Raw genomic sequence first — 69,821 nt, 5'->3', positions numbered from 1 at the left:
AGTTCATATCTCAAATTATGGAGAGATAACAGCACTAGCAGGGTTTGAATTCTTCCCGGACACCAAAGCTCGTGTCCTTGGCACAAGATCGGAGTATCTTCCTCCTATCCTCACAACTTGATAGGTTAATGTGCAGCAATTGTTGATACTGCTAGAATAGAGACAAACGGAGAGAAGCAAAATTCTTTATGTTGAATGTATTGTGTATAGCATGGGGTGCCATTGTGTGTAATTAATACATTTAAGTTGGCTTAACACATAACAAGGGACAAAAAAGCGTTAGCGAAAACTGCAAGCAACAATTGAGTTTCGATCATCATTCACAAAAGCTCAAAGAAACAACAGACGAAATTAATAACCCAGAGCAATGAGTGCAGATACAATATTTGAACATGCATACCATCTGTTTATCTGAACAACAAAAAACAATACAAGCCAAAAATAGTCGCCAACCTAAAATACAAAACAGCCAATAGTTTGATCTTGAAACATTTCACAGCAGAATTCCCTCAAAACTTCCACTTCTCTACTCAGGTGCTAATATGATAAGGAAAACAAGTTCACCGCACTCTGCAAACTTGAAAAGCGTATTAAATAACCAAACTTCCTTGCTGGCAATGTATGAAACGAGCCACCAACCACCCAGAATATTGTCCACAGGTTTACTGTTAAAAGATTAAACATTATTCAGATATATCAAGCATGTTAGGTGAAAATGGAATTAAACTAGAAGGTGGTTTTCTAGAGGATACCTGTTTTGTGGCTGCTGAATTCAGTGGTCATACCATGATGGATTCCGGAATGAAAGTGGTTTGTTCTTCATCACCCAGGAACTGTTCATCATCAACATTTGGCTGGCTCTCGGTTGGCTCAGCAGTTGTCCCACTCCCTGCCTCCTGTTTTTGGGCATCCGATGCAACTTCACTCTTTTCCTCAGACACGTTGTTCAGCTGGACTAGTGGTTCGCTTGTTACTTTGGAAATGGAGTTTTTACGAGATCTAGGTTTTTTCTTTTCGTCTGATAAGCTGTTATCCTCAGAGGGTAACTTAGGAAGAGACTTCCTTAGTGGCTTCTTAACACCGGCAACAGTTGGTGCTTTAGCGAGTTTATATGGAGTTTCCTTCTCTTCCAAACTCAACCTACCAGGGCGAGCACTGGGGACACCAATTTCTTCCGAATCAGCAGTAACTGAAGTCTTTTTCCGACCAAGTTTGGGAGATTTGGCTCTGGTAGTAGGTATCTGCATTGATGCATGTTATTGATCAAGTATTAGGTGATGAAGAAGCTCATACTTTATAGACAAGTCCACACATATAGAGTAAATTTAGGCACATACAAACATCAAATAATTAGAAAACTAATCAATATAAGGGTGTATCTCAACCACGAGGGACAGCTGAACTCTCGTAAATAGCCACAGTAAAACAGTAGTAATGCTCGACGATAGGGATATTTCACCATGATATACCCTGCTTATTCTGTTATTCAACATAATTTGAAGTCTCCCACTCGTGTTACATACAGCTCACACTGATTAGTGATTAGCATCATGATATGCAATCTGTATCACGTTACCTTCTTTAATTCCACTTTTGGAGGTGGAGGTTCCTGATAGAAGCTAGGCATAGGTGTTGCTTTGAATGTCAAACTCTTCCTCCACATTTTGATTTCAGCTTCTTGTGTCTCCTGTTTAAAAATGAAAAGCAATAAAGCAGAATTCACACATTCACTGCTCTAAATTGTAAAAGTGACATTAAATCAGAATTATACCTTCGTTTTGGCTTGCAAATTATTCTTCTCGACTTCCTTTGCATGGATCTTTTCCTCAAGTTTTGAATAAAACTTCTCAAACAAAATACATGCCTCAGGTCCATATTATTAAAGAAACACTCAACAATCCGTGCTAGAAGTAGTAAAACTAACCTCCTTTCTTTTCTCAGCCCTTTCATCACATTTAAAACTGAAACCATAGGTTGGAAGAGAACCCAATTTCAGGGGCTTTGCCTCTCCATCGGGACTTTTACAAAGTATTAAGGACAAACCAAGTACAGCCTTTAGTGACAAATAATTTAATTGGAAAAAGATATATATACAACCACATTCAATGTCAAAGGAAGTGTATGTCATGGCATAAAATTTAAAAGGATACAACAATGAATCTGAGACCTCTTCAGCTTCAGCAGGGCCATTTTTACAGACGTTCGGTTTTGTTGTCTCGCTGTCGCAAGGAAATCACAGTTTACGAACCACTTTAATGAGATATCAGGGAACAGAAAACTTCATAGATTAACTATTATAGAGACGGAAGGTATGAAAATTTCATCCAAAGTGGCATGCTGGGGATGCTTGTCCAGTCATAAGTATCCTGGAGGTTAATGCCTGCAAAGGAATTTATTTATTGAAATGGAGAAAACATACGGTAGTTTTTGAGACTGTGTGGCACTTGGGGACGACGATGTTTCATCAGAATGTCCAGCCTGCTGCTTGAGATAACAGAATAATCAAGAGATCAGGTAATAAGGCAATAGCAAATGTATGAAATGCCAATTTGTATTCCATACACATATAACCATTTACCTTACAATTATATTGGTCACCTGCAGCTTTTGAGTGGTCAGCTTCTAGTTTCTTTTTGAATGATTTAGATTTTGCTTTAGGATCAACATCCTCCCTGGGGCATCTAGCAGTGGTACCATTTGAAGCGTCAGATGATTTCAGTACATCTTTATCATCTTTGCTTAGCCCTGCAGCTGCACCATGTCTGGAGCCTAAAGGCTTCTCGTTCTTGATCTTCCCCGTACTCTTTAGAGGTTTAGATTTATTAGAATCACCAGCCACTTTAACTCCAAGTTCCTAGAAGAAAATATTAACATTATAACACAATGAAGTTTGAAAAGGGTTGATAACTGTATAGAAAAGAAAACCCCGCTTTCCAACCTTCATTAGGTTTGTTGCATGAATTTCTGAAGGCAAAGAAGGTTCTTCTTTCAGTTCCGAGCATGAAGTTAGATTGTTGTTCAACTTCACAACATTCTCGAAAGTCTCACTCACATTGTCAATTTGCAAGCTGCCATTGAATGTCCCATCGAGCTCAGGCCGATGAAAACCATTTTCACAATCCGCTTCTTTTCCATTTTCAGCATCCATTATAACAGTTACCTGACAACATGATATTTCTCATCATAAGTCCCGAAAATAACAAAAAACAGCTAACCACCGAATCTTGATATGGCGGAAAACTAAGCCATCTCATTCGCTGCGTGCAATGTTTAAACTTTAAACACGGTTACACAGAGGATGACTGCAAATCCACGAACAATGATTAATGAAGAACATAAAACTTTTACCTCGCATGAAAAGTAACTTAGTACTGCGCTTATTAGGATATTTACCAAAAGCCAATCTTCAAAGATAAAGATCCAAGCGTTAATGCAGTATAGCAGCACCAAAGACGCTTAAAACACTGAGCGGAATCTTAATCAAGAATTCATCTTTACCAACAAAAATGCAGTACAGAGAATTCTAAAAGAAAACATCCAGCATTTCCAATTCGTACCCACCCAAAACCCAGCTAAAGAGAAGAAGAATTCAGCAACAAACATAGAAAAAGGACAAAAATCAGAAAGAACAGAACAAGGTGTGGAACAAACTCCACACCAGATCTCCCCAGCCCACTAAAACAAAACCATTACCACTGTAATATACAGATTCAAAAACCCATTTCCACTTTACAACCGATGCAGCATTACATCCAATTAATGGCAAACAACATTCTCAAATCTGTACCTTCTGCCTCCAGATCAATGGGAAAAATTGGAATTTAACCCTACTCAGTGGTAAACACTAACCTTTTATTTAAAGCTTCCGAAGGACAAAAGATTCAAAGGTCATGAAATCAACAAAGGAGCAAAAAGATCTAATCGAATTCTTGAGTGGGTCTTGTCTAGTCAGTTTTTGCTTCTTGAACTCTTAAAATTCGGAAGAGTTTTTGTTTCTAAGAAGAAATTTTAAATTATAAATATTATCTTATTTTAATAAATACAATATATTATCTTTTTATTTTTTTCTTAATTTTGAACAACAAAATATTTGGCTGAACTTTAATTGCTTTTGTCGGCTTACTTCATCATTTTCAAACAGTTACGAATTATCTTCTAATATTTTTTTAAGGAAAGGATTCTTAATATTTTTTTCTTATAGATTCACAAAAAAAATATTTTATTCTTATTGGTTCCTAAAGTTGAGAAAATGGGGAAAAAAATGTGATCAATAAATTTTCATTCCAAATAATCTGAACAAAATCTAAAAGAATAGGTCTCTGTTTTGACAAATACTTTAAACCGTTTTTATGAAAGTGTTTTTTAAAAAATTTTATAAAATATTTCAAAAGTTTGGAATAAATGTTTTGGACAATTATTTTATAAAAAAATTTTAATATTTCAAAGAAATATTGTTTATCATTTTTCATAGTTTCATTCTAAAAATATTTAAAAACATCTCTCAATTGTTCTTTAAAAATTATACTTGTAGAACACTTTCTAAAAAATATTTTATAAAAACCTTGTCTAAACACATGTTTTTAGATTTTTTTACTTATAAAATACTAAAAATATTTTTAAAGTATACGTCCAAATAGAACCTAGATCTTTTGTGATATGGTCTCACGTCAACCATATTCATATTTACAATAAAAGACAATATATTTAGTATAAAAAGTAATATTTTTTATGGATGCCTCGATTAAAAGATCTGTATTATGAAATTGATATGTGTGCCGTTTTCCAAGAGATTTTGTGAATCTTAAATTATACACATTAATCGAATCAAATTTTCGAATCAGAAAACATTTCCTCTCAAAATCTAATATATTTTATTAAATAATATCTCACTTATGTATTTAAAACAAATTTGGAGACAATTTATTTTTAAAGACAAGTTTGTTTTTAGTTTTTACATGTTATTTTTACTATTTTTATTCACACAAGTTTTTGTTAAACTATCTCAATGATTAATTTTAAAAGACAGAACTCTCACTCAATGCATTCAAAAAGAGTATTTTTTTTTTTATGCAAAGAGTGTTCCTTTAACATTATCTATGAATGAAGTCGATCAACTACTATCTCACAAAAAAACCGATTCATTTTTATTTTTACTCGTAAATTTAAAAATATGTATGTTACACAAGCACTAGGATATGTAGCATGTCTAAATGTTATTTTGTAAAATAAAAACTAATAGTCTATGATACCCAGGGAAGCCAAAGGTATCAGGGCTGTTTCTTGAGAGAGCGAGCAGGGCTCTAGCCCGACTATTTTAGGGAGGAATGGTGATACCCCGAAAAGCTAGAGGCATCAGGATTCCGAAAAGGTAGGGACATTAGGGTTGTTCTCTTGTAGGAGAATAAGTAGGGCTTGACGAGGTCGGACTAGTAGCTCGAAGATAAGGGAGTAGCTCATCTCGGATGGATTTATGAGGCTGGAAAGACCAAGTCCTTATGACCCCGTCAACACCTATTTTTTTCAGGGGCATGACCCCCACGTTTCCATAACCCCGATCCTTCCGGCTTGATCGGGCGTAACAGGTAGACGTGGGCAACCCTTGCACCCACGATCCAGATCGTGGTCATTCCCCTGAAATTGCGGAGTTGGTCTCTCACTTCAAGACCTATAAATACCTCGCCACAGGTATCAGTAGGGGGTACGTTCATCTCAATCTCAAAAACACTACATTTACATTGCTTTCCTTAAAAAGCTCACTCTATATCTGAGTCTGACTTAAGCATCGGAGTGGCCTTGCCGAAAAAACCTTCTGATGCCCCACTAACATGTTTTGCTACATTTCCTTTGTGCACAAGTATCCTTACCTAGGAGTAAAGTATTATATTCAGTCCACTACTCATCATTCTTATCAATCCGGCTAGTTCATCAGGCCCATCTAACAACCCTGACAACCCGGGATCCCGGTTCAGCAAAACCGCATAAGTCTACAAAGTAAATAAAATTATTGAACAGCAATGGATTCTATTTCCTTAATATTAAAAAAAAAACGTGTACGGCTAATTAGTTTTTGAGAAAAATTTATTTTCATAGTCTTGATATAGTTAAATTAAATTTACACTATATTATATTGATTCACTAAAGTTATTTCTTTTTAAGTAAATATTTATTATATAATATTATATTCTTTTGTTAAAATATTTTGATGGACTCATTTCCCGGTCGTTTGGTCCCTAGAGAAAATGACGGGGGACCTGTCCAATTATATTATGAAACAACAAATATACTTTATGGACATAAGGGTTATGACACGGTTTCACATACGAGTCGGATATCCGAACATATTAATGAAATATATTATTTTTTATGTCAAAAACATTACTTTCAATGTAGATATGGATCTGTCTCTAAAATATGATCTATCACACGATAGAAATTATCAATTTTCACATATGCTAAGATGAAAATAGGAGAACAAGAGAGGTTGCAAGTTTGCCATCCACTTGCTAAAAGGTTGTTCTTTATTTGCCTTTTTGTCTAAATCAGCGGTGTTTCCTGATCAAATTTACCCAATAAAGTGCTACCTATATAGCCAAGTTCAATACACTTGCTAGTCACAAATGAAAGAGTGGGTGCCCGGTTAGCCAACTTAAGGCTAAGGACTTTTGTGACTCTATGTGTAAACAATCTTTGTATAATATAATTTACACTTTTATATTGACATTTACTTTATCTTTTATCATATTATTATGTTGTGACGTACTATACGATGTTTAGATAAAGACCTTGAATATACTAGAGTACATGTAAGATGTGATAGTAGAATTGAATGACTATCATGAAACACATCTTATAATTACTGTATATTTTAAACAGTTCCTAGTCAATTGAGCCGTCCGCTAATAAGGATAAGGATCACTCGAGATTGAGACTAGTATTTGCGATGCCTAGTACCACGTTTCATTGGTATAGAACATAGAGATGTTCGAAGCATGCAAATGAATATTCATATGATGGATGATCGAACTACCCTATTCGAACTTTCCAAGTGGTTATCATTAATTGAGTGGATAAGTCCGCGGTTTTGGTTGTACACCATTAGTCCTTACTACTTGAAACATCATGAAGACTCTATATGTAGTTCTGTACTTTGACTCGTTTACCGACTCTATGAGGGTCATCAGGTGTCGAGATTGGGTACAGTTATGACACATATAGGAGTCAATACTTTGTTGTCAAGGATTCACCACACGCTTGCGAGTGTGGATATCCTATGCGATTTGAGGAGATATTAGTGTGACAAATCTCTGGCCAGAGTACATAATGTGCTTTAGGTTACTTGGTTTCCTAGTAGCACATGCGATGTCACTATTTGATCTTCAAGATGTATTGCATAGTTATCGAATCTCGAACGACTCTCGATGTACCAATGGTTGTTGATTCGATCGGGATATATGGTTGAAGGGACCGTACTGTACGCTAACCAAAACCTACTGGTTCTTGCAGGCACTATCAGTGATACCTAGGGAATCATGAGGCGATGTTGCTAGGCGCTCTTACCATGATTCGATGGGTAAGTCGGAAATTGTTGTTCCGAGTCACAAGGAGTTGTGAGCCCACGAATAGCTGTATCCCTGAACCATTGAGGGTTACACAAGTAATGGATTTCTAATCCCCGTTGAGATAGTTGAATTTAAAGAGTTAAATTTGGCGAAAGAGAAATTGGACTTCTTAACTAAAGGGAGTGAAATTTCCTAAAATGACATAGAGATGAGCATTTTTGGAAATCACTGAATTTGGATTCAAAAAAATTATCTTGACTTTAAAAGGTGCATAAATGGTTTTTGTGCACAGTGGTGAAATCAGTTTATCAATCGGAGTCATGATGAATTTTATATTAATTTTTATAATAAAAAGCTTGGCTTGTTGGGCTTAAGTTATCACTAATGGGCCCTAAGGTGTTAGTGTCCTATTAAATATATAATTAGTCCAGGACAGAAATTATATATAGGGGTTGATGGGATTTTCGAAAGACACACAATCACCTACAGTTTTCGAAAATCCTAGATTAATTCTAAGGAGAATTTTCGAATTCTGTCTCCCTTTTTGAGAAAATTCAGTCTGTGATTTTTTTCGAAAAATTACATTCTGAATTGACAGATCAAATCTGTAAATCTCTTCGATAAACATCTGATTGATTTCTAATCCAATCAATCAGAGGGTTTTAGTTTTCTATTCGTGGACCTAATTCAGGAGTTGATCGAGCGAGTCATCGGTTCCTGGGATTTACAACAAGAGCAGATTTAATCTGTTGGAGTCCATAGTTCAAGCCATAGCTTGAAGAGGTAAAATTATAATTGTTATTATTATTTTACTTGTTTATTTTAATCGTAAGGATTTGATACCCATGATCTGGAATCATTCCAGACCAAAAAAGAAAAATTTTAAACTTCCACTGCTCCGAGTATCAGATCTGACTGATCTGAAAACGTGTTCCAACAGCAAAATCTGATAAATTTACAAGTGAAAGATGTACATAAAAAAAGCCAGGAAATTATACACAGACAACATTGTATGTTCGTATAATCCGAGAAGATCTAAGCTTAGGTTTACCAGCAATTTTTCATGCTCAGCTGTATGTGATAATACTCTTGTCAGGTTTCTTCGACTAACTTAAGTTGTTACGTAGCCATAGCCCCCCAATGCAACATCTTATTCAGGTGTGGATTGAGCCTGTGACTAGTAGCTGTTATCTTGGACCTGAAAGGCGAACTGCCGAAAGATATGCATCACTATTATATGAGTCGGGGTCCGATGAAGTACCCCCATGACTCATTGACTTCAACGAACTCGATCCTATTTGAGAAGTGGTTGGGGGCCACGGCACGGTGCACAGCCCTTCAAGCATTTGGGCTACTCTTATCATGGGCGGGCGGAGCTGCATATCATCCTGTATGCACCACAGTGCCACTTTGATGGCTATATCAACCCTTTCGTCCTCTTCATCTATCTTCAGTTTAGCATCCATGATATCTTTCAGCTTCCTTTCTTCCATCATTTTGGAAGCGTAGGATGGGAAGTGGGACTTCTCTGGGGTTTCTGTGGGGTCGTAGTTTTTTCTACCACCGATTAATTCGAGCAATACCATCCCATAGCTATAAACATCGCTCTTCTCTGATATGGCGAAGTTTGTGATCCATTCTGGTGCAAGATACCCTCTAGTGCCTCTTAATGTGGTGAAAACATGGCTCTGTTCTCTTGTCATTAGCTTAGCCAAGCCAAAATCTGAGACCTTGGCCATAAAGTGATCATCAAGGAGCACGTTTTCTGGTTTTATGTCGCAGTGAATTATCTTTACATCACAGGCTTCATGAAGATAAGCCAGGCCTTTAGCCGTGTCCACTGCAATTTTGTATCTTGTTTCCCAGTCCAATATGAGCTCCTCTTTGTCTTTCTTGAAAAGCCATTTTTCTAGTGACCCATTTGCCATGAACTCGTAAACAAGAAGTCGGTGGGCTCCTTCAGCACAAAAGCCTTTAAGCCTCACCAGGTTGAGATGGTGGATGCTGCCTATAATACTTACTTCAGCTCGAAATTCCTTCTTCCCCTGCCCAATACCTTCCAATTTTTTCACAGCTACTTGAGTGCCATCAGGAAGCTTTCCCCAGTAAACGGATCCGAAACCTCCTTGACCAAGTTTCACTGTGAAATCATTGGTTGCGGTCTGAAGATTATTGTAGCTATACCGGATTGGCATCCCCGAAAAACCTTCCAAGAAATTATCCTCTTCTGAACTTCCTTTAGGAGAACCAGGGACTTCCTTGCTCTTCCTGAGCATTCTAAATCCAGCCAAAAGAAGACCAGATATGATAATAATTGTAACTATTACAATTACTATAATAATGACAACAGGGAAGCGTTTGTTGCCACCATTCCCACCACCACCTCCCCCACTAGAGATTTTGACAAAGGAAGTAAAGTCCGTCCCACTTGAGGATCCAACCATGTTTCCTATCTGACCAAAAAGAAAGCAATTCCCTGTGCTGCTTTCGAAGAACATGACACCACAAGAACAGTTTCTACGGCAAAAATCTTTGCAGCCATCTAAAGTATTGGTTTTAGAAAATGGTTGAACAAAATTCAGAGCAAAATAACCGATGTCATCCGCAAGACTAACGAGCTCCCCAGTAGTATCCGTACCGTTGTTGCATGTAGCTAAAGCTACTGACTTGCAAGAAGGAAGGGCTAAGGGACACTGGCACTTGTTGCCCGGATAACAGACGTAGTACGGGTCGCAAGCTGCGGGTCTGCTGCACTGGTCTGCGGGTATCTTTGCTGACAACGGATTCGTCGAACCACCTTGAAGCATGGTGAAAGTGATGAATCCATCGTCTCCTAAAACCGCCACCCATGTCCCATTAACACTGCTGTCTTGGGAGAAAATAAACTGCCATCGCAACACCTTGTTTCGATCATAAAATTTCCAAGAATTGGAACTAAGAATCGCAGAAGCAACGTCACCGCCATCTTTATTGATGGTTCTTCGGCTGTCTCTTCCCATAGACCAGTATGGCTGTGGCGGCTCGAAACCTGCCGAAAGAATGATATCTCCATGCCTAATCTCAAGAGAATATGTCAAGTTATTGAAGTCAGGTTCGCTGACAAGTCTCGTTCCTTCAAGTAACTCCTGGTTCGACAAAAGGGCATTCGTGGGGTAGCTGAAGCTTTGCCAAGCAACACTCCCATCTTTCCCCATCAAAACCAGATTACCAGAGTCCAGAAGCTCCATGGAAGAAACTCCTTTATTAGCAGTACCAGTGGACCAAATCGTGGATCCCCCGCTCTCTAAGTAAGCATTTCCAGTACCATCGAACACGAAGTCATCTGAATTCTGTACCGGGGAACCCCTATTGGCCGCCCAAACCATGGTGGAGCTACTTATGTGAGTTACAGCAACCAGAAACCGAGTGACATCCTGTGTGGTGATGAATCCAAAGGCGAAATTCGAATCGTTGGATAATAGAAACAACCCATCATTGTCTATCCAATGCATTTGAGATCCACGGAACACAGGATTCAATATCCCAATATTTTGAACACTGGCACCACATGTTTCCACCCAAGATAGAACAATACAAACCAAGATTGCAACACAGAGAACTCCCCTTCTCCCCATGAATGGAATTATCAAAGATTAATCAACTATTCAGCTGGAATCAAGCAAAACAATCGAAACCCTGGAACGAACCTGGCTTTTGAATCTCAAACTTCAAAGTCTTCCCACCTACAAACGTTGTCTGAAAGCACAAAACAAGAACAAGAAAGGTGAATTCTCGAGTGGCCTGTAACCAAGAAAACTTCACCAATCAATCCAAACTGCAAATCACACGATTTCAGAATGACCAACTATCATCATCATCAAAAGAAAAAAAAAAAAAAGGGCAAAAAAAAAAAGTGGAAGAATTGGCGGAGAAAAGGAGCTGTACGCCATTAATGAAGCAGAGAAGAGAAGATGGAAGAACACATACGACCAACGGAGTAGTAGCTGTCAAGAATTAAATACCTTCCCTAAGATTGAAGGTGAAAATTTTTACAAAGAAAAAATATTTACGTCAAGGGTCTTTCATAAATTAATTTCTTGAACTCTCTCTGTTTTTGTATATATATTTATATTCATCGAATCATCAAAAATTCAAAATGCGTGCGACTTGTGGAATAAATTATAGTATAAATATAATGGGAGTTTATGGGCTCTTGCATGTTCAGATTAAAGTGAGTTGTATTATTAGTAGGTGAGAAAGTACGAGATTTAAATATTGATTAGGTTATTGTGAATGATTTTACGTTACATATGTTTGGAGAAATCAAAATGCCATTCACATGATGTTTTTTTATTCAAATTATTCTAGAAACCGAAAAGGTTTTATGTAATTTGTATTGCAAATGATTACTTCCTGCTCATATTTAATATTGTTTTTTTTATGGATTTTATTATTTTGCATTTTTTTTAGAATTTTATGAAAATAATAACCTAAATTTTTTTGGAAATATTGTTTAAGGGAAAATATTTTTACTTCCTACTCATATTTAATATTTTGTTCTAATTTTTTTTTTTTTGGATGAATTTTACTGGTTGTTTCGAATTTATTCTTTAGCACTAGCAAATAAATGCGTGTGCGATAAAAAATATTAACGAAAACAATAGAAAGAAAAAAATATATAGTACCCGCTAGAAGTTAAAAAAAATTGAGTATAATTTTTGTGTTGTGTTGAAAAATATATTTTACCTAGATCTGAAAAATAATAAAATACTATTAAAAAAGAATGAATGAATATGTTTGGAATTTGGAAGAGAAATAAGAAAGTGAATTAGTTGGAATTTGAATCTAGAACCGAGAGAATGTGGAGAAGTGGGGTGATAGTGGTTTAGATATTTTAAAAAATAGACTATGATATCATTTAGTTACTCTAATACATCTACCTTAATAAATAGTAAAAAAAATTTGGATTTTATAAAAATATAACTAAATTTTTTTTTGGAAATATTTTTTAAGGGAAAATAAATTACTCGAACCAACTCCGATCGGGTAAAAACCTACCATGTCGGTTGTTTTTTTCGAAATATTGGGGTAACCGTTATTAAATTTTAATTTATATTATTTGAGCCAAAAACAAAGCAGGAATCGTAATACAACTTGTTAATAGTTAGCATGAGGTTGAGGAGATTACTAAACTCCAAAAGTTGTAAAAAAAACTAAAAATAATGAAGGGGAAAATGTTCAAAAGTAAGAGGTCAATTATATATGTTTTCTTATATTTTCTGATGTTTCGAATATGCAGTTAAGTTTTGTATTTAACATCATTTTTTTCTTGTTCCCTTCTTACTATATATCTTTTATTAACTAAATAAACATTAGAAAACAAGCAACTGTATTTTTAAATAGGGCTAAGATGTTGTCAAAAAAAAAAGGGCTAAGATATGAAAATTTTTTTAAAAAAATTACATTTTCAATTATTTTTAAATTTTGTGTGAAAAAAAAGCAAGCTTATATATTTGATAGGGATTAATAATTATCATTATATTAAAATAAAAAAATTTGTTTTTTTTTCACCTATACTCGATGGTATTATTTTTTGACGGGATACTCGATGGTATTATTGATGTGCCATAGCCATGCCATTTTCGCTGTCTGCCCAATAAATTCGGTAGCCTCATAAATTTTATTTGACTTTACTGTTTGAGGTTTTTTTAAAATAAAAGTTTGTAAATCAAGTTTTGACTTTTCCTAGAGTTTGTTGATGTGTTCAAACGCAACCAAATATTAATCCGCATTAATTTACGTATTTTAAATTTTATATGAAAAATAATGTATTTATATATAATATATAAAAAATAATATATATAGCGACATACTCCCTCCATCTTACTAATATAGGCAAGTTTATGTTTTCACACAGATTAAAATAATGTTTGGAGACATATTTTCGAAAGCTATTTTTCATTTTATCCTTTATTTAATGAAAATTTTAATATAATAAAATAATTGTACAAGTAGTTAATAATATTTACTTTAAAATAAGTAAATTAGTAAAAGAATATAAAATATACCATTAAATATGAAAACTAGACTATCTATTTGGGATGGATTAAAAAAAAATTAGCCTAAATGACTAGGACGAGGGAATATAACATACGAATTTTAGGATATCACTGGAATTATTTTATTTTTTTCATCATGCGTTTAGATTGAAGGATTTGAATAAATTCGGACTATAATTCTATTGTTTATATGAAATAATAAATAGAATTTTAACTCCAAACATTACTTATTTACCCATCAGTATATGTATATAAAGTACAATGAATTTCAAATAACACCATTATATTTATAAGTGAACATGAAAATCATTATGCTTAACATGAAATGTTATATATCTTTACTATTTAATAATGTGTAAATCCTTATAATAATTGTTTTGATCAATTTAATGTTTAGACTAATTTACCTTCTCTGAAAATTATAATTACATACAGTTAGTGAGTCAATGCCCCAAATTTGAATTCAAAAGTCAAAATCAAGCCCACTACGCCAATTGAATCTCACGTTGTCTGTCTCTCAATCTCATTTTTAGATTCACTCCCTCTTCTTCTCAACTGATTGTCAGGTGATGCTCTCAGTTTTTCTCTTTTCAAATATGTTCAAATGGCTCTTATCTCAAAAATCACTTCCTCACATGTCTTCTTTTCAACCGACCACCATGTATTAGGTAATGCTATCCATTTTTTATTTTCAAATATTTTGAGATTGATCTTATCATAAAAATAATGCAGACTCCATTGATCAGTTAATTATTCGATTTATATTTATGTATTATATTACACACGCAACGCATGTGTCCCGTGACTAGTAAATATATAAAGTGTGAATTTGAATTTTATGGTATTACTTATTGATTTCATGCGGGAAAATTGAGTAAAGCACTAGGTGGGCAACCTCCCAGGTAAAATGTGTCTTTTTTCATGCAAGTACTCATGATTTTGTATAGGTATCTTGGGTAGGATGAGCATGGTACTATTGACGGGTAGTATGAGCATGGGTAATATTGACGGGATAGTATAAGCAATTAAGCATGAGTACTCTTGACAGGGTAGTGTGATCATGAATATTCTTGACAGGATAATATGCACATGGGTACCCGTGACAGGGTGGGGTGAGCCCGGGTGGGGTGATCTGTACACACTCAAACAAGAAAGGTTAGACGGGCGTCATAAATATTTTCGGCATGATCACTCTGATGCTCAAGTCAGTAAAGTATTCATGCAAAGAAAAATGGAAATACTTTTTTTTTAAAAAAAAAAGTATATAAAGTGTTGGAGATAATGAATTGACTTCCCTTGATTTTACTTCTGTCGGGGTTATTTATAGGGCACCAAGTGGGTGACCATCCCGAGATCTCGGGTAGTGGTCATGATGTAGGAGGTAGACCACATTATGGTTTGGCCATGACTTGGAAACATGGGAGAGAACATGCCCCTTGATTATCGTTGAACGTGGTCAATGATGGATTGACTTAGTCTATATGTCTTGTCTGACAATGGAAGTCTTGAATGTGCTGGAAGTGCCTAGGATGCCAAGGCTTCCCTTTCTGACCAATCACCCTTTCCACCCGAGCAGTATCATTCTACCATGTCCTCCTGGGTACTCTTGTTCCTGTCAGACACTTTCCACTCGGTCCATCCCGAGCTTTCTCTTCCCAGCTAGAATCCGAGGATGACCCGACATCACTTATCTCAACAACAAAAATACATTAAAAATTAATTGATTTAAAATCCATTAATCCAACGCAATCTTGATATTTTTCAGTGGAACGGATTATATATGTTCCTCCTTATAGACTGAATACTTATTCATAAAAGGAATCCAATACTTAAAAGTTAAATCAAATACACAAAACTCTTATGAGACAATTTAATGAATTAATTTTATGAAAACAAAAATTATTCAACAGACTTATGAAAAAGATATTTTTTATTTAAAATACATTACTTTTCACTCTATATATAGATCGATTGAGCCGTCTTGCATAGGGGTGGAAAAAAAATCCCGAAATCATGACCATTCTCGAATCTCATCTCATTTTCGTCCCGAAAAAATCCCAACCCGATATTTTCTTGACCCGAATTTTCGATATTTTTTCCGTCCCGACTAATATCGGGAGAGGGATCAAGAATAAAAAATTTTCCCGACGGGATTTCTGACCCGTTCCAAAATAATATTATAATATATTTTATTAATAGATTGAACTAAATATTATTGAGTTTGAACTCATATAAAAATTAATTGTGGACTTAATTCGTATAATTGTTTATTGTTGGAACGATCGAATTGTAGAATTACGAAATGATATTTTATTTTTGTGTATTTTTTAAAATAAGTTAATAATTTAATTTATTCATATTTATAATTATATATAATTAGAAAAACATGTAGAATAATAGATCTATTTAACAAAATTTATCTAGTAATTTGGATCCGAACATTTTGTTAATAATAATTATTATTATTATCCAATATACAGTCTCACGTTCTTATCTTGACAAAACCTTGAAATATTATCCGAAATATTTTAATTGTAGTAGCCCGTACCCTAATTGAGTAATTAAAAGATTAATGCTAATTAAATAAATTGGGTATCGGACGGATCGGAAGCTCCGAAGGCACGATCGGAAGCTCCGAACAGGATCGGAAGCTCCGATGAGCGATCGAAGGCACCGATCGATATTACGTCAGGCATGACGTGTGGCAAGATCGGAAGCTCCGATCACCCCTATCCGGAGTCAACAATTGATATTTTGACACGTGGCAGATCAGGATCTTCGAAAGCTCCGATGGCAGGATCGGATGTTCCGATCGTTGTCTATAAATAGAGGGCCGAGGCTTCATTTCCAATTGCCAATTTCGAGTATTTCCCTCTTCTTTCTAGTCTATTCGAGTTGTTCTAGCCTTCCTAGGCTTGACCCGGCGGTCGGCGAGGCGTTCGGTAGTCGTAGCGAAGTTGTGCCCAAGTTCTGGAGGCATCGACATCAAAGGGCTAACGACAGACGAAGGTATAGCTTTTGCTTCCTATAAATATTTAGAAGTATGCAATAGCTTAGTTAAGGCTTTTAGAGCACTTTAATGATAGTAGTATCATTTGGCAGTGTAGAGCAGACTATAGGCGTGGACCTAGAGTTGGTAGAGCTTGCACTGATTTGAGGTACGGAAGTACTGTTCGAGATATCTTGACTGAGTATGCATGTATTATGTGACTGCATGGTTTATATGTCATTGATTTATGCTGCATTCATTTGCATACTGAGCTATCTCCTTCGAGATGTCTGTTAGTAGGGTTTTTCCCTATCCTGTTAGTGGTTGGACTTCCATCGATTTGGGTCCGGCATATCCACTGGTAATATGGTATGGGAGCCACCTCCTGAAGCGACGGCACAACGTGCTACATACCATGGCCCGGTCTGTCTCTGTTATCTGATCCTTGACCTCGAGTTTATAGGGAGTTCACTTTGCATGCATGTATACTCATACTCTCGTACTGAGCGTTTTATGCTCACGTCTCGTACTCTGTGTTTCTGGACACCCTATTCCATGGGGCAGGTTTGCGATTGGACGAGGCGGGTGGATCCAAGAGGGGCTAGTCAGTGGTTGACCAGCGGGAGCTTCGTCTAGGTTTTATTACTGTTGTTTGGGTTGATACAGCTATTCGATTTGGGTTTTATATTATTTGGATAAATTACAGATTCTTTTACTTGGGATTGTATAACGTTTATGGTTTCCGCAGTTTTATTCTGATATCTGTTTAATTAAGTTAATTGCATGTCTAAGTTCTGTTTAGTAGGTGATTCGGGTAAGGGTCACTACATTTATGGTATCAGAGCATGCATAGTATTCTTGGGATTTAGACTCTGCATAAGGTAACCGTGAGGTATTTTTGTAGATGGCAAATCGTGATGACCGGAGTTCTCATGGCAGTATTGGTGGGCATTGGGGTGATGCCGACCGGGAGCCTCGTTGAGAACGGCATCATCGTCATCATGACGACGAGCGTTTCACTGTGCGTCGATTCTTAGCTATGGGTCCTAAGCCCTTAGTTGGAAGTGAGTCTCCGGAGGATGCGGAGAATTGGTTAGACCGCATGGAAACGACTTTTCAGACTTTTCACTGCACCGAGGAGCAGAAGATGGAGACCCTTGGCTATCTTCTGGATGGGCGAGCCCGTAGATGGTGGAGGTTTACTTCTGCACCCTTTATTGCGGCGAGAGGAGTGGCCTCCTGGGCCGAGTTCCGCACAGCTTTCCAAAAGCGGTATTTTCCTCCTGCACTCCGTCAGTCGAAGGCAGGCGAGCTACTGAGTCTGCGACAGGGAGCCATGTCTATCGATGAGTATCAGCAGAGGTTCTTTGATCTGCTATCCTATTGCCCCGAGATTGCTGATAGCTCAGAGATGAAGTATAATCTGTTCCTTCAAGGCCTTAACCCTGAGATCCATGACCGTGTGGCGGTTGGCGACGACATGTCCTACGAGGGTTTGGTGAGCCGTTGTCACCAGGCGGAGGACAGCATTCGGCGGAACAGGTCTTTCCCTCAGTCGAGGCCTGCTAGTTCTTTGGGTCCCCGTGCCCAAACTTTCAAGAAGTCTGGATCTACTTCTTCCTCTGGTTCTGGAGGTGTTGTCCGTTTCGGTAAGAAGGACAAGTGTGATCACTGTGGGAAGAACCATCCATCCGACAAGTGCCGTAGAGCTTCTGGAGCTTGTTTCCGTTGTGGAGAGACTGTTCATATCCGGAGGGATTGTCCACTGTCTGGGGGAGGCGGTTCTGTTTTGGTTCAGGATCGGGTTCTCAGGCCACCGTTCAGCAGAGGTCGCAGGGACAGCCTGCTGGGAGTTCTCATTTGAGGCCACGAGCTTCTGGCCAGGTGTTTGCCTTGAGGCATGATCATGCAGTGGAGGAGAATGAGAAAGTCATCGCAGGTACATTTCTGCTTTATGGAATACCTGCTCTTGTACTTATTGACACTGGTGCATCTCATTCCTTCATTTCTGCACGTTTTGTTAAGAGACATAAGTTACCATGCATTGCACTTGACGTAGTGATGTCTGTTTCTACTCCGATGGGCCAATCTGTTTTGGCTAAGCATCTAGTGATGAGTTGCCCTTTAGAGTTCGAGGGTAACATTTTGATTGCGAATCTCATGGTCCTGGCGATGGACGACTTTGATTGCATTCTGAGAATAGATATGTTGACTACCTATCGAGCTTCAGTGGACTGCTATAAGAGATTAGTACGCTTTTATCCGAAGGGGAGTGAGAGCTGGTTTTTCTATGGTGAGGGAGCGTGACCCCCGATGCCCTTGGTATCAGCTTTGAGAGCCTGTCGAGCTCTAGAGTTTGGCGGGGAAGGCTACCTTATCTATGCAGTTGATTTGTCCGCTGAGAGCGTTGGGATAGAGAGCATTCCTGTTGTGGATGAATTTCCAGATGTATTTCCTGATGGGATTCCGGGTTTTCCTCCTGCTAGGGAAGTCGAGTTTGGCATAGAGTTGATGTCGGATACTTCGCCTATTTCTCAAGCACCGTATCGTCTGGCTCCGTCAGAGATGCGTGAGTTGAAGAATCAGCTACAGGATCTTTTGGACAAGGGGTACATTCGTCCTAGTGTATCTCCTTGGGGAGCTCCTGTTCTCTTCGTGAAGAAGAAGGATGGGTCGATGCGGCTGTGCATTGACTATCGGCAGCTGAATCGAGTTACTGTGAAGAACAAGTATCCTTTGCCTCGTATTGATGACTTGTTTGATCAGCTGCAGGGCATGTCAGTTTACTCTAAGATTGACATGAGATCTGGGTATCATCAGTTAAGAGTCCATGATCAGGACGTAGCCAAGACTGCATTCCGTACTCGCTATGGGCATTATGAGTTTCTAGTAATGCCATTTGATTTGACTAATGCGCCGGCTATATTCATGGATCTGATGAATCGTGTTTTCAGGGAGTATTTGGACAAGTTTTTCGTGGTCTTCATTGACGACATCTTGGTGTATTCGCGTAATACGGAAGAGCATGTTTCTCACTTGCGGTTGGTACTGCAGACTCTTCAAGATGAGCAGTTGTATGCCAAGCTAAGCAAGTGTGAGTTCTGGATGGATAAAGTGGTCTTTCTTGGCAATATCATATCCAGGGAAGGGATTTCTGTTGATCCAATCAAGATTGAAGCAGTACTTAATTGGTCGCGTCCGACGACAGTTGCTGAGATCCGTAGTTTTCTGGGTCTAGCAGGGTATTATCGTCGCTTCATTCTGAACTTCTCTCAACTAGCTCGACCTTTGACGCAGCTTACCCGCAAGGGTGTAGATTTCGAGTAGTCCTCCGAGTGTGAGGAGAATTTCTGCGAGCTTTGACGGCGATTGACTTCTGTGCCGGTGTTGGCATTACCGTCAGGATCTGGAGGGTATGTGGTTTACACGGATGCTTCTCTTCAGGGGTTAGGTTGTGTCCTGACTCATAATAGGCATGTGATCGCATACGCTTCTAGACAGCTGAAGCTTCACGAGGACAACTATCCAGTCCATGATTTGGAATTGGCAGTCATTGTGTTCGCTTTGAAGATCTGGCGTCATTATCTGTATGGCGAGAAATTTGAGATCTTCACCGACCATAAGAGTCTCAAATATTTGTTCACTCAGGCGGAGTTGAACATAAGGCAGAGACGTTGGATGGACTTTCTTAAGGACTATGATTGCGAAATTAAGTACCATCCGGGAGCTGCTAATCTCACCGCTGATGCCTTGAGTCGCAAGGTGCGACTATCCGCACTCCAAACTTGTTCGATGTCTAGTGCGATCAGTGACTGTTGTACTTCAGGTTATATCTTCAAGCATAAGAAAGGTATACAGAGTATCCAGATGTTTGCGATATTATCTGAGTCAGCCTTGTATTTGCGGATCCGAGATGCTCAGATGTCCGATTCGAAGACCTAGCGTTTAGCTCCTCTAGCTAACGAGGGTAGCTCGTCTGGATTTCATTATCAGTCAAATGGCTTTCTGTGTTTGTCTGGTAGGCTTGTGATTCCGCAGGATGAAGAGTTGCGAGAGGAGATTTTGTCTCAGGCACATCGCACTAAGTTGAGTATTCATCCTGGGAGCAATAAGATGTACAAGGATCTACGTACTCGTTTCTGGTGGAAGGGAATGAAACGCAGTGTTTATCAGTTTGTTTCGAGATTTTTGGTGTGTCAACAGGTCAAAGCAGAGCACCGACGACCTGGAGGATTGCTTCACAGTTTGCCTATTCCTGAATGGAAATGGGAGTTTATCACAATGGACTTTGTGACCCATTTGCCGGTATCCCCGAGGAACTGTGATGCTATCTGGGTTGTAGTGGACCGACTCACCAAGTCAGCGCATTTCATTGTCCATAGCCGAGAGTACTCTGTGAATCGCATGGCACGGATGTACATTCAGGAGATCGTTCGACTTCATGGAGTGCCGATGAGCATTGTCAGTGATCGGGACCCCAGGTTCACTTCTAGATTCTGGGGAGTGTTCAGCGTGCGATGGGTACTACTCTCAGTTTGTGTACTGCCTATCATCCGGAGACTGATGGTCAGTCAGAGCGCACTATCCGTACTTTTGAGGATATGCTTAGAGCGTGCGTCATGGATTTTGGTTCAGCCTGGCAGGATCATTTGCCGTTGATCGAGTTCGCGTACAACAATAGCTATCACACTAGTATTGGGATGGCACCTTTTGAGGCGTTGTACGGGCGACGTTGTCGTACTCCACTCTTCTGGGAAGAAGTGGGGGAGAGACAGGCTGAGGAACCGGAGTTTATCCAGCAGGCGATAGACATTATTGATCAGATCAAGAAACGGATTAAGACTGCACAGGATTGTCAGGCCAGCTATGCTAATATCAAGCGTAGGCCTTTGCAGTTCGATGTCGGGGAGAAAGTGTTTCTGAGAGTGTCACCTTTCCGCAAGATTCTTAGATTTGGCCTTAAGGGCAAGTTATCTCCCAGGTTTATCGGTCCGTTTGAGATCTTGAAGAGCATTGGCGATTTGGCTTATTGACTAGCTTTACCACCGCATCTATCCAGTATTCACGACGTGTTTCACGTATCTCTGTTGCGACGGTATGTGACGGATGAATCTCATATTCTGCAGCAGTCTGAAGTTCAGGTAAACAAGGATTTGACCTATGTTGAGAAACCTATTCGTATCCTGGATTATAAGGATAAGGTTTTACGGAACAAAGTCATTCCTTTGGTTTTAGTTCAGTGGCAGCACCGAGGCACTGAGGAAGCTACTTGGGAGCTTGAGGACAGGATGCGTGAAGACCATCCTGAGTTGTTTTGATTTCATTCTTTAAGTTGTATTCAGTTGCAAACTCTGTAAACGTTTGATTTGAATAAAGAATGTTTCTGATTTCTGTATTGCATTCGATACTTAAGAACTGATTTCGAGGATGAAATATCTTAAGTGGGGGAGAATGTAGTATCCCGTACCCTAATTGAGTAATTAAAGGATTAATGCTAATTAAAAAAATTGGGTATCGGATGGATCGAAAGCTCCGAAGGTACGATCGGAAGCTCCGAACAGGATCGGAAGCTCCGATGAGCGATCGGAGGCACCGATCGATATTACGTCAGGCATGACGTGTGGCAAGATCGGAAGCTCCGATTAGGATCGGAAGCTCCGATCACCCCTATCCGGAGTCAACAAGTGATATTTTGACACGTGGGAGATCAGGATCTTCGAAAGCTTCGATGGCAGGATCGGATGTTCCGATCGAGGTTCGGACGTTTCGATCGAGGATCGGAAGTTCCGATCGTTGTCTATAAATAGAGGGCCGAGGCTTCATTTTCAATTGCTAATTCCGAGTATTTCCCTCTCCTTTCTAGTCTATTCGAGTTGTTCTAGCCTTTCTAGGCTTGACCCGGCGATCGGCGAGACGTTCGGTAGTCGTAGCGGAGTTGTGCCCAAGTTCTGGAGGCATCGACATCAAAGAGCTAACGACGGACGAAGGTATAGCTTTTGCTTCCTATAAATATTTAGAAGTATGCAATAGCTTAGTTAAGGCTTTTAGAGTGCTTTAATGATAGTAGTATCATTTGGCAGTGTAGAGCAGACTATAGGCGTGGACCTAGAGTTGGTAGAACTTGCACTGATTTGAGGTACGAAAGTACTGTTCGAGATATCCTGACTGAGTATGCATGTATTATGTGACTGCATGGTTTATATGTCATTGATTTATGCTGCATTCATTTGCATACTGAGCTATCTCCTTCGAGATGTCTGTTAGTAGGGTTTTTTCCTATCCTGTTAGTGGTTGGACTTCCATCGATTTGGGTCCGGCATATCCACTGGTAATATGGTATGGGAGCCACCTCCTGAAGCGACGGCACAACGTGCTACATACCATGGCCCGGTCTGTCTCTGTTATCTGATCCTTGACCTCGAGTTTATAGGGAGTTCATTTTGCATGCATGTATACTCATACTCTCGTACTGAGCGTTTTATGCTCACGTCTCGTACTCTGTATTTCTGGACACCCTATTCCATGGGGAAGGTTTGCGATTGGACGAGGCGGGTGGATCCAAGAGGGGCTAGTCAGTGGTTGACCAGCGGGAGCTTCGTCTAGGTTTTATTACTGTTGTTTGGGTTGATACAACTATTCGATTTGGGTTGTATATTATTTGGATAAATTACAGATTTCTTTACTTGGGATTGTATAACGTTTATGGTTTCCGCAGTTTTATTCTGATATCTGTTTAATTAAGTTAATTGCATGCCTAAGTTCTGTTTAGTAGGTGATTCGGGTAAGGGTCACTACATTAATCTTAAATGTTTTAAGTTGAGTATTTATTTTTTATTTATAAATATAAGTTTCTAAATAGTATTTTTTTAATAAAATAATCATATTTTTTTGTTTTTTTAACGAAACTTTGAGCATGAAAAAAATTCGGAATTTTCTCTTTCTACTCAACGGGATCCCGAATATTCGGGTCCTGAAGTTTGTCGGGTACGGGATCGGGATAAAAAAAAATTCGATTATTTTCGGGACAAAAATCGGGCAGAAAGGTTACGAGACGAGTCTCTACCCTATTAATTCCACCCCTAAACTCTTGCATATATAATTTCGTAGAATCGTTTCACAAGAGGTACCCATGCAATAATTAAACAATTATATTTCTAATATAATTGTGTGATTATGAAAAGTGAGTTTGTATTTACCTCAAGTCATGTTTGAATCAATGGATTTGCAAATCCAATTGGATTTCTCTGATTGAAAAGTTGATGAAAATGAAGCAAAAAATTATACTGATCAGCTAAAATTTGAAATTTACATTCTAATTTTAAACAAATTTGATACAATATAATAGATTTGATTTGTGAACTAAAAATCAAATCAACTCGATCTCTTCCATTCAAATGCAACCTAAACATATTTCTCGTTATCTAACATCTGTAAATAAAAAGGTAATTAAATATTTACAATATCCCTGTAAAATTTCGAGATATTAATTAAAAACATCGTGACCATTAACTCCCCAATTTTGGCAAAAACTCCTATGAAACGGTCTCAAGTATCATTTTTTGAGACGGGTCTCTTATATAGGTTATCCATTAAAAAGTATTACATTTTATGTCAAAAGTATTGCTTATCATTATAAATATGGATAGGATTGACCCGTCTAACAGATGAGACCGTCTCACAGAAGTGTTACTCCCCAATTTTTCATATATTGAGCATACATATCTCTAAAAATACGTATGAATAAAAGTATTTATTCGAAGATTTCAAAATATATGTAAAGGTTTATTCAAGATTTCCAAAAAAAAAAATGATAATGTATGTGTTCAATATTTGAAAACATATAAATTTAATAACTAAAAATCAAATCAACTCGATCTCTTCCATTAATTCAAATGCAACCTAAACATATTTCTCTTTATCTAATATCTGTAAATAAAAAGGTAAATAAATATTTACAATATCCCTGTAAAATTTCGAAATATTATTTAAAAATATCGTGACCATTAAGTCCCCAATTTTATTTTTCATATATTGAAAATATATATCTCTAAAACTACGTATGAATAAAAGTATTTATTCAAATATTTCAAAATATATATAAAGGTTTATTCAAGATTTCCCAAAAAAAAATAGAATAATGTATTTGTTCAATATTTGAAAACATATAAATTTAATATATCATTTTTTTCTCATTAATGATTTTTAGTAATTTCGTGATTCCACATAGTATATAAATTTAATCATAATCATAGAATATAAAATATGATCTTTCGGCTACAAGATGAAGTGATTACGAATTCCTGGGAAATATTTGTGATTAATTAATTAATTAATTCATCAATTAATTATTATTATTTCCAAATTTCATGAAGGGCCAAATCAGCATAATTATCTTATTCTCTTTTACTTGTTCGGCAAGCTTTTCGCAATCCACGTTTACAGCACGTGCGGGAAAATTCCTTCCCGCGTCTGACGATTCAGTTCCCCTTGACCTCAACAAACAAAGTACAATGAACACCCAACCAATAACAACACAACACGTGGTGTCCCAGACCTTTAGCTCCACCGATTCTGACGTGTCTACATGTTATTGGCTGACCCTTTCTACAAAATAATAACTTCCAGCGTCAAATGATATTTTTTTTAATCCAATCCAAACACCCAAATCCCGTCATTCCAAGGAATCTTAAATTTACCTTAAACTTTCCAACAAAAAACAAAACACGGCGGAGAAGATGAGACGGTGGTTGCCACGGGCGGCGGAGCGGAAGTTCCTGGTGGCGGTGAAGCCGACGAAGCTTGAAGGATTTCCAGCGGACGACTCCAGGCCGGAGACGACGCATCAAAAGTTCGCGTGCGTCCGGATAAAATGGAGAGGCGAACCCGTTAAGTTCCTGCCATTGATCCAACGAGGTTCGACCCGGAAGAAGGAATTCTCGAGCGAGGAGATATGGAAGAAAGGGCATCAAATTATCGTATGGGATGATGATAAGTGGTTCGAGAATACGTGTAGTTTTTCAGTTTTTCGAAATCATATTTATCAGGGGTTCGGACCTTGGGAAATCGTCTTGGATATCCTTAAGGTAGGTTGAAATCGACGTCTTGTGTTCATTCAATGTTATATATTAAAGTTGGTGGATAATGGATTTTGTGTATTATAGGTGGAGAAGGTGGGTTCGAAGGCTAAAACCGCAGCGGTCGTCGGAAGGGTTTCGGTGGACATTGCAGAAATTGCTTGGAAACTGGAGGAGTCATGCGTTGAACGGAAGGTTCCGGTGATTTTCAAGATTGAAGGGGTTGACAAGGAAGCTTTTCTGACGGTAATTGCCAACCTCATTTGACTCAAATGATCTAGCTTCAATTTGGACAAGTACTTTAAGGAATTTTCAGGGGTTGTATAAGTTCGAAAAACTTAAAAATATGTTCTTGGACAAGTACTTTAAGGTGAAACTTCTATGATTCGACCTGTTGTGAAATTCCGCTAATGGACAACATGGGCTCGAATCGGAGCAATAAGTTAATATGTAGAACATTCATTTAAATAAACTGTTGATGAAATAGAGGTCGAGCATAATCGGATGACCATGTGTTGCTACTTGCTTATATTTGATGGCTCGTTGTGTTTATATATTTATTCATTTACATGGCATTCAGTGTTATCTTTACAGAAGTTCTGATTCTAATGGATCATTTATGTATGCATTCTAACAGGTGCTATTCAGATTCGCTGAAATCAGGAAACCTCAAGAATTATCGACAGTGGTTAGCGGGAGATCGATAAAATCTAGCAAAGTAGGCAGTGAAGAAGTATCGACGGGAGGAAGAATAAGAAGAAGAAAACCGAGCGAAGAGGAAGTGATCGATCTCGGTGAACCCGACGAGTGGACGACGTTTTTGGCAGCAGAAGCTACTTCAAGGTCAAACACCATTCCAAGAATTCAGCAGGATTCGTACAAGAAACAGGGGTGGTTTTCTTGGAATAACAGAGGGCTGCTTAGTTTCAAACGAGCCAAAACCGAAGATAGCACATCGTATAAGACAACAGAGAGCTGTAGCACTCGGAATCGGAATACGACGGCTTACGCCTTCTCTGAACCGGACAGCGACCCCGTGCTTCAGGTACAGATAAAGTTCATCTGTGTTTGCCTCTCTTTTGCATTATATAGATACGAGTGCGCCATTTTAACAGGGTCATTTTTTGCTTTCAGGATAAAGATCAGACAAGAACTTGCTTAGTATCAGAGGATCAACAAGAAGAGAGCAGCACATGCGCTTGGGAAGATGGAGAACTTGTCAGTAGAGATGGAAAAACAAAGGTCAAAGCTGGTGTTTTCTTCGCTTCTTTCGACCAGCGCAGCGACGAGGCCGACGGGGAAAGTGCGTGTGCAGCATTAGCGTTGGTGATATCCCACTGGCTTAATCTAAACAAGGATGAAATGCCTGATCGATTAGAATTCGACAACCTCATAAAAGAAGGTTCCTCGGAATGGAGGAAACTCTGTGGAAATGCTGACCTCGTCAGAGACTTCCCCAACAAGCATTTTGATCTCGAAACTGTCCTAAGAGCTGATATTCGACCCGTTTCGGTTCTGCATGAGAAATCATTCGTAGGATTCTTTGGCGCCGACAAGTTCGAATCTTTAAAGGGTGCCATGTCTTTTGATGAGATATGGAATGAAATCAGCGGCAATGCTGCTGCTGCTGTCAAATATATCGGACCAAGCATATACATAGTAAGTTGGCATGAACATTTTTTCGTGCTCAAGGTGGAGGAAAAGGCCTATTACATAATTGACACATTGGGTGAGAGGCTCTTTGAGGGGTGCAATCGAGCTTATGTGCTTAAGTTCGATGACTCGGCCGTCATGATGCAAATACAGGCAGATAAAGAAACAACTAACCAACCAAGAACAGAGGATACAAACAGTGAAGAGGCAACTGAAACAGAAAAGATAATATGCAGTGGAAAAGATTGTTGCAGAGAATTCATCAAAAGGTTTCTTGCCGCCATACCGTTACATGACCTTGAGGAGGAAGAGAAAACGAAGGGTGTTTCTTACGTCTCCCTCTATCGACGGCTGCAGATAGAGTTCAGTTACTGCTGCTCCCCAGACTCAGATACTTCATCCTTGATTTCATCCATCTTTTCTTCTCCAAACACTTCTGCATCCTCAAGTTTTACGAATGAAGGTTTTGACCCGCAATTTTAAATAGCAAAAGCATGTATATAATTGTGGATAAGTCTAGTTAACAGATCACAGTATATAGTTGATAACCCATGAACGTATCCAACTCCAACCTTTATTACCCCCATAAACAATGTTTTTATTGTTATATACTGTACAGGATCTAGATTATATTTTTTTATCTTCTTGTCATCAAATTGCCTAGAAAATATATGAGAACAAATACATGGAGTTTCAGTAAAATCCATTCGGGTCCAAACTCCAATCACTCACAAATTCCAATGCAATATAAAGGTCAATTTTCTGCACATCAATATGTCCTACATGTCTTCAAATCAATTCAAGTATGACCTAACAGAAAAGAAAGATGCTTATATATTTAAAAAAATTAAAAGAAAGAAAGAAAAGAAATACTTTAAATTATGCGGGGACCGGCAAACTAAAAGATAAGTCTATAGCTTCACATCTGTGATGAGCAGATAAAGAAAAGTCTATACCGACAAATTATTGTGCTTCAATATTTACACTATTTTTAAGGGCACTTTCTGAATTGGAATATGCAGTTACAGTTGCCTACTATTTTCTACAAAGGGTCATGCAAAACATGCTCCCTCAAGAGTGATAAAGTTTCCCTTCTAACTCTTCCATGATAATTGATTACATAGCTTCTCCAAATTGTAGAAAAATGCATATGTTGCAGATACAGCTGTCATGTTTTCCTTCGTTACCAAAGCGACGCATGTGCTGCATGAGCACTTAAATAAGACCAAAGTGGATAAGGAAAATGCATAGGAAGGCTATGGCTGTTAGAATATTGATCGATTTTATCGAGAAATTCAGCGCATAGGCTCAAGTTTGAGTCCTTCTAGAGATGAATGTATGTTTGAGTGCCTTTTTGCTACAAATATTATAGTCTTGGCTCTTGAAACAGCACAAAATATCGTGATGCCTCGATTATCACTTGGATTTGACGCATCAGTTGGATCCAAGAAAAGCATGTCCAGACATGTTTAAGTGATTAAAATCAAAGAAGCTAGGGTCGTTTCTTTTTCGGCGCCAACGTGAAAACCGAAAATAAAAAACAATACCCATCATACACATATAATCATACAAGCAAACAGGGGAGCAAAATGATGTTCATTCCTTTCAGTCACAAGACTCACAACCCACTCTCAAGCAAAGCAAAGGATATAGATAATGATGAGATTTCTTGAGGGCCACCAATGTTAGTTCTTTACTGGACAAGCAGCAAGTCCTATCCACAACTTTCACATCCGTTGTATGCACTCCATACTGCCAAACATGGCCCACTAATCTTAGGACCATTATCTTAATGGTATGATTTCAATCATGCGTGTGGTTTTTAATTGATAAATTCTACCTTAAAAAAGCTTGCCTAACAAGATCCCTTGATTTTTTTTTATCAGACCCCGCCGTGCTACAGTAGAGAATTTCAATGAATCAAAAAGTGGCTATAATCGGGTAAAAAAGGAAAGAAACCCAAGCGGACCGTATTACTACTAAATGCAAGTTCTCTCTCCCTTGAGCTCTTTCCATTTTACTGGACATCAGTCATCAAGCATTACAAATTTATGAAATGCTAAGCATAAAACTCATACAAATTAAATTAAATAGATATTTCATAAAACTAAATCCGACATCTAGCATTCCAACATATCAACATCTCCATAACAACAACTTTGAACCATGTAAAAATGTTCGGACATATTCAACGCATAGCAAATTGTGTTAGCCAGATTTTACCTGTACCTGATAAGTGATAACGACAATAACGAGGATACATTTGATTTCTGGAAATGTCGTTTCATTTGACTCTGTTTGCACATGTGGATTCCTGAATTTTCCAATGATTCGAAACCACGAGGCATAAAGCTGATGTATGCTTTGTCCCAGTCGTCTGTCAACTCATGCAGAACTACATTCGTCGAAGAAATAGCCAATGCCCGGTCGAATTTGGCTAAAGAGGAATGGGAAACTTTGGTTCGTCATTTCAAACAGTTTTTAAACTTGCTTCCACTTAGAGAACTTTGTGGATGACAATATTCCTCGTCTCGAAACCAACTTCTCTCAATCCTTGCACATGGAACTACTAGAGAGCCTAGCCGCAATGTTAGATCGCACTTGACTCCATATCCTTTATCACTAGTGTAGTCGTGATTGGATGGAAGAATGAAACTAGAACAGTCAAACTCATCCCGGGACAAGTTTCTTGGGGCAACAAGCTTATCAACATCCATGAGGCAAGAAGATGAGTTCGAAGGCTTCGTTGAATGAAACTTTGAGGAGCTTGGTTGCATTTGATAATTGTTGTACAGAGGATAAACAGAACATGCATTTACTGCACTAAGATTTTGTGTGGATATGTGATGGTTATCACTTGGACCATATGTTTTAGACAATATATGAGATTTCTCATCATTGTAGTTCACGTCTCGAAAACCATGGTTGTCAAACTTTAAACAGGACATGGAATTCTTGGTATTGGGTGCCAAATATTCAGCGTCAGGGATAATGTGAGGGTTACTGGTAGCAAGATTACCAAAAGTTTTGTGGCTTGAACTGCTAGGAGGAATAGAGGTATCCCCGGGAATCTGAGGCCTGAGGTAGCAACTTGGAGAAACATTACACTGGCTTCTTGATGTTCTTCTTGGAGTACAACCCAAAAGTAGAGCAGCTGATCATGTCGAAAACCAGAAATTGCAATTTATAACAACCATGATATTTGAAAAGGGCAAATAAACAATTTCCACAGCCAACGAGACTAAACAAACATCTATTAAAATCCTAGTGTACACCACAAGAACAAACTTCACCCTTTGCAAAGTAAGGAAATATGAAACTACCTTCAATACATGGCTGCAGAAGTTCCCCAATTTCAGTACCCTCATCTCTTCGAATTATAGTGTCAATGGCATTATTTACTCTATCCCATAGAGTTTTAAAGTCTGAATACTCGGCCTCCATAAAGGGGAGCAAAAAAATATCAGACCAATCAAAAAGACGAAGCAATAACAGTTGGGGGGAAAAAAAGAAAGAAAAAAGCATAAACAGAAAACAAACTCATTTATGGCCCCAAAAAACAAAAGACAAAAAGAAGCAATCTTTGATGAAATTAACAACGTTGGAACACAAACCAACCTCAGAACTAGCTTTGGAATACATAATTTCTTCGGCCCTCAAGACAACAATGGGGAGCTTCTCTTGCCACTCTCTGTTCTTCCTAGTTCCCGGGCAGTGCACCTCATTCACAATCCTAAAACAACCATGACACCATACTCCCAAGTAAACAGATGAATCCATTTTCGAAACACCCACACACTCAGAAAAAATAAATCGAACCCAAGAGAGAGTACCTGAAGATTTCTTGAATGAGAGAACCCCTGATGGGTTGGTGCCTATCACTGTGCCAAGCTCTTCTCACACACTCGTATGGTCTAGGGCCTGGTCTCGGCATCTCCAAGAATCCCCCGACGGAAAATCCAAACACTTCTTGGTTCTTGACACAAGTTTTGGGGGAAAAAATGCAGAATATCGTCACCCTTGGGGTTTGTTCTGAAATGGGGTGGAAATATTTATCGCAAACATTGGGCGTTGACTGTGTGTTGGGGGCCACAGAGACAGATGCCAGCTTCCCAAAACTTGAGAAACACATGCATTTGTCTGTGTGAAGACCGGCCATTCGTTTTCATGTGGTTGGGGTGCTACAATAGAGATTGAAGTTGTTCGTTTTAGCCTTTCAAGGAGTGTTTTGAAGGGCTTTTGCTTATTTAAAAGTGCTTTTTGTAACGTTTATTAAAAGTTGATGAGAAGCTAAAGCATGTAGTGTTTGGAAATAGAAGTTTAAAGGTGCTACAAGCTTAAATTTGATGTTTGATAAATAATTGCTTCTAAACTTAATTTTTTACTTAAATGACAATAATACTTTTTTTTAATTAATAATATAATTTTTGATTCTCACATCATAAAAAATATGTTTATATATTATTATTACATTATTTTTGTATCAAAAATATTTTATTTTTTTATAACATTAATGCTTTACAAAATATATAATATTAATAAAAATATAAATATAAAAAATTATAATATTTGTATAAATATACAAGATATCTACAGAAAATCCAAGGAAATGCAATATGCAAATATACAAGATATCAACAAAAAATCCAAGGAAATGCAATATTTTTTGGAAAAAAATAATTGTTAATAACAATGTAAAATTTTGAAAAAACCTAAATTAGTTAAACGACATTTTATAATTAAAAAAACTGAATATTCAAAACTAGAAGAAATTAAGAAACCAAATTTGATTTAAATTATACAAATATTTCAATCATTAAAAATTACAAATCATTTCCATATTTTTTCTTGAAATTTTTCTAAAACTGGAGAAGTCCTTCACAAAAATATATGCAATCTATAATAATAATAAAAAACTGAAGATGAAAACTAGAGGAAACCAAATTTGATGTTCAATTTATTGTATTGAAAAAAGGGATACCGATCCTTCCAAATGTAATTGATGCACATATATCATCCCTCAAATTTTCCATGGTCTCATCTGATGGTTGACCATGAGAAATTGTGTTGTTTGCATCATTTTGTTCAATATCATCATTTCTATTAGTTTTTCTTAAATCAGCCTCCAAAAAATCTTCATCCTTTGCATCCATCTTTCTGATAAAATTGTGTATTGCCATTGTAGCCGGCACAAGTGCAACTTGGTCTAACCAAAGAATATTTACTGACATGTTACTCATGATTTGAAACCTTTTCTTCCATACACCAAAAGTACGTTCAATGGTACCACGCAGAGATGAATGCAAGTGATTGAAGACCTCACGATGATTGTTGTATGAAGAGGCACGCTGAAAATCTGGAATGTGATATTTTTGCCCTTTATACGGAGCTAGAAATACCAATATATTAGGATATCCTGCATCAACTAGATAATATTTATCCCTAGGTGGCATTGGAAAGTTCTTTGATGCATCTTTAATAGCGAAATAAAAAACTCTAGTGTCGTGAGCACTTCCTTCTCAACCAGGCAACACAAATGTAAAACACATATCAAAATCACATGCCACCATTACATTTTGAGTTGGACTACCTTTTCTGCCAATAAATAGAACTTGCAAGGCAAGGTATTGATGCTTTGATGTGAGTACCGTCAATTGCACCAATACAATCCTAAAAATTTGTGTAAGCAAGCAGATATGAACCATGAAAAAAATATTTGATAAAGATGATATATTCAAGAAAAGTTATGATCATTTACCTTAAAATGAGGGAAATATCGGGAATTTTCTTGAATATATGGATGAGTTGTGTTGTGATCAGAAAATGGCCTTATCCAATCGAGAGACATCTTTGTACAATATTTCAGAACGTTATGAAATGACATACTAATAGTATAACCAGATCGTTGAAAAAACTCTTGTACTTGTCTGTTCCCTTCACATACACCGACTATCATCATGAAAGTTGCCAATTGCTCTTCAACAGTCACACTTCTTCTAGGTTTCAAGCCATAATTGTCCACTAAAATTCCGCACAAGTCAAAAAATACCTCTTTATGCATTCTAAAAGATTGGTGACAGCGACGAGGATTTCCATTCAGTATTGACATCAATGAAGCTCATCCACTATATTCACGATCATAACATGGACTCTCAAGAAAATATTTCTCACAATATATTGTTGATCCAACTGTTAACGCAAATAACAATTTTTTCTTCGCTTAGTAGGTGGGTTTGAACTAGTACCTTCAATGTCTTCGGTGCTCATGAAGTCGTCTAACTCTTCAAAACCCGAGGAAGGAGAAAGAGAATCCAATCTACCGTCTGAGCCAATCTCTAAGTCACTATCTGACATTTTCAAGCTTCCTGTAAAATGAAAAGTTTACCAATTAGTGGCATTCCTTCCCTAAAACAAAAGAAGTGTTCTGGTCCAATACGAAGGGCAAAGTAAATGCTAGCTGCAAATACAGAGAAAGATAAAACAAAAAAAAAACATATAAGAAGTATTGTTTAACTAATAGCTAATTTGACAAGTGTTTTAATCATCCGATGCCTTCAAGGCTACATAAGCTATTTAAAATTAAAATATTGTTTAAATCCTATTTAAATAATGCTCATCCAAAAGAAGCATTGTCATTATGATATGATTCTCCACGTGATGAATGAGCTGAAATAATTGAAGTAGTCCTTTGCATGTCTCTTTCCATCTGGTCTTGCAACCACTTTAGCCGTAAATCATCTCTCTTGATAGTTAAAAATAACTCTCTAACAGCATGTTTAAAAAACAACCGTGTTGTATACATCCACAAACTACCACTTTCTTCAATTCCAGACATACAATCTAAAATTTCCATGCAGTCTTTGATAGTGTACTGTCCCACATTTCCATTTGACACCCGAGATTATTGTGATTCACTCTCTATTGTATTAACCATCCGCTCTAGGCACTTTGAAATTTTTTCTGCAGTTGATGTTTTCTTTTGCTTTTTATGACGAACAGGAGCAGAAAATAGGTTGTTTCTAAGGTTACTTCTTCTAGAAGAACCAGTCTCCATGTTCGTTTGTTGTGTTTCATTTATTTCAGTTGTATGGTCAATGCCGGATCTGTAAATCTCGCTAGAATGTATATTGTCATCAGTAGGCTCATCTTGCAAGTGTGGTGCATTATTCCAGAGCTTGGTGCCCATATACTGTTCCCTGAAGCTACAACATCTTAAAATAGTAGATGTTGATCAGCAACTAGTATAGGTCCTCGCTCTCTGAACTTGGCTGCTTCAGGATGTTCCTAATAAAAATATAAAATTACATATTCATATGTTAAAGTGAGCAAGCATTAAAACAGTAAAATATATCATAAAAATTTCATATTTTTTAAACTCACCCGTATCTTTCGTTGCCACCACTCAGGAGTTGCATCCACGGTTCTCTTTTCATGGTTCCAACCTAGTCCAGTCTCTCCTCTCAGTAATGTTTTCCAAAGACCCCATTCCTTCTTCAAGCCATCACAACGATTTTTTAATTGTATCTTTGAATACTTAATGTTCGTAAAAACTTCAAATTTACAAATCAAATTTTCCCAACCAGTCCTGTTGAAGTGAGTACCGGGCTTATTCCCTGCTTGAAGCTCATCTACGCATATTCTAATAAATGCCTCAGTTTTTGCACGATCCCAACTTGCCTTCCCAATATGCTCATTAATTCACATATTTTGTTGTCTACTAGAATCAATGCTTTGAGATGGTTGTGACCGTAGTGGTAATAATGATTGTGAATGCATCTCAAAAAACTTCTAACCCAAGGCATTTGGGAATCCATTACTACACATCATAAATCAAACAATGGTGGTTGAATGCGTTAAAATATGTGGTAAAAAAATATGCCAACATCCATGGAATACTAATAAATCAAGAGAAACATTATATCAACTACATTAATGCTTGATCCTTCTGCCCATTCCTTAAACGAGATTCTTAAATTAAATCTTATCCAAAATTAGCTCTTGAGTCTTGATGCTCACAATATTTTATTCAGCCTACTCATTATTCCTTCCACCAAATCCCTATATTAATCACAAATTAATCCATAATCAAATCTAGCTATTAATTATTAAATCAAACATTATTTTTTTAACCGAAACAATGTAATTGTGTTCTGAAAAATTATAGACCGATCATCCAAAACTATTTTTTTCTTTGGATTCTGTATTTTAAAGCATAACGCAAACACAGTTTAATAATGGTAAATTCAGCCGCCAAAAGGATTCCAAGCTACAACAAATTTGAACAAAGAAAAATCATCAACGAGAGCAAAATATGTTTAATATAGTTTATACAATCAAAATTCCGTTCATATATATATATATATAAAATAAGAAAATCGAGGAAGAATCTAGAATTAACCTTCGATTGATGTTAGATAATCTTCAGCTCAAGTCGTCGCCGGTAGTCGCAGGAATCCGCCGGCGAATTCTGAAGGTGGCATGAATTCGATAAAAGCAAAAATCGCCTCTGTCGCGGCTAATTTGTGAAGAGGCGTGAATGAGGAGAAAAATTAGGTCATACGAAGTCTGGGGTAATTACGTAATATTATAATTTTGTTAAGGGTATAAATGACAACTTATAATTTTAGACCTTAAACAAAAAATCAGAAGCTAAAAAAAGCATCAAATTTGAGCTTATTGCTTTTGGCTAAAAATTGTAGAAGCTACAGCATAATTTAATATTCTCAAACACTCAAAATCACTTTTATGTGGCTAAAAGCTAAGAATCACTTTGCAAAAGCCCTACCAAACACTCCCTTAATCTTACATACTTTGTGTCCATGGGGTGTTCAAGCAGGGGTGGTCCTAAGGCCCTAAGCAAAGTTTAAACTATGGGCCCTTTGGTATTAACTTAAAAATTTATATATATATAAATTCGAATAACATAATTAAAATAAACCAAAATACATAAATCAATAAAGTACACAAATGAAAGAAGGTTTAAATAATTTTTCAAAATATTTTAATCAAAAAAAAATATTATTTAAAATTGGTTCTTCTTATGTTTTTTGAAACAAAATCATCAATTATGTCATCATAAGATATATTTTTCAATATATTTTTTTTTATGCAGAGGATCGTGAAATCATTCGGGTTTTTTTGACTCATTGTGGTTCTCAAATAAAATTTCAATAATTTTAACTTGGAAAAACTTTTCTCAACTGATAATACAGTCACAGGAATAGTCAATAAAATTTGATACGCAACCATGATCATAGAAAAAATATTCATTTTCACACCTGCAATCCTCGAATTTTCAAAATCTATGTGACATTAGAAAAAATATTAACATCTTACCTTAAACCAAAATAATGTGAACAAAAACATTAAATCAAAATAAGATTAAACAATATATCAAAATTCGAAAATAAAATAAATTTGAACAAGAGTCTTCTAATTCATACCTTGGATCGTTTTGTTGAATGCGTTTGTGTATTTTCGTAAATTTTGTATTTCTCTATTTTCTGAATTCTTAAACTATTGATAGTCAATTCACGTAATCGCACACAACCACAAACTAACAAAATGACAAAGTATTATCGAAACTCTCAAAATTAAAAACTCAAACCTTTCTTTTATGTGGATGAATTTTGTGTGAGAGCATAATATATAAATTTATATATAAATAAATATAAATATAATAATTTTTTTTTAAAAAAAAATTTGGGGCCCCACCCTTGAGCGCGGGCCCTGGCTGCCCAGGGCCATGGCCGCCCCTGTGTTCAAGTGGGTGTAGTAGGTGAACTCTTGGTTAGAGGTCAAAAGTTTGATTTTTATTGCCAACATTTTCTTGGACTAGCCTGTCACACATGGTTTGCCCAATGTGGTTTACCTTACTAGCGTAGTTTGCAGGCTATTGCGAGGGTTTACTCACAACGCACAGAAAGATAGCGACTGCGGATTTTCACGTAAAAAAAAAACACCGAGCCACAAAATTAAATTAGATCGCGTGAAAATCAATTTTATACAAAATATCAGAGAATTTATAATTGCAACTATGTTACTTGATGTATATGCACAAAATAATGATCATTATAATGTTTGTACATGTATTCTAACATAAAGATGATTAGGAAGAGCACTATTGATTTATTAGGTACAAATTTTTTTTTAAAAAAAAGGTCAGCTATAATTTTAAACTAAGTTAATTAAAAATTGGAGTACATATTTTCGAGCAATCAAATTTGAAAAATAAAATTATTGCACGTTTTAATTATTTTTATCTATTTTGATATAAAATTTGAGCGACCAAAAATATATATAACATCACTATTTATTAAATTATGTATCGTTTTTAAATATTTTAATGTGTTGATGTTTCTTCACCACTTCAAACTCATGAATAATTGAATTAGTACTAAAATTTTAAGAAATCTTTTTTTTTCAATGTACATTATTAATTTAATATTCATTATTTTAATTTCAATAATAGGTGAAGTATAAACTTTAGTTCAAGAAAATTAAATATATACACCTTAAAAGTTGGAAGGCAGGAATTCAAAATTGACATCGTGAAATTAATAGAGATTTGGACATAAGAGAAATATATGTGGAGAATTGATTTAAATTGGATTATAACTAATATTAAATTTTTTTTTATCAAATTATAATTATATATATATATCAGTCATGATCCACTGCACACCAAAGTGCAGGGATTTTATGTGCACCGCGGGATGTTCGTGCGAACATCTAAAAAAAAATCAGATGTTCGCGAAAACATCTCAGATGTTCACGCGAACATCACATGGTACACACAAAATCCCTGCACACTGGTGTGCAAGGGAACAAGATTATATATATATCTATCTTTAATATCGTGGACCACCGCACCCCTACAAGGCTACAAACTCAAAAGTTTTGCATTAACGAGTGAGTGGTCATATATCTACGGGACGTTCTATAATCCACCGGGTGAATTAATTCACCCGGTGGATCTGGGCCATTTATGGGGCCCGAGCCCCATGAAAAGGAGCCAGGGCCCCACATAATTATGTGAAACTCGAGCTGTTGGATGGTGGATGTTTCACCCTGTGCAACATAGAATAAACCTATAGCTACACTCTATTTAGACACACTCACATGTATTATTATATATATAAATACTTACAAGAAATGTCAGGATAGAATTATTTGCATTATTTTAAATATTTTATCTAACAAATTGATAAAAAAAATCACCTAATTCAATGTTTAGTTGTTTATGGAATTATTTTGATATGTTTTTTTTTCACTTATTTGTCACAAATGTTACTTATTAATATCGCATTGGATCCAATCAATCAAAAGTCGAGTTAGATGAATTTCCCATTACGACTGATAAAATTATTCAGATATATATCTTTTTGGGCTAATTGCATTTACACCCCCTGTGAAAAGTCTAAAAGACATAAAACTCCCTAAGAAATATTAATAGGCTAATGCATCCCTCAGTTTTTTAAAATGTAGCACATTTCACCCCTATGTTATACAAACTCGGGCACATTTATATCCTCTCATAGGGGTTTTTATGCTGATTTTTTTAAAACATAAGATCTAACATGCTATTAATTTTACACATGGTGTTTTATGCCTTTTAAACTTTTCACAGGGGGTGTGAATGCAATTAGCCCATATCTTCTCTGGTGGCAAGATTCGAAAGTCAAATTTTACTCACAGAAAAATAACCTTTTTGAGTTATTTATGGTTGCCTCATTTTTTTTCCAAGTAAAAAAGCAAAAAAAAAATTAAATAAATGTTATTCTAAAGAAAAAAAGATTTAATGAACGTAAATTTTATTCATACTCCACCAATTTTCTATAATTTTTGAAACGAAGTTAAAACTTAAAATCCAAGTCCATAATCTTGTCGTTTTAACAAAAGTCAAGAGCTAAAACTAACATTTGTGGGGCATAAGTGCTTAGTAGACCGTGATTGTAGTGCTTATGAGAAAAAAATAATCAAAATATTACTGTATTTGTTTTTTTTTAAAAAAAATATTACTGTATTTGAGAGAAAAAAATTTGTTTTAATCCGAATGGGTCGATTAAATGATAACAAAAGGGTGGTATCCTAACATTATACATGACGATCAAATTTTAATTTGGTTATAAAATTTAATTTGATCATATTATATGTATCTTATACCCCGAAATTAATTTTGTATTTATTTTAAAATTTTAAAAGCACAAAACTTCGACGCGCTTCGTTGAGGTCTAGTTTTAAGTTTTTCGAGCTTAAACAGGTTTAGTATGAATTTAAACGTACAAGCACATTTTTAATTTTTGCTATAATTTTAATTAATTTAAGTCAAAAATTAAACAACATGATAAAATTACCATAAATATAACATTTAATGTATGTTTAAAATTTTAAACAATATATATATATATATATATATATATATTTATAAAAATATTTTCACTAAAAAAATGAAAAATTTCATTAAAAAAGTTGTTTAATCGAGTTTGAGCATATTAAAACTTAAATGAGAATAAAATCATGTTTGATAACTTCTAAAAAGCAATTATCGACTATTCTTAACAAATTTCAAACATTAACTAAACGTGACTGAATTGAACTTTGCGGAACACTGAATTTTAAGGTTATGTTGACGTGAAGTGGAACAAAAGAAGTATCAACGGGTCTGAACTCTTTTCAAAATCAAGATTTGAATTTAGGCCCGTATGTATGTTCCTGGGATAATGGGCCTCTTCATGTAAGAACCCAAATTTGGAATATATTATCCTTTCAGATTCACAGTTGGCTTTTAATTTATTTAAAGATATTTTTGTTTGATGCAACTTCAACTTTACTTGGTTGGTGTTTAGTGCGGTAATAAGTAATTGATGAAAGTGAGGCTAATCTATGGTGTCCGGATTCCAAATCTACATTTAAATCCACTTCTTAAATTTACAAGCACCAAAAACTCGCACCAAATCTGGAATTTTGCTTCGAGTGATTTTGGCAGTCGGCCTTTTGTGTTTTTTGCACCCTAGATCTCTCCGCGCGTGAATTCTTGTTCTTTTCTGGGGATCAGGAACTGCTGTTCGTGTCAGATCTACCTGCTGTTTGGAGGTGAATTCCTGAACTGTAATTTCTTTCTTTTTTTTGTTTTTGTTTTTGTTTTGGGTTTGAAGTCAATAAACTTTAAGAGAATTGCTGGCTGCATCAGCCAATTTATCCACCGTGTTTCGGCTTTGTGTTGAGGTTGATGGATGAAAGCTACTGGAGGGCTATGAAGTGTTTGATGGAATGACTGTTCTCTTAGTTGGTTTTTTTGTAACTTTCTTTCTTTCTTTCTTTTTACGTTGTTGGCTGTCGGTGATTAGGAGTGAAGCGATTTGAAGCTATGGCTCCCAGCACGATACGCAAGGCCATCGGGGCTGTGAAGGATCAAACGAGCATTGGAATAGCGAAAGTTTCGAGCAACATGGCGCCGGAGCTTGAAGTGGCCATAGTCAAAGCCACCAGCCACGATGATGACCCTGCCTCGGAGAAATATATAAGAGAGATTATTCATTTAACCTCTTTGTCGAGGGGGTATGTTGGCGCCTGTGTCGTTGCTGTGTCTAAGAGATTGGGAAAGACTCGTGATTGGATTGTTGCTCTTAAGTGCTTGATGCTCACCCACCGCTTGCTCAACGATGGTGATGCTAATTTTAAGCATGAGATTATGTATGCTACCAGAAGAGGGACAAGATTGTTAAACTTGTCTGATTTCCGTGACGAGGCACATTCTAATTCATGGGATCATTCAGCTTTCGTGAGGACGTATGCTTTGTACTTGGATCAGAGGCTAGACTTGATGGTTTACGAGCGGAAGCAGGGTGGACAAGGAGGTGAAGTGGAGAGATTTGGGTCTAGGGATGACAGATATAATTATAAATCGCCGCCAGGACCAAATCGGGGATACGATTATGATTACAATGAGTTCCGAGATGAGCCAAACTATGGGATGCGTAGATCAAGGTCATCCGGGGATGTGAGAGAGGGTGAACAGGATAGGAAAGATGTCACCCCATTGAGAGAAATGAATCCCGAAAGAATTTTTGGGAAGATGGGTCATTTGCAGAGGATATTGGATCGATTTTTGTCTTGTCGGCCCACGGGTGTGGCTAAGAATGAGAGGATGATTTTGGTTGCTTTATATATGATTGTGAAGGAGAGCTTTAAGCTATATGCAGACGTGTGTGAGGTTCTGGCTGTGCTCTTGGATAAATTCTTTGATATGGATTATCAAGATTGTGTAAAGGCTTTCGATGCTTATGCTAGTGCGGCGAAGCAGATCGATGAGCTGGTGGGATTCTATAACTGGTGCAAGGATATTGGTGCGGCAAGGTCATCAGAGTATCCGGAAGTACAAAAAATTTCTGGCAAGGTGTTGGAGACTTTGGAGGAATTTGTGAGGGACAGGGCAAATGCGGTTAAGAGTCCTGAAAGGAAGGTTGAGAGCCAGTCAATTCCTCAGGCAGAGGAAGAGCCACTGCCAGATATGAATGAGATAAAGGCGCTGCCTCCACCGGAGAACTATACTCCCCCACCACCACCTGAGCCGGAACCTCCTAAACCTGTGGTACAGGAGACTGGGGATTTGGTGGACTTGAGGGAGGAGGGAGTGACTGCTGATGCTCAAGGTAATAGGTTAGCTTTGGCACTGTTTGCTGGACCAGTGGCAAACAATGGAAATGGCTCATGGGAAGCTTTCTCGTCCAGTGGAGAGCCAGAAATGACTTCTGCTTGGCAAAATCCAGCTGCCGAGAGTGGAAAGGCCGATTGGGAATTAGCTTTGGTCGAGTCTGCAAGTCATTTGTCTAAACAGAAGGCCGCGATGGGTGGTGGACTTGATCCTTTGTTGTTGAATGGTATGTATGATCAGGGAATGGTTAGGCAACATGTGAGTACTACCCAATTGGGTGGTGGTAGTGCAAGCAGTGTGGCATTGCTGGGTCCTGGAAGTAGTAAAACACCTGTTTTGGCTCTTCCTGCACCGGATGGAACAGTCCAGGCAGTTGGACAAGATCCGTTTGCTGCATCTCTGAGCATTCCCCCACCTTCATATGTTCAGATGGCAGAGATGGAAAAAAAGCAGCATTTCCTGACGCAGGAGCAGATGGTGTGGCAACAGTATTCTAGAGAGGGCATGCAGGGCCAAGCTAGTTTGAACAAGATTGGGGGAGGTGGATACTATGCTCCAGGTGTACACCCGATTATGCCTTACGGAATGCCACCAGTAAATGGAGCTGGATTTCCTCATTCCGGGTTATACTACACTACTCAGTGATTTTTCAAATAAATTCCTCTGTACTTTAGATTACTCTTGTTTTGTTTTGTGTTCCACAGTATTTTATCTATGTGATAACCTGCTATTGTGCATGCTTATGGAGATATAAAGAGGGTTGAGGATGAGAGAAACTGAGTTGAAGCGATTATTGATTTATTGTGGAGGGAGTTCGTTTTCCCAGTGATCTGTAGTCTACTTAGTACATTTCTTTTATGGTTTCTGTAAATTTGTTTTGGATTTCTTGATACTTAAGCTAATATTCTACTTGCACTAGTATACTAAATTTTTTTGTTCTAAGTAATATTGTATCTTGCCAATCATTCATGGTTAATTGTTATGATCTTTTGTCTTATTGTATTATCATATTTTGGGATGTTATGCAAGTCTTTCAAGTGTTTTTACATTTTCTGGACTGGAAGTTGTTTGAGCTGCATGTCTTACTGTTGCACACAATTGTGGTCCGCAGTATAGTTGATGAAAAAGTAGTGAGTTATGGACTTGTGCATGACGAGAATTGTGCCTTTTCTTAAATTCTCCGTGGCATTAGTAACCCAAAAGTATGAAGATTGATGCCTTCTAGACTGTAGTTAACAAATTTTTCCGGACGACTACGTTTTCTTCGCGCCTTATCGCATGGTTGATCTAAGTTAAATTTGAAGAACCTCACCCTTTTATTGTGGTTTACAACGCCAAGCTGCTCGAATTTGTTTTGCTTGCCAAAATCTGAATCCATTGATTTAATATATGTTTTGTTGGAGGATTTTCAAAAAGTCACTCTTGATTTAAATTCGTCTCAATTTGGCATACCCTTCAAAGCAATTGTTCAATGGGTCGGTGCCAAACAACTTTATTTAGGTAGTCTCTCTCAATACTATCAATTGACACTTGCATTTTCTCGTTCTCTAATATTTGAAACGCAACGGGAAATTGTCAAAGAGTGGGAGGATGGATTATTCTTATTTATTGCTTGTTACTCAGTAAATGATAAAATAAATAAAATCCTGACGCAATCCCATTTTGGCCTCAAAAGAGAGCGACCTTTTATTGGTATTATAACTATTATTATTATTAAGCTAACTATTGTATTGGATTATTTAGCATCTTGATCTTAGTTTATAACTAAAAGGTTGTCTTCTTAATCCATTTTGACAGCTGCCTAAGAAAACCGACAGGCTTGTAAAGATTTATTGCTCCAACCTCGAGTGAGTTGGACTGGTTTGCATATGCGGTTCTGCGTTTGTCTTGATGCATATTTGTTGTCATCTTGGATTCCATGTGTTTGTGCCTATATATTGATGTGATGTTCCCACCTGCTTCCACTCTTTGTTTATCCTAACATGTGATGACGCCTTCTATTCTCATTTTCATTAACATTTGGTCGATTGCATTTTAATCGAACGTTGGATAAAACAATGATGTCTATTGCGTTGAACGATGACCTTAAGGGATAACCAAGATGAAACATAAGTAGTAGCCACTGCTCGACGAATGTTAGTTTAGAAAAAGCTTAAGTTATTATTATTATTATTATTATTATTATTACTCTTAGGACACGGGAATATGTATTTATTGTTTTTTTGATGCACGTTGAGTAAACTCTGGTATCATACAATAGCCTGCAAATTATATTAGTCAAGCAAACCGCATTGACTAAGCCCTATGCGAAAGTTTCACTCGAGAAAAGGTTGGTAGAAAAAATCGAACTTCTGATAATTTGTCAAACGTTCACACACTTCAGCAATTTGGACACTGCACTAGGATAAGAAGCTTTAGCAGATTGGTGCTGGGATGGAATGGTTGAAAAAATATATGCATCATCTTTGTTACTTTGAAAAAATTTAAGTTTATAAGCAATTATTCATCAAACATCAAATTTAAGCTTGTAGCATCTTTAAACTTCTATTTCCAAACACTACATGTTTTAGCTTCTCATCAACTTTTAAATAAGCTCTACAAGAAGCACTTTTAAATAAGCAAAAGCTCTCCAAAACACTCCCTAAATAACAAAAATGATACATATGTAATTATCATCCAAAATCATAGACCGATCATCCAAAAGTATTTTTTTTTTTTTGGATTTTGTATTTTAAAGCATAACGCAAACTCAGTTTAATAATGGTAAATCCAGCCGTCAAAAGGATTCCAAGCTACAACAAATTTGAACAAAGACAAATCATCAACGGGAGCAAAATATGTTTAATATTGTTCATACAATCAAAATTCCGTTCATATATATAAAAAAGAAGAAAATCGAAGAAGAATCTAGAATTAACCTTCGATTGATGTTAGATAATCTCCAGATCAAGTCCTCGCCGGTAGTCGCAGGAATCCGCCGGTGATTTCTGAAGGTGGCATGAATTCGATAAAAGCAAAAATCGCCTCTGTCGCGCCGATTTGGGAAGAGGCGTGAAAATGACTGAAAAATTAGGTCATACAAAGTCTGGGGTAATTACGTAATATTATAAGTTTGTTAAGGGTATAAATGACAACTTATAATTTTAAACCTTAAACAAAAAATCAGAAGCTAAAAAAACATCAAATTTGAGCTTATTGCTTTTGGCTAAAAATTGTAGAAGTTACAACATAATTTAATATTCTCAAACACTTAAAATCACTTTTATGTAGCTAAAAGCTGAGAATCACTTTGCAAAAGCTCCATCAAACACTCCCTTAGTAGCCACTTTCATCACAAATTATTACCAAATAAGAATGTATCATTGATATGCTGATTTGTACTCGAAAACAAAATGAATTGATCGATCAAACTGGTCAGCATCGTTGCTGACAACTCGAAGAAGGTAAAATGGCCAGCCCCTCATTGTGTGTATATTGAATTTTATAGCTTAAAACTTCACAAACTGAAAAATTATTCTTTTTGGGGGCCAAAATGAGTTTTTCATATATTTGTTTTCAACAACTGTGGTTTGTCTCTCTTCTAAAGTACTACTTGAGTACACGTAACCTTGCTCTCAAATCAATCAATTCTTCGGGATATACATATAATTGCTATATAACCAACCCAATAATCATGTTGTAATAATTGTGCTTTGTCCAGTTTAATATAGTATGACCCATCTTAATTTTATCTTAATTTGTTGAACGGAGTATATATGTTTAAGAATGTATAATTCATATTTATACATTCTTTGCATATACATTGTTATGTACAACTATTAAAAATGAAAAAAAAAAAAAAAAAAGAGAAGCATGCGATGGTGTCAGAGGCGGAGCCAGAAATAAATGAAAGGGTGGCTAAGATTTTTGAAAAAATCAATGTATCAATAAAATTCATAGAAAGGGGTGGTTAAGATTTTTGAAAAATGAATGTATCAATAAAATTCATAGAATATATCAAAAGTAATACATAAAAATGGGTTGGGTTTAATCAATTTGGGCCGAAGATGTAAAAGATTTTTTTTAAAAATAAATTATATATCCAATATGGGCCAAAAATAAGCCTGGGCTGCAGCCCAGGCTTATGGCATCCCCTCTATCCGCCCCTGGATGGTGCTATAATAAACTTCGTTTGGCTCATAATAGTATGATCATAAAACTTATATGAAACGATCTTATTGGTCAATTTTATGAGACATGTATATTACTCGACCATGAAATATATTCATTATATTTCTATGTCAAAATATCACTCTTTATCATAGATATGAATCAAATCGACCAGTCTCACGAAATGTAGATCTGTGAGACCGTATCTAGTATGATAAATGATGCATAACACTGCTTATTTGTAGAACTTAAGCAAATCATCATTTATTCATAATGAATAATCGATCAATATCTACTCTTTTGTGATGCCGATAATGGTGAATAAACTATAATTGCCACAGATCTTTGGCCTTGGCCTAGTAGTCTCTGAAGAAGTAAATCCTGTTTCCAAAATACGAAAAACAAAAATAATAAGAGGTGTTATAAAATGAGAAAAGATAGAGGAGAAGAGAATAGAATAGAGAGAAAATTGAGTTCTAAGAATGACTTAGAACTATCTCATTCATAATTGAAAACCTCTATTTATAGGATACAATTATAAGATACAAATATGTAAACATATAAGATTGAGATATCTATCTTAACAAAAAATCTATCTTGATAATCATCTATATTCGAAATCATATCATAACACTCCCCCTTAGATGATTATTACCGTTTAGCAATATGTTTGCTTGGGAACTTCATGGAGACTCAAGTGTTACTTCGTTAAAACCTTGACAGTAAAACCCTGTGGGACAAAAACTTGAGCGAAGGAAAAATAGTACAACAATTGATACTTCTTCTTGGATGTCTCCTGACGACAGATGCGTCTCGTTAAAACCTTACTAGAAAAATCCAATGGGACAAAAACCCAGTGAAGGAAAAAGAGTATGCCATCTTTTGCTTCTTGCTAACTGTTTCGATAAAAACCTTGTTATGAAAATCCAGTTGGGAAAAATCATGAACGAGTCATACAGAGTACAGTCTGAATTACTCCCCCTATTGCAAACAATATCAAGTGAATCTTTAAGTCGTTGTCCGATCTTTCCTGTAATTTTTCAAAATTTTACATCGGTAATATCCTTATGAAAATATTGACCACATTATCTTCAATTGATACTTATATATGGTACTTCAGGACTGAATATCTTTTGAGCATTAAATGGTCAAATAACCATCAATGGATATAACATATCCGTGTAAATGTATTTTTAGTACTTTGTTGTGTACTATGATTAATTAACATACATTCTTTCTGGGAAATATCGAATATATGGCTAAAAAAAACTTCAAATATTTTAAGTTTTCATCTCATGTGTATATTTCAAATACTTGACAGCTTTATTAAATTCTTCTGAAGTACTAGCCGATTGTATCACACGTATCTGGATTATTTTTAACCCATTTATTGACTTACATAGCTTTATTGAAAATATATTCACGGAGGTTGAATCTAATTTTATTTGACACTTCAAATATTTCAGAGATTTTCTGAATCATATAGATACTTAGTCAACATATTCATGACAATATAACTGGTTTCTCATAGTCAACTTCAAGTTTGTATGAAAAATCTCATGTTATAAGTAGGGATTTACATTTTATGATATTCATATCCTTTTTGTCGTACGAAAACTCATTGTTGTCTTACCGAGATTTCATAAATATTCTTCAAGAATAATGTTATCTTTATTTTATTGATCGATCCTTCTTCAAATCTATTCTTCTGGAGCTTTCGATCATTTTTTTCTTATATATTTTTCTTTCGTGATATAATATCTTTGAGCTAATTGTTCGACCATGTTCTGGCGTATTTCAGAGTTACTTGCAAGTATGATGGTCCAACTAGGACATTGATATCATAATTTTCAGATACCTAAACCTCTTCAGGGTTTTTACTATTATTTATGTCACGATCTCTTCAAGACGACCTGTCTTCTTAATGTTGACATATTAGTTATTTCTCATTTTTTGAGTAAAAATTATTGGTTTAGATTTAAAACCAATTAGGAAGCAAGAAAACATATTAGGAAGCGAGAAAACATAAATTGTTCAACTGAAATACTTACAATAACTAATATATCTCATCTATAAACACATTACATCAAATAAGGTATTTGAAAACTAAACTTTGAATATCGGGTTCATTATATATATATATATATATATATATATATATATATATAATACATTCTCATTGATATATATTTAACTTCTATGTTCCTCCCCCTCAATGTTGGAAAATATTGCTTAACTTAAATAACAATTGAGAAATCGTTTCAAAAAAATATCATTGTTATTGATTCGAAATACTGAATCATAAGAATCAAAGTATTTCCAACATTTCTTCAGTCTCTTCAGGAGATTTTTTGTCGTGTATTTAACGCACAATCAATAACTTTTAACCTATAAAATTTGGCTTTGAGCCAAAACTAATAATAATCAGTTAGCATAATATTTACAATATTTGCTGCAGGCAACATATCACACCCTCAAAATATGACGTCTTATAATCAATGATCTGGTCGTTCATTGGAGGCATTTAATAATTAATCGACCAAACCATTTTTTCTATTGTATGTTCTGGAAATTATTCTCAGTAAGTTAGTTTGAAAACATCAGGTTGCGAGTCGTGAGCTCACGTTTATAATTAATTTTTATTCCAAAAAATATAGGGATTCGGTACCAGTTTGAACTATTGATAGTTACACTATTAACACATAAGAATTATTGAATTAATATTAGAATCCTCTAGTTCTTTGGTTCAAAAATCATCTTATTTATCAATCCAAGAACTTCTGGTTAATTGAATAATATCATTGTATAATATCAATAATTTAATACTTGTAATGTCAAAACCAATCAGATATGTCAAACTGTGAAAATATTTGTATCAATAAGTTTTACAGGTATCTAAATTTCTAGTTTGCGATACCAAATTTAAGTTTATGACATCAACAAACTTTTATTTACAATATTAATAAACTTCAGGTTTACAATATCAGTAAATTACAATGTCAATAAACTCTTGGTTTATTGTGATATCTATTTTATCATATTGACATTGATACAATACTATTTTGATAATTGAGTTTATGTACCACTCAATTTTATTTTGATATATGTTGGATAAATTGTTTCGATATTATATTTATGTACGAGACACAAAAATAATATTCACTCTCAACAATAAAAGTTATTTTTTTTCTTCAAGAAAATTCATATTAACTCTTCTAGAATACAGGAGCTCTTCTAGAGCAATTTTTTTAATAACATACTATATTGAATGAATATTGTCATTGGATTTCAAAAACCCAAATACTATTAAACATATCATTTTCCATTGATAACCAAATGATCTTCTGGATCTTTAATACGTCCATGTTAAGTTACTTTGAAAATATAATTTGGGTAGTAATCAATTTCTTCCACAAATTATATATCATGTTTTATACAAACCCTTTTAACGTATTTCATGTACGATTTAGTAACTTCTTATGCCAAATATGTTGAATATAAATATCGAGTCCTTTAAGTACTTAAATCTTAATTCACCGCGGGTGAATTATTATTTCTTTGAAATGACAAAATCGTAATGATCTTCTGAATCATTTAATAAATACATATTAGGTTACGATGAAAATATTATTTGAGTATGTACCAATTTTCTCCACGAATTTATATCATTGAAATATGTAAAATATTTTAACATATATGTACGATATTTTGTATATATGAATATGAGAAATCAATATACATCTAGTATAATATTCGATTAAGATATTTTTTTATCGTACTACATGTACGAATATTTTTTTACAATACTTGAAACATATAGTTTTCAAATATCTAAGTCGATATTTTATAATCTGTATATAATATATCAATATCATTCATTATATTAATAGACCTTGTATATTAGTTCAAATATTGATAAAGTTCAAATCAATATTTTTTAATTTTAGGATATTATGCGTCTTTTATTTTGCATCAATATTATTCAAAAAAATTGACATATACTAGATCTTTGTATTAATATTCTGTAGAAATATTGATAAATATTTAGATTTTATATCAATATTCTACATGAATATAGATAGATCTTTATCATCATTATTCATGATTGTTGATAAACCTAAAATAATTAATTTTCAAAAATATTGATAGATTGTTATCTTATGTCAATATTATTTATGAATATTGATAGATCTTATATCGATATAAATCTATGTTGTTTCTGTACCATGATTGAATATATAAATATAATATTTATTATAATATGTGTTATTCGAGAAAACAATATAAATATATATTTATAATTTACAATAAATCAATATTTTTTGAGAATATTAGCGAATTTGTATGTTATTTTAATATATTCTTGAAGAACATTAACAAATCTTACATACTCCATAAATAATTTTAAAAATATCGATAAATATTTTATTGTGCATCAATATCCTTCAAAAATATTTAAAATAAATAATTTTTAAAATATTGACAATTTTTAGATGATATATTATTAATCGATACAAATCGTAATTAATATTCTTCAGGATCGTTGCTAGATCTAAAATAACATTTTTAAGAAATTGATAATCTTTATATCAAAAAATATATATATATATATATATATTAGAAATATTAATAGATCGATCTTATATCTTTAAATTCTAACTCTAATATTTTTCAGGAATGTTGATAGATATAAAATCAATATTTTTCAGAAATATTGAAAATTTTTCAATATATCTTTGATAAATATTCTTGACGAATACCGATAGATATCATATCAATAATCTTATGGACGTGTTAAAGAGTAATATTTTTTCGAAAATATCGATAAATAATATATAATCCTTCTTCGAGAGCAATAATCAATAAATATATATTTATAATCAAATTAATATTCTTTAAAAATATACAAAATACAAACATGTAGATAGATAATATTGAGATATATATCTTTAACAAAAAAATCTATCTTTGATAATCATTTATATTCAAATTAATATGATAACTAGAAAAAGATTTTAAATTGAAAAAAAAAAAAAGGAAAGGAAAGAGTAGATATTCGTTTGTGCAGAGAAGAATATGGCGTACGTTACCACACCGTTTCAATTGGGGAAAATTGATAAATTGGTCCTGTAAGTTTATCACATTTGGATATTGGTACGATATCTTTGTCATCTTTGATTTAAGTCCATTATCTTTAAATTATTTAGAAATTTGGTCCTTTTCTATATTAATTGCTGATTTGGCATATTTTCTAGTTGACAATGAAGAATTGAACTGGTGTTTTGGCCACATCACACGTTCACATAAAATGTAATATACACGTCATATTATTTATTATTTATTCCAGAAAAACATAAACCCTTCTCCCCTCTCTCATACGCATCGGCCCAAGAAAATTCCCTTCCCTCGTCGGCGTCGAAAGCAAACATCGTCCTTCCTCCTCCACCTCCTCCTCCGCAGCCAGTTAATAACGGCCCGAATCACAAGTCGTTTTTACCCGATCTGCGTCGCACGAAGTTTTTTTTTGCTTCCAAGAACGAAGCTTTAAACCTAACTTTTGAGCAGCCTCTGTTTTCATCATCTTCTTCTCATCAAAACCTCTTGAGTAGCCAAAAAATCGAATCTTGTATAATGAATGCCCGTTTGGAGAAAACAGAAAACGAGGAAGATTTTAATGATCTTGAAAATGTGGAGGATGGTGTTGTGTTATTGGATGATTCTGGTGGTGGTGTAGATGTAGATGAAATTATACCCTTCCAAGTTTCCGATTTGGAAAATTTGAGAAATGTGGTTGAGGTTGAGGTGAATGGTAGTAAGATTGTGGAAGAAGAGGTGTTGTGTATCAGTGTGAGTAATTTGAAGCCTATGAAAGACCATATAAATCTTGATAGTCAGGAGAAGAAGAGTTCAAGTGGGGGTTTTTGGGCTGCAGCCTCTGTTTTCAGCAAGAAATGGCAGAAGTGGAAACAAAAGCAAAAGGTGAAGAAGTAATAGTGGCAAAATCAGAGCTACATTACTTGTCGAGAAACCGATTTCGAGATAGTGTAGGGAGACACGGTCTGAGATTGCTGATTATGGATTTGGGAGGAGGTCTTGTGACACCAATCCCCGGTTTTCTCTAGATGTTGGGAGAATCAGTTTTGATGATCCTAGATACTCCTTTGATGGCCTCGAGCTTCTTGGGATGGATATGTGATTGACTAATTTGGAGGAGTTTTCCTAGAATGGCACCTATGCTTTATGTGATGGAGGATGCCCCTGCTGTGCACGTGTTATGCTCGGACATGCAAATTCCAGTTGAGAAGCCATCAAGAAATTTTGCAAATGAAGATGAGGGTGTGCCTGGAGAGTCTGTGCAGACCAAAGAGTATTATTCCTGACTCTTCATAAAAAAGGAGGAAGAGTCTTGATAGGTCTAGTTTGATTAGGAAGACTGCGGCCGCCATGGTAGCTGAGATTGATGAACTGAAGATGGTTTCGAATGCGAAGGTCTCACCCACTACTGTCGACTAATTTCAAGGGACAGAAGTGGTAGTTGGGGAACGAGGTCTGAGGGATTCGAATTCAAACTCTTTGAGGGAAGGGTTTTAAGTTTTTCTGTAATAAATTATATGATGTGTGCATTAAATTCCACGTGTATGTATGATGTGGCCAAAACACATGTTCAATTCTTCATTGTCATCCAGAAAACATGCCAAATCGGCAATCATGATAAAAAAAGGACCAAATTCCTAAACAATTTAAAGATAGTGCACTTAAATAAAAGATGACAAAGATATCGGACCAAAATCCAAAAGTGTTAAACTTACAGGACTAATTTATCAATTTTCCCTTTCAATTGAGATGACTTCTCACTCGTTCTTTTCTTCTCTAGATTATATAATTTCGTTACCCTGATTTATTACTCAGCTCTCCATTTGTCGAATTTACTTTCTTGTCTTTTATCCCTTTTTCTTCTCAATCTTTTTCGGCTTCGGACAATCGCACGGTAAGCTTTCTGGCCTGCTCGATTCATGGGTATGCGTCTTTTTTTTTTTTGGTATGTTTACGGGTTCTGACAATTCTGGAATTTTTCATCGGGGCTTCGAATTTGCTGGCTTTTTATGGATTTGGTTGAAAATGGAGTTTAAAAATTGATGGGTTTTTAGCTAAATATCACCGGGTATACAGATTTTCTGATGTAACCGAGGAAGACCACTGTGAGCTAATTCCCAAGTATTAACCCTTTCGTCTACCAAATTCAAAAAGGAGAGATGAGTTTTGGAAATTGTGTTTTGGGAAACGATCTTTGTTGGGTCATTTTCAGACGTTCAGTTGTTTCCAGAATATATGTTTTTTTCTTGATTGCTGCTTTTTCTTTTTTTCTTTTGGTGTCAACACATGAAGTATATTTTTAACCATTTGACCAGAAGAAGTGGTGGGTCGTTGCCTTTAAAATGGGGATGGCCAATGATTAGTTTTATGATCCATACAAATGATACTTATACGACTTGGTAGTTGGTTCTATCAGTTTTCTCTGTATTCCAAGCTTATGGCTATGGCAGAGGTGTCAGCTTATATATATATATATATATTTTGTCATCAATATTCTAGGAAAATGTCTGGACAAGTTGCCAATCGGCCAGCATCTCCATTTGATTTTGAGATTATTGAAGGAGATCCCGGTGACAGCAGTGGTAGTACGGTCATAGCATCATCTAACAGGATTAATCCATGGATTGACCCTGCAAAAATCAAACTCAGGCACAGAATTGGTAGAGGGCCTTTTGGTGATGTTTGGCTGGCAACTCATCATCGTGCATCTGAAGACTATGAAGAGTATCATGAAGTTGCTGTTAAAATGTTACGGCCCATCAAGGAAGATAGCATTGGAGATGCCTTGAACAAGTTGGATTATCTTATGTCCAAATGCCAAGGACTCGAAACAGTTTGTTGGCTTTATGGACTTTCTGTTATAAATAAGAAAGTGAGTTTGTTGCTTGAACTTGCGTTATAATGCTTAGAAAGTGGATATTCATGATATAATGTGCAGTGTGTTCATTCGTTCTAGATATGCATTGTCATGAAATTTTATGAGGGCTCAGTTGGAGACAAAATGGCTCGACTCAAGGGGGGAAAGCTGTCGTTAAGTGATGTTTTGAGGTTATATCTGCCAAACATAATTACGGAATTTTCTTTTAATAGTAATGCATGAAAGTGCTTTGTAACTTTTTGCGTCTTCCCCCATGATTATGTCTTAACAGATACGGAGCGGATCTTGCTCAAGGAGTAATGGACCTGCACGCTAAAGGGATTATTGTTTTGAATCTTAAACCTTGTAATTTTCTTTTAAATGGGAATGACAAGGCCGTTGTTGGGGATGTTGGTTTACCGTATGCGCTATTAGGGATATCATTTCCATGGACGGACATGGCTCGGAGACTTGGTACTCCCAATTACATGGCTCCAGAACAATGGGAGCCGGAAGTAAGAGGTCCTATATCTGTTGAAACTGATTCATGGGGATTTGGTTGTAGCATATTGGAGATACTAACTGGAGTTCAGCCTTGGAATGGCAAATCTGCTAATGAAATGTACAAATTGGTTGTGGACAAGCAAGAAAAACCTCCTATTCCAAGTGGTCTTCCTCCTGCGGTTGAGAATGTCATTATAGGTTGCTTTGAGTATGATTTCAGGAGTCGCCCTGTGATGGCAGATATTTTGCATGCATTTAAAAGGTATCTTCTGTTATTGTTGTTTTGCAATAAATCTGTCAAAAGAAAATATTCCTCTAGGGCTTTCAAAGTACCTGACATGCGCTAAGATAATTTTTCCGTCTCTGTTATACAACATTGAAGTGGCACTCAATTGAGTTGTCTGCTGGTAGAGTTTTAATGCCAAGTAAATGTGTAGTATCTACCCGTTGAAAGAGTGCATGTACTATTTGGTTTTTTTCAGTTAACTTTCAGATTCATATGCTTGCATGAGGCTATCTCTGCAAGTTTGTTTTCTCTTTCTAGTGATTTTTTAAAGCATTTTGAAACTAACTACTATTTTGCTGACTGGACAGCTCACAGAATGCAGTTTATCAGGATGGAGTCTGGACAGGTATTGAAAGTAGAATGATCAGGGAGAAACCAGGTGGTGTTGGTTATACTGAATGGTTTCTTGCGAAGGATCATCTGCAAGTGCTCGACACTGTTCGATCTAGGAAATCACCCAACTCCCACAACCTGGTAAATATGAATATTCCAGAGGGGACTGTAGTTGGTCTGGAACGTGATAGTGACCAAGATGGTTATGTTTTAGTGAGGGTGCATGGCATCCATGACCCAATCAGAGTTCATGTTTCCACATTAGAAAGGGTCACATTTGGACTGGCTGCTGGAGATTGGGTTCGATTGAAGAAAGAAGACAAGAAGCATTCGCCTGTGGGTGTTCTTCATTCCATCAGCCGTGAGGGAAGAGTAGATGTTGCATTTATAGGACTAGAGACTCTTTGGAAGGGTAACTACTCGGAATTCCAGATGGCAAAACCTTATTGTGTGGGGCAGTTTGTGAAGCTGAAATCCAGTGTGTTTAGCCCTCGGTTTGAATGGCCTCGCAAAAGAGGTGGGGAGTGGGCAACAGGGAGAATTTGTCAAGTGCTTCCAAATGGCTGTCTCATTGCCAAGTTTCCTGGTAAATTTAAAATTGGTGATGAGAAGAGCAGTTTCTTGGCTGATCCAGCTGAAGCAGAACTGATTTCATTCGACACTTGCCCCACTGTGGTTAAAAAGTATCAACATCTAGAGGATTTTCACTGGGCTATCAGGCCTATACTGATTGCATTAGGTCTATTTACTGCAATGAAGTTTGGCCTTTTCGTTGGTAAGAAAGTGGGGAGATCAAAGGCAAAGAAAGGAAAAAGCAATCCTGGGGTTCAAGACGACAGTCAAACCGTGGAAGGTCAGAGTTCCAGCAACACTGCATGGCGTCCTCCGAAGGTTGCTAACATTTTCAGATAAGGTGTCACTATGTCAACTCTTGAACAATAAAAAACGTCACGTATTGTACAGTTCGTATATATTTTTACCTTGAACCTGATCATGAACCTTCTCTGCTCCCAACCCGGTTCTCTTTTCTCACAAGTTCTTTACTTTGGACTGGAATAGTTGAAATAGCGAATTATTGTTGTAAATTGAAGATCTGTGTTTCCCTTACCTCTACTTTGTCAACTTGTGGTAGTTCGTGCGATTTGTTCATGAATGCAATGTGTGGGCTCATGTGACCCCGTCGTAGTCATATGATCAACACTTAGGACATTGCCTTCATTCTTTTTTTATATACTGTCCGTTAGTGTCAGCATTATTGTACGCCTGGAAACACGCACACAACTAAAATAAACAAATTTTAGTATTGTTGAGTGATTCGATGCTACCCTTGGGTTATTATCCGAAAAGGGACACGTGAATATCATGCCGCAAAAACAAAAAAAAAAAACAGACCATCGAACAAACTATTATTTCGGATAATTTGGAGCCTAATATTTAAGTAATAGATTTTCGTGGATATAATTGCATAGGCTGCCACATAAATATGGCTGGAGTCTTGTATATGATTTTTGTTCTCCATAAAGTTTATTTACTGATTTAAAAAAGAAACAAGTTACTGTACACACAAGAAAATTCCTATATCGGTGGAAGCCTTGTGCACGAAAAAAGAATATCATCTTTGTTGGTACACAGCAAATTCAACCTAGTATCAACTACAACAAACAATTGGTTAGTTGTCTACTCAGTCAGCTCGAGAATTGAACAGTTGACTCTACTGGCTCGTATCACTGGCGATTCCGGCTTCCCTGACAAGCCGCTCCGTCAAAGTCAGGAGCCGAGAAACTTCTTCTTTTATTTCCCCAGAACACTCGGGGCCATTAGCCATATTCATTGTAGTCCCAGAACCCATATGCATAGAGAGATCTGTATCATGATCATAATCGCCCTCTACGTTCAAACCTGTGTTATTCAGAAGTTGTCGACTCATTTCCGTGATTTTATGGAGTGCACTAGTTGCAGCTTCGACTTGCAGTTGTGCTGCTTCCAGTTGGAGTTTCTCAGTCACAAGCTCCCCGACGCTCTTTTCACCTATTGTTTCTTGTGCCGATGCATAAAGTAGTTTAAGATCATCTTGGTCGCGCATTACTTCTCCCTTTAATGTCGTTATCTCCTCCTCTTTGGCATTCAGTTTCCCGAGTACCAACTTAAGCTCTTCATCTTTAAGAGTCAGAGCTGTCCGTGCGTTAAGAACTTCCATTTCCATTGTTTTCAGGCTCTCTCTGGCGAACTCAAGCTCAGCTTCAATCTGCTTCTTCTGCCAATTAAGACTATCACCAGGTGGTCCATCTACTAATGATGGTGACAATGTGTCGTTAATCTGGCCAAGCCCGCTTGGTGTGTTAGATGACAGAACCATTTCATTTGTGAGATCAACAATTCGCTCCACCATCGTCTCAGCTTCAGAGAATTTCAACTTTGTCAAATTGATTTCTTGGTGCATTATTTGTACATGTTCCTCTTTCTCCTTCAGGATGGAAATGGCTTCGCTAAGCTCGTCTTCTCTCCCTAGTAAAACCTCCTTAAGTTTTGAAATCTCCTGGTTTACTGCCTCCAGCATATTGTTTGCATATGAAAGTTCTGAATCCCTGTCTTTCAATATAAGCTTAAGAGACTCCTGCTCAGACTTCAAATGCTGAATCTCCTGCCTAGCCTCCGCTAATTCCGATTCTTTAGTCATAAGGAGGACCTGTTTTTCCTCGAATTGAGCATTCTTATGGCCTAGCACCTCCCGAAGTGCTGTCAGTACTTGAAATGATTCTTTCAAGGCCGATCTTCCCTTATCCAATTCCTTTCGCAATTCAACTACATGTTCTTTTTGCATGGATAAATCCCTTTGAAGCTCCCTGTTTTGAGCTTCAGTAACCCTGAGTTTCACTCTTTCGCTCTCAACTTCTGCCATGGCATCTCTCAGACTTGTCATATACGATGTTACGGCCCCCCTTTGCTCCTCAAGTTCTGCGAGCTGTTTTTCCAGCAGCTGCTCTTGGCCTTCCATTTTCTCTCTCGAGATAGATAAAGCATTCTGAGATGAAACTAGTTCAGATCTCACATCTGAAAGAAACTTTCTCACTCTTTCAAACTCCTCTCGAGTTTCATTTGCTTCCATAACACGCTTCGCTTTCTCTTCCTCTAGCCTTTTCAATTCCTCCCGTACTATTAGCCAATCCATAGTTTGCTTCTCCAGTTTAGCTTCAGCAACTTTCAACTTTTCAGCTTCACTTGCCTGCATTATTTTATAACCTTCTAACTCTTCTTCTTTTCTTTTAATTACTCCCCGGATACGCTGGAGCTCATTTTCTTGCTTCTCGACAATCTTATTTGCTTCATCCAGGAGCCTGGCCTTGGACCTAATTTCCGATTCAGCATTCGCAACCTCTTCACTCCTCTTCGTCCATTCCTTTTCAAGCTTTCCAATTTCCTCTGTTTTTACAGATAGTGCCAACCGGGTAGCCGAAATCTCCTCATCCCTCTCCTTGAGTCGCAGCTTAAGTTCACCAATTTCCGCAGCTTGAGAAACCAAGTCCATATGAGCTTGTCTCAGCTCCTCCTCTACCTTTTCCTGCCTCAGCCTGGCAATTCCCATCTCCGCCTCTCTATGCTCCAACTCCGTCTTGGCCCGATACATTTCATCGCGTTCCAGCGAAATCTTTCTTTCTGCATCTTGTAGATCTTCCTCTTTCTTCTTCAAGGCAGACAAAACAGCCTGAAGATCCGTTTCCAGCTTCCCCAAATTCAATCCCAGCTCATATACTTGAGGTGAACCAGGATCTCTCCCTATCCGTTCCTCCAACCTCTGCGTTTCCGCAAACAACCTCTCTAGAAGAACCCTTGCCGGTTCCGTGGCGCCATTGTCACTGAGGCCGTATGACCTCTGCCTATTCACCACTGATCTGACAATCCACGAGTATTTACCTTTCCTTCTATTTGGCCTCGGAAACTCCAATCTTCTTTGCTTCCCATGGCCGGGATCCGACGCATAACACAACTACACAGAAAAACAAGAAAATCTAAGCCCACCATTTTTACAGCTACCAACTCAAAACAGAGAACGCAAACTTTTAACTTTATCCAATTCATATCGCAAGAAACAAACTTCAACTCATTACTCATCTAATTTCAACATTCCAAACTACATTATAAACTTGAATAGAGAAAGATGGATGGAAAGACCTTGGGAAGCGGAGGAGGAGAAGCGATGGAAAAGGAAGCAGAGAGCGGCATTGTTGGTGTCCTCCTTCATATGTGAATGTGATCTTCACCAGAATCAGCCAGCCGCCATTACTGCATCATCATCATCATCATAATCACCCTCGTGGTACCCCACAAATCAAGGAACGACACTCTTTGAATCTTGATTCAGATTTGAGATTATTGGCAGGGAAAATGAATGGGTCTGTGATTCAAACACTGATTCCCAGTAATTTTCATCCACAATTCAAGAATTTTGATGGGTGCCTCGTGAATTTATCAGTTTGTACAGTATGTTATCATAAAACAATATAATAAAATGTATCTCGAATTAATTGATTAATGATTCTTACATTAGTTTTTGCGGATAAGCGAGTGAATCATATGACACGTCCTCTTTTCTTATCACCGCTAAAAAACGCCAACTTTCATGATCTTGCTTCTAGTCTCATCCTTGGTGCACGCCAACTGTATGGTTTACATTGAATTTTTTTATTTCTTTATTATTTCTTGTTTTTTCTTCTTCTTTTTTTTTCCCTTTTTTTTTTCCTTTTTTTCTCTTTTTTTTTCTGAATTGGTTTTCTGAACAAGATGAAGCACAAGTAATCGATTATTAATTGATACTATTTAGATAGTATTTGCAACCTCTAAATAGAGATTCTTTTAACAAATTACCTTAATTTTGTGCGATAAAATCTGTCAATATGTTAGCGGACCGATTAAGGCAAAAATTGTCCACTTAAGCTCACCTGCTTTTTGCTATTTAACTGAATTTTTTGGCCGATAGGTAACAATGAGATGAGACGCATGATAGTACATTAGGTTGAAATGATATTTTGGTCTTGCATTTTGAAAAGGAGTATCCGATTAGGTCTCTTCACTTTTATGAGAAAATCTCATGGATTTTTATACATGGGATTGTCAATTCTACTCATATTTATATTAAAAAATATTTTTAATATAAAAAAACAACATTTTTTATGAATAACCCAAATAAGATATCCTTTCACAAATTAACTCATGAAACCGTCTAACGAGAATTTTTGCCTATGAAAAGTTGGTGAATATTTGGTCAAATCAAAGTATTGATTCGCGATGTGCATAATATCGAAAGAATTAAAGGAGATCATAACGGACATTTTTGTAGATGTTGACATATGGGTATGACTCATATTTCAGATCCAATGATCTACTTTTTACTCGACGCGAACATCTCATATAACAAAAAAAAAAAAGATCGTTAGATCTACTTTTCGAACAATGCTCAAAGAATAGCATGGACCGTTCCCTTAATGAGAGGGCTAAAGCCTTATGAAAATGATGGAATTTATCGTGTCAGTACTTTTGGTCCGTGTTTTTTTGTGCACCTCTAATCAGTATATGGAACCAGTAGCAAGAATTTGGCAACCTCCGATCACGGATTAATCAAGATTAATGTTTGATGGAGCGGTACAATCTTCCCTTATATTTTTTGTTGCAATGAGGTGTATTGGTTCTAGACATTTAATGATTTTTGTGGAGTTTAAAAATTTAGAAGTATTCAATCTAGACTTTTATATACTCCATAAAAGTTTAGTGATCTTCATGAGTTTTAAAAAGTCATGTAGTATTCGAACTTGACTTTTAAAAACTTTATAAAAGTTTAGAGGTATTCAAAATGTCAATAGACTTTTAAAGACTCCATGGAATTCTATTAACTACAAAATTAAAGTCTAAGGTACAACAATAAAATGTCAATAATTGTCTTTGGTTCAACCTAAAGATTTGGATTGACATTTAATTCAAACTCAAACACTTTTTTTCATTTCTATTAAAATAGTCTCTATTCTAACATTAGTCTCATACATAATAGTTATATTAAAAATAATATATATACAAACATATTTTTCTATTTATAAAAATAAAATAAAAAATTTTATCATTCATAATTTTTTGAATTTTAATTACAAAACATCACGAGATTTAAAATCATATTTATTAAAAATTTTAAATAAAAACTTATTATAATAAATGACAAAAAAATTATAATATTTTATTGATCATAAATTAAAAATAATAATAATTATTTTTTATGATTAATTTATTATTTATTATATAAAATTTGGTGTTTTAATTATTTTTTATAATATTTTTTAATTTATAGCTTAATTTTTATTATAACTCAAAATTTTCGATAATGATTTTATTAACTTTAATATACATATGTATATACATATATATAATAATAGTAATAATAATATATGTTGGGTTGTGAAACACAAAAAATCCTGATTTTGATGATAACAAAAATTTTTATTGTGTTTCTAACATATTTACTCTAAGTATGAAGTTGATAACTCAATATGGAAGCTAAAACTCAAAGTTAGCAAAACTGAATCTCTGGCGAGCTCTACTGTTTTGATGATATCTCATAGATCAAAGATGAAAATGATTATCCGCCAATATGACTGCAAAGAAAACTCAATTTTTAACATATTTTATTTCACGTAAGTTGAGCAGAAACGGATGTTATCTTGGTCAAACTGACGTTGCAATACCAAACTGAATTGCACCAGTTTATCAGAAAAACAGAATCAGTTTACCTCGAGCAGTTCCGGTATTTTGGCCATATCTTGTAGCTCGATTATCCGAATGGAACAATTCACCCTACGTTGGAAATATAAGACAATGAACTGCAAATCATATTCACAAGTCAAAGACTGAATAGGAACCTAAGGAGATGCTAAATTGAGTTGAAATTACTAGTGCAGAACTGAAATTCTGCAGAGCAGAATTTCTGGCACAATTTGGTATATCGAGCATAATTCTCTCATATGAAATCCAAATCTAGTGATTCTTGATTTCATGGAAATCTAAGAGAAAGGGCTACAATGTTCATGTTTATCATTTTGCCCAGAAATCAATGAATCAAGATATATAGCACTAAACTGATCATATACACTCAACTGATTATGTGTTAAACCGATTTTAAACAGTTCTGGTATTTCGAACATAACTTTCGCATATGAACTCCAAATTGATTGATTCTGGTGGCGTTGGAAAGATGAGATCAAGATCTAAAATTTTGTATTCATCACTTTGCCCAGATATCAACGGACCATGCGGGGTTTTTGATCAGTTGAGCTTCGAGTTATTCGATCAGTTTGCCACTCTAGAAACAGTACAGAAACAGTACAAAAAACATTCTAACGGCTCTATTTATGTGTCTAACGACTATATAATTCTTGGATCCTATAAATACAATATCTTGGAGTTCAAACACAAGCTTTGCAAGGAGTTGCAAAGCATGGGAAGCCTACATGAAGAAATCAGCTAGTTGAGAGTAAAGCTCAAGGTGTGAAGAATACATCAGAATTCTTGAGCGTGAAAAGTCAAGTTCTTCACACCCAACTCACTCACATATAAAAAATAAATGAATTTCATAGATTAGTTGAGTGAGAGTCTTTACACAAAGAAGTTAAAGATTGTGTTTGTAGTATTGACATAAAGACGTAAAACTATATGCGGATTGTGAGGTTGCGGCCTATAATCGAGTGGCGTCTAGGAATTCTAAGATAGGCAGTGGGTAAGTCCTAGTCTTGGAGTGGGTTTGTACAAATGAGTTGTATAAATCAAAGTCTTCTAGTGATATCTTGCCGATGAGGAAGAAGGGGTGACGTAAGAGTTGTTAAAATCTCCGAACATCCATAAAAAAATCCTTATATCTTTATTTGTTGCATTTATTCATTGAATATCTTGCAATAGTTTCATGAGTTATACGTTTTATTTGATGATATATTTCTGGATTTTAGGATATCTCAACTGTTGTAAGGATATCTTTCAAGTTAGAACTTATTACCATAGCATCAATAAATAGGATATTATTCATTTTTTAATATGTTGAGTCTTTATAAAAAATAGAGAAATATTCTGAATAATTATAATTCACAAATGTGTGAATAAAGTTTTATGATATATTAATGGAACATGCACACATATTGCGTTATTTGCGTATGACACATAGTTTATTAATATTACGTGTACTATTCGAAACATCTATTTTTGTTTTAAATTAAATATTGTCAAAGTTGCAAAAATTAATAATTAATAAATACATAAATAAATAACACATGTTGTGTCATATAATTTTTTATACTATTAAACAAAATTCTTACTTTTTTTGTCATGAGAAGTGTCAGAATTCTAATTTACTTAGAGCATCCTCAATGCTATCTCGTTATTAACACAATAACACTCTCCACATCATCAAAAGTCATGGGTCCCACTGTTAATAACACATCCTTCTTTCCACCCACAATCCTATTAACATTAACACTCATTATTTATGGGTCCCACATTCCACTCAACATTATAAAATTATTTTATACTAAATAAATTCATTTTTTTTACATTTTATAATATATTTATAATATTATATTTTAAGTTTTAATTTAATTAATTTTAAAAATAAATAAAATCATTTTAATATATTTATTCAATACACGAAATTATTAAATTCAAATGCAACAATAACTTTTGAAAAATAACAATTCAAAGAAATTAAAAATAACAAATACAAATAATTTAATATATTACCGTTATTTATTATTATTTAAATTAAAAAAATTAAAAAAATTAAAAAAATTAAAAAAAAATAAAAAAAAATAAAGTAATGCAGGTGCAGACGCGTGGGGCCCGCGTCTGCACCTGCCCACTCTCTTTCTGGCGCGTGCTTGCACGCGCCAGAAAGAAAATGATGGGGCGTGCAAGCACGCCCCATTTCTTGAAAAAAAAAAAAATAATATGATGGGCGTTCACAACTGTGAACGCCCATCTCTCTTTTATTGTGGGTGGGTGTTAATAACACCCACCCACAATGCTATGAACACCCACATGGGTGTTCATAGGGTGTTAATAACACCCAATGAACACCCATTGTGGGTGCTCTTATGAGAGATACACGTGTAATTTTTTTTGACGCGTCAGAATATACCAAATATTAGAAAACAAACAAATTCGATGCCATTTTAAGTTGGGTTACTCGATTGAAATGGTACTACTATTTAATAGTACATGGACCAAATATTAGGCCCAGCATCGCGTTACTCAGGCCCTTAATCAGGCCCACTTCAACTCACGACACGTTAATTAACAGTTTAACACATAAATAGTCAGTCCATTATCTTTCTATTTAATTTCTTTTTTCTTTTTTTGGCAACTCTAAACTAGATGTCAAAGAATTACAAATTTATAAAATTAAATAATTGATAAGATATTAAATTCAAACGATATGCTAGTGATAAACGAAATTTACAATAAGTACCATTTGCATTTGGCCTCTGCGCGTTGTGTGTACCAAAATGATGTCTACATATTGTGGTCAGAAAAATGTATACTGAATGGTGTCGAAAATTGAATGATACACGACTAAAGCTGATGTGGCGCCGACATAACATAAAATTTGCATGATGACGTGCCTCCAACCATGATGAATAAATAACTAAAATTGCTACAAATTAAAAGATAAATTATCAAGATTTTAATTTTAAAAAATCAAAATCGCAAACGATAAATCATATAAATCATTGTTGGGATAAAACAAATGCGGTGGTCTCGAGCCCACATGGGCATAGGCGAGTTGGTAAGGCCTGAGGTGACGTGAGAAGAAATTTTCCAGCGTTGCGGGTTTGATCTTCGTGTGGAGCATATTTCCTGCTGAAATATTATGGAGTATAATCTGGGGGTTGGCCATGTTGTTCCCTCCTTCAGGTCCCCGCCACTCATGCACATCCCTCGATTTAATCCCCGCATAAGCCAATAGACCTCTAATTCATGTGGAGTGAGGTCCCTTCCGGGTCTCAACCTTTTTTTAAAAAATGTGGTGGTCTAGAATTGAAATGTATGGTCGCACCTCCTGATTTACCACGCAATGCATTATAAAATTACCCTTGGCATTAATTGTGTCACAACCAACGAACTAAAGATTTTCGTGTATAACATGTGGCTACTATGTCTCCATATACATCAATATATCATGCCTAGATGAATAATACTCAATATACGTCAATTTTTTTCCTAAAACTTGAGTCAAAGAATAGGCAAAATAAATAATATATATATATATAATCAACTAATGTATCGTATTACATATCAAAAGTGTATATCTATGTATATATACTATTCAATATATCAATAATTCTAACAATAACTAATGATTTGATTTGGAAATGTTATTGTGTGACGATCTCACGAATCTAAATTAATGAAATAAAACAAATACACTCTATCTATGCATGCAATGAAAAGTAATACATCATGAAAAGAGTCGAATAGGAGATATATACATCTCACAAAATATACATCATGAAAAGAGTCGAATAAGAGATACGTACATCTCACGAAATTAACCTGTGAAACATGAATTTCTTTGTGTTCACGAGTTGAGACGAGGACAAAAGAATTGGGAGGAAAGGGGCAACATTCTCAACGGCTGAGATTAGGCGAGGCGGGACAAGGAAGGCGATCCATACCATTAAAAGTAACATGGTACCACCGAAACATAAATGCACGAACACACCAGATTCACTAAATCTTTCAAATCATTGTGTTATCATCAACATTTCCTCGCGCGTGCAATGGAACAGAGGATTTTACCACGCTCTGCACTTCACGCGTTCCTTCAGCGCGTCTGGACACGCGCAGCGCAAAAACCTCGAGCGTGGGCGGAACGTGGAGGCGTGGGGAGTGGGCCGATGTGTTGGTGTATCTCCAATGGGTTCCGCAAGATTAAAGAATACAATATTTGGCGAATAAAAGAATGGCCCACCTTTATTGATATATTTTTTTTCTAATAATTATTTTATGGACGGTAGCCAGTGCTTTTATTTTAATAAAATTATATGGGTAATTTTATTGCTTTGTTAAAATTAGTTTTTCGAGAATTTTTCCCCTAAAAAATCGTGTTCCTCTTCGATTTCATGAATTTTTTTTTAACTTTTTTAGTTTATTATTAAAAGAAATTAGAGATCGCGTTGGTGGGAATTGCTCAACTCTCAGAACGTATATCTATGGACGGATCGATTTGTGCTATATTAACAATGAAAAATAATAATTTGATTTAAAAAATAATAATTTGTTATTAATCCGATCGATTGAGTCGATAATTTTTTTCATAAACTTTATTTACGAGAATACAAGATCATCATTTTTCTCACATGAGTTTTTATTCTTACATTTTAATCGTATTGCAAGTCTAATTACAATTGTTTGAATACCTTTATTATTACTTATTTGTCACGGTTTAAAATAAAATGTTTAAAACAGACTCATATATTTTGTACTTTTGTATCTAAATCTCTAGGATGATGGATTTTATCGTTATTATTACGTATAATTCAATGATCTCGTGAAGTGAACATGCAAAATTCAATGGTCCAAAATTGATTTGGACATGGGTGCTCCATGAAAATATATAGACTTCACATAATCAAATTAAAATTGAATCCGTAGATGTAGTATAATGATATTACTCTTATACTAGTATCTCATCTATCTCATCAATGGTTGTAAATTAAGTGATGTAATTATGGTAGGTCCAATGATCATCATTGCATTTAAAAAAATTATGTAAGGTCAAGTATGAACTTCACATATTTGTACCAATGGGCAATGACAACTTTTGGATCCGGAGTGAGATAATATCCCCACTGTATGATCCTATTAACCGTCATATCCCACTGTATGAAATAATATCCTCACTGTATGATCTCATTAACCGTCATTATGTTACAACTAAAATTAATACACAAAAAGACCAACAATACTAACATGATTTTTAGGTTATCCAATTAATCCTAACGTTTATCTAATGCACATCGAACAATATCACACTAGCACTAACGTGTTTCATTCTCGTGAAAATAAATACAGATGGATTGATTAACTCTTAAAACGAGATTAAAGGATATAATCATGTTGTTATTATTCGCACGATCACGTGGATATCATTAGGCAATGACATGTTACATGTTAGTGTACAATCCAAAATAAAACGTCAATTATATACAGATAGATGGATAGGAAACTAATAAAACATTCAGTAGCAATATTCAATAATAAAACAAAAAATGGTCCAATATTATTCATTCATCTTCTTCTATTACAACTAAATTTTATTTTATTTTTTTAAAAAAATAACGAATGAGGACAAAGAAGTAGTTACACAAGATTTATGTTGTCTTAAATTTCGGAAATGGTTTATTTATTGTAGTACTACTAGTAAATAGTAAGTACACCATACACATTCATCCGTTTAAATTGATGAATTATATGCATATTTATAATTTGTTTTTAAAAAAAGATTATTGTATCGTAAGATTATATTGAAAACATAAACACGATGCATATGAGGCCAAAAAATGAATGATGTGTATTTAGAATGAACCACATAAAAAAAAAATTATACAACACAAAATAAACATAACTAGTAGCAATTAACATGATAACTAATCATAATATGAAAAACTGAAATTTTGATCATTTATATTGATCTTTTCGTAATTTCAAAATCTATGTTGTAAACTTTATGTTCTTTTTTTTCAAAATTTAAAAATATTTTTTAACATGGTGCAAAGATAAGATTGATGTGACGCTGACATGACATTAATATGATATTAATTGATGCATACAATGACGTATTATTATTCCTTTGGAAAATAAAAGAAATGATAATATATATATATATATAAGACAAAATTATGAGATAAACGAACATAAAAAATCAAAATTTCAAAATTTTTTCGTAATAAATGACAGGAAGCGAACATTCGAATAAGAGTATAAAAAATAAACTCAATCTGCCAACCCAGCACGAGTCGACCCTAAAATTATTAGGTTAAATTTAGAATTTTTTGGGTGCGGGCCAAATTGGGTTTGACCGTGAAAGCTAACCCAAAATTAATAATCGGGTTGCGTTGGGTTTGGGTTGACCCAAATTTTTTTATCATTGTTATTTTTATATAAAATTAAGAAATATGTGATACATTATATATATATATATATATATTCTATGTTTGAAAAAACGTTTATTTTATATTGATAAAATATATTTTCATCATTTGATTTTTTTTTGTAAACTTTGATTTTTAAAATAAGTTTTTTATTTTTTGTAGTAAGTATAATTAAATTTCTAAGACTAGATTTTCAAATCTAAATTATATATAAGTTTAAATTTTGTTATCATGTATTTAAATTAAATATAACTATTATTATTGTATATTTTAAATTTTTATTTAATTATTTTTTAAAAAAATAAAATCAAGTTGATTCAGATTAGCGGCGTTTGGATTCGAGTTCATCATTTTCGAGTTGATTATGAAGATGATTCAAGTTCAAGTGAGGCAAATTTTCAATAGTATCTTGGATCAATCCGACTCAAAACCCACCCGAATCTTATATTCGAAAAAAGGGAGTGTGGTGGTCCTTAGATATGATTTATTTATATGATTTACAGCTTAAGAAAATCACATCAAAAGAGTAAAAAGCGAAGCAAAAATAAATTACACCCCAATCTAAAAAGCTGCTGCTCCTACGTTACATCTATAGCCGTCAATTTTCATTAAAAGTACCCAATTATCCTTGCCTCGATTCTCGTTAAAGCCCCCCCTCTGCATCAAAATATTGCACAATACCGCCTCGGTTTCAAGTCTTAATTAACCTGCGAATCAAGAAAAATTATCATAGAAACAAATTTACATATAATTTCCTATTTTACCACCGTTCATTTCTTTCAATCAAAAATAAAATATATTAGTTAAAAGATTGGAAAAAAGATGTTTAAATATGATACAAGTTTATATATTTAAGACAATGTAGCCTGTATAATTCAGACCGAGAGAGTAATTGATTAATCACCACCAAAATGAATAATTATGAAAACACAATTATTTGTCTTATGGTGTAATTATTATTAGTTGAAATTGTTAAAACTTAAATATTCAGGATAAGTTTTGTTAAATAAAGTGCGATCGAAAATGATTAGAGCTTTAGAATTTGTATCGAATGCTTTATGCATGCCGCACGTTCGCACTCACTTCTGTATATTGTGTTCATAAAAAGTAAATACCTATTGAGTTTATAATTTTTCCTCTTTGTTGTTCAATATGCTTATATGTATATGTATGAAAATTGCATTCAACACCTTTTTTTTTTAAAAAAAAAAAAAACTTCAACACCCTTAAAATATCGAATATATATATAAAAAAAAAGGTTTTGCTTTTGCAAACCCGGTAGTTTTGAAAGTTGAGCACATTTCTCTCATTTTACAAGAGGTTTTGCGTTTGAATTTTTTTTAAATATATAAGAGAAAGATTTTAAAAGATCGTTAATGTCATATAGGGATTTTATGCTTTTCTTGGCTTTTACATATGTTACATGTTACTTGACTCATAAATGTGTACAATGT

The 69,821-nt window shown here is 35.4% G+C and overlaps 9 protein-coding genes and 1 pseudogene across 15 annotated transcripts in view; 5 read left to right on the top strand and 5 right to left on the bottom strand.

Moving 5' to 3' along the window:
* The window catches only part of LOC140876044 (phospholipase D alpha 1-like), a 3,296-nt gene extending 3,007 nt beyond the window's left edge, over nucleotides 1-289 (top strand). The window contains exon 4 of the mRNA XM_073279894.1: nucleotides 1-289. This exon is cut by the window's left edge and continues 316 nt beyond it. Within this exon, the coding sequence (XP_073135995.1) occupies nucleotides 1-121 (121 nt within the window). The 3' untranslated portion in view covers nucleotides 122-289.
* A 41-nt stretch (nucleotides 290-330) lies between these two features.
* On the bottom strand, nucleotides 331-3,981 carry LOC140876047 (uncharacterized). Of its 2 annotated transcripts, XM_073279900.1 has the most exons (11): nucleotides 3,850-3,981; nucleotides 3,349-3,404; nucleotides 2,939-3,160; nucleotides 2,579-2,854; nucleotides 2,420-2,481; nucleotides 2,151-2,219; nucleotides 1,925-2,018; nucleotides 1,772-1,843; nucleotides 1,577-1,687; nucleotides 753-1,241; nucleotides 331-665 (listed from the first exon to the last, which is right to left on the bottom strand). In XM_073279900.1, the coding sequence occupies exons 3-10, from the start codon at nucleotides 3,146-3,148 to the stop codon at nucleotides 780-782; spliced, it is 1,356 nt and encodes a 451-aa protein (XP_073136001.1). In that variant the 5' UTR covers nucleotides 3,149-3,160; nucleotides 3,349-3,404; nucleotides 3,850-3,981; the 3' UTR covers nucleotides 331-665; nucleotides 753-779. The 2 variants fall into 2 exon arrangements, with proteins under 2 accessions (XP_073136001.1, XP_073136000.1); XM_073279899.1 differs by lacking the exon at nucleotides 3,349-3,404.
* Nucleotides 3,982-8,509: 4,528 nt separating this feature from the next.
* Nucleotides 8,510-11,687, bottom strand: LOC140876045 (G-type lectin S-receptor-like serine/threonine-protein kinase SD2-5). 4 transcript variants are annotated; one of them, XM_073279898.1, is made up of 2 exons: nucleotides 11,561-11,687; nucleotides 8,510-11,294 (listed from the first exon to the last, which is right to left on the bottom strand). In XM_073279898.1, the coding sequence occupies exon 2, from the start codon at nucleotides 11,171-11,173 to the stop codon at nucleotides 8,747-8,749; it is 2,427 nt and encodes an 808-aa protein (XP_073135999.1). In that variant the 5' UTR covers nucleotides 11,174-11,294; nucleotides 11,561-11,687; the 3' UTR covers nucleotides 8,510-8,746. The 4 variants fall into 4 exon arrangements, with proteins under 4 accessions (XP_073135999.1, XP_073135996.1, XP_073135998.1 ...); XM_073279895.1 differs by having other exon boundaries at nucleotides 8,510-11,339; nucleotides 11,484-11,680; XM_073279897.1 differs by having other exon boundaries at nucleotides 11,484-11,680.
* A 13,565-nt stretch (nucleotides 11,688-25,252) lies between these two features.
* Nucleotides 25,253-27,951, top strand: LOC140893099 (uncharacterized). Its single transcript, XM_073302169.1, has 4 exons — nucleotides 25,253-25,669; nucleotides 25,748-25,906; nucleotides 26,298-26,705; nucleotides 26,795-27,951. The coding sequence occupies exons 1-4, from the start codon at nucleotides 25,322-25,324 to the stop codon at nucleotides 27,794-27,796; spliced, it is 1,917 nt and encodes a 638-aa protein (XP_073158270.1). The 5' UTR covers nucleotides 25,253-25,321; the 3' UTR covers nucleotides 27,797-27,951.
* Nucleotides 27,952-28,398: 447 nt separating this feature from the next.
* LOC140875244 (uncharacterized) lies at nucleotides 28,399-31,436 on the bottom strand. Of its 2 annotated transcripts, XR_012148377.1 has the most exons (5): nucleotides 31,147-31,436; nucleotides 30,932-31,046; nucleotides 30,637-30,751; nucleotides 29,543-30,467; nucleotides 28,399-29,065 (listed from the first exon to the last, which is right to left on the bottom strand). XR_012148377.1 is itself a non-coding variant. In XM_073278882.1 (4 exons), exons 1-4 carry the CDS (start codon nucleotides 31,245-31,247, stop codon nucleotides 29,779-29,781), a joined length of 1,020 nt encoding a protein of 339 aa, XP_073134983.1. In that variant the 5' UTR covers nucleotides 31,248-31,436; the 3' UTR covers nucleotides 29,106-29,778. The 2 variants fall into 2 exon arrangements, 1 of the variants encoding a protein (XP_073134983.1); XM_073278882.1 differs by lacking the exon at nucleotides 28,399-29,065 and having other exon boundaries at nucleotides 29,106-30,467.
* Nucleotides 31,437-34,525: 3,089 nt separating this feature from the next.
* LOC140873108 (L10-interacting MYB domain-containing protein-like) lies at nucleotides 34,526-35,127 on the bottom strand. Its single transcript, XM_073276090.1, has 3 exons — nucleotides 35,107-35,127; nucleotides 34,694-34,990; nucleotides 34,526-34,597 (listed from the first exon to the last, which is right to left on the bottom strand). Exons 1-3 carry the CDS (start codon nucleotides 35,125-35,127, stop codon nucleotides 34,526-34,528), a joined length of 390 nt encoding a protein of 129 aa, XP_073132191.1.
* A 5,141-nt stretch (nucleotides 35,128-40,268) lies between these two features.
* Nucleotides 40,269-42,919, top strand: LOC140880999 (putative clathrin assembly protein At2g25430). Its single transcript, XM_073285940.1, has 2 exons — nucleotides 40,269-40,408; nucleotides 40,663-42,919. The coding sequence occupies exon 2, from the start codon at nucleotides 40,683-40,685 to the stop codon at nucleotides 42,612-42,614; it is 1,932 nt and encodes a 643-aa protein (XP_073142041.1). The 5' UTR covers nucleotides 40,269-40,408; nucleotides 40,663-40,682; the 3' UTR covers nucleotides 42,615-42,919.
* Nucleotides 42,920-50,903: 7,984 nt separating this feature from the next.
* Nucleotides 50,904-52,838, top strand: LOC140873099 (protein OCTOPUS-like; annotated as a pseudogene).
* Nucleotides 52,839-52,955: 117 nt separating this feature from the next.
* LOC140886244 (protein KINASE OF THE OUTER CHLOROPLAST MEMBRANE 1) lies at nucleotides 52,956-56,299 on the top strand. 2 transcript variants are annotated; one of them, XM_073292764.1, is made up of 5 exons: nucleotides 52,956-53,106; nucleotides 53,712-54,084; nucleotides 54,169-54,260; nucleotides 54,362-54,835; nucleotides 55,168-56,299. In XM_073292764.1, the coding sequence occupies exons 2-5, from the start codon at nucleotides 53,716-53,718 to the stop codon at nucleotides 56,102-56,104; spliced, it is 1,872 nt and encodes a 623-aa protein (XP_073148865.1). In that variant the 5' UTR covers nucleotides 52,956-53,106; nucleotides 53,712-53,715; the 3' UTR covers nucleotides 56,105-56,299. The 2 variants fall into 2 exon arrangements, with proteins under 2 accessions (XP_073148865.1, XP_073148874.1); XM_073292773.1 differs by having other exon boundaries at nucleotides 52,960-53,135.
* A 401-nt stretch (nucleotides 56,300-56,700) lies between these two features.
* Nucleotides 56,701-59,831, bottom strand: LOC140890361 (uncharacterized). The gene is made up of 3 exons (XM_073298121.1): nucleotides 59,734-59,831; nucleotides 59,363-59,473; nucleotides 56,701-59,177 (listed from the first exon to the last, which is right to left on the bottom strand). The coding sequence occupies exons 2-3, from the start codon at nucleotides 59,411-59,413 to the stop codon at nucleotides 56,904-56,906; spliced, it is 2,325 nt and encodes a 774-aa protein (XP_073154222.1). The 5' UTR covers nucleotides 59,414-59,473; nucleotides 59,734-59,831; the 3' UTR covers nucleotides 56,701-56,903.
* Between the last annotated feature and the right edge of the window lie 9,990 nt (nucleotides 59,832-69,821).

This window comes from Henckelia pumila, chromosome 1, assembly GCF_033568475.1.
Source record: "Henckelia pumila isolate YLH828 chromosome 1, ASM3356847v2, whole genome shotgun sequence".
NCBI lineage: Eukaryota > Viridiplantae > Streptophyta > Magnoliopsida > Lamiales > Gesneriaceae > Henckelia > Henckelia pumila.
The sequence above is the reverse complement of the archived record's forward strand: the minus strand, read 5'-3'. Positions and strand labels throughout refer to the sequence as shown.

What these genes read in the sequence shown, in the direction of transcription:
- LOC140876047 (XM_073279900.1), bottom strand. Translation starts at nt 3,148, where the DNA reads ATGGATGCTGAAAATGGAAAAGAAGCGGATTGTGAAAATGGTTTTCAT. An exon ending in ATTTGCAAGCCAAAACGAAG is followed by an intron (nt 1,688 to 1,771) that starts GTATAATTCTGA and finishes ATTTTTAAACAG; the next exon opens with GAGACACAAGAAGCTGAAAT. An exon ending in CAAAAGTGGAATTAAAGAAG is followed by an intron (nt 1,242 to 1,576) that starts GTAACGTGATAC and finishes GCATCAATGCAG; the next exon opens with ATACCTACTACCAGAGCCAA.
- LOC140886244 (XM_073292764.1), top strand. Translation starts at nt 53,716, where the DNA reads ATGTCTGGACAAGTTGCCAATCGGCCAGCATCTCCATTTGATTTTGAG. An exon ending in TCGTTAAGTGATGTTTTGAG is followed by an intron (nt 54,261 to 54,361) that starts GTTATATCTGCC and finishes ATGTCTTAACAG; the next exon opens with ATACGGAGCGGATCTTGCTC. An exon ending in ATTTTGCATGCATTTAAAAG is followed by an intron (nt 54,836 to 55,167) that starts GTATCTTCTGTT and finishes CTGACTGGACAG; the next exon opens with CTCACAGAATGCAGTTTATC.
- LOC140875244 (XM_073278882.1), bottom strand. Translation starts at nt 31,247, where the DNA reads ATGCCGAGACCAGGCCCTAGACCATACGAGTGTGTGAGAAGAGCTTGG. An exon ending in CTCATTCAAGAAATCTTCAG is followed by an intron (nt 31,047 to 31,146) that starts GTACTCTCTCTT and finishes TGGTTGTTTTAG; the next exon opens with GATTGTGAATGAGGTGCACT. An exon ending in ATTCCAAAGCTAGTTCTGAG is followed by an intron (nt 30,752 to 30,931) that starts GTTGGTTTGTGT and finishes CCCTTTATGGAG; the next exon opens with GCCGAGTATTCAGACTTTAA.
- LOC140876045 (XM_073279898.1), bottom strand. Translation starts at nt 11,173, where the DNA reads ATGGGGAGAAGGGGAGTTCTCTGTGTTGCAATCTTGGTTTGTATTGTT.
- LOC140880999 (XM_073285940.1), top strand. Translation starts at nt 40,683, where the DNA reads ATGGCTCCCAGCACGATACGCAAGGCCATCGGGGCTGTGAAGGATCAA.
- LOC140890361 (XM_073298121.1), bottom strand. Translation starts at nt 59,413, where the DNA reads ATGCCGCTCTCTGCTTCCTTTTCCATCGCTTCTCCTCCTCCGCTTCCC. An exon ending in CTCCTCCTCCGCTTCCCAAG is followed by an intron (nt 59,178 to 59,362) that starts GTCTTTCCATCC and finishes TTTTCTGTGTAG; the next exon opens with TTGTGTTATGCGTCGGATCC.
- LOC140893099 (XM_073302169.1), top strand. Translation starts at nt 25,322, where the DNA reads ATGAGACGGTGGTTGCCACGGGCGGCGGAGCGGAAGTTCCTGGTGGCG. An exon ending in TCGTCTTGGATATCCTTAAG is followed by an intron (nt 25,670 to 25,747) that starts GTAGGTTGAAAT and finishes TGTGTATTATAG; the next exon opens with GTGGAGAAGGTGGGTTCGAA. An exon ending in ACAGCGACCCCGTGCTTCAG is followed by an intron (nt 26,706 to 26,794) that starts GTACAGATAAAG and finishes TTTTGCTTTCAG; the next exon opens with GATAAAGATCAGACAAGAAC.
- LOC140873108 (XM_073276090.1), bottom strand. Translation starts at nt 35,127, where the DNA reads ATGGATTCCCAAATGCCTTGG. An exon ending in TGGATTCCCAAATGCCTTGG is followed by an intron (nt 34,991 to 35,106) that starts GTTAGAAGTTTT and finishes CATATTGGGAAG; the next exon opens with GCAAGTTGGGATCGTGCAAA. An exon ending in GGTGGCAACGAAAGATACGG is followed by an intron (nt 34,598 to 34,693) that starts GTGAGTTTAAAA and finishes TATTTTTATTAG; the next exon opens with GAACATCCTGAAGCAGCCAA.